We start from the raw sequence: 72,089 nt of genomic DNA, 5'->3' as shown, positions 1-72,089 counted from the left end.
GAATGGAACAGGAGCATGCAAGAGGAAATTCCAGAAACACGATTCTGGGTTACACTAGGGTTTATGCATTCATGCTACAGTACCTTCATCATCTTCATCAAATCATGAAAAAATAATTCGCCCAGAAAATGAAATTGAATACACCATTGTAATCATCAAGCAACACACATCAACATTCCAAACTCCATTTACATTAAATCGAGCTAAACAAGAGGAATCGAATAAAACTCATTTGAACATCAACTTTCATTACAGCATAACTTCATAATAACTCAACCATTTTCATCAACTCAAAGTTCATTGAAACCAGCAAAGTGAGACCTAGCTAATGCATATCATAGTTTAGTAAATAGTGAAATTCGAAAACTCACCAAATTTGGAGGTCAGTTGTGATGCAGGGGTTGTTTGGCCTCAAATGCTCGAAACAGATGTTCTACTAACTTCCAAAAGGTGAATGGTGGAAGGATTTTGGCTCAGCAACCCTTGGTTTTGCTCAAATCGAGATCTGCCATTGGAGAGCTCTTTGATGAAACAGTGGTATTCTTTGCTTACAGTTGGGAAACAAAGCTTGAAATGGCTTCCAAAAAGATGTTGAATGATGGCATAGTGCACAGTAACACGAGTTCTATGAAAGTTTTTTTTAGAAAAAATCTCAAGTGAAGGAAAATGAAAGTTTGAGAGGAAATGAGTTTTCTGTTTGTGAATGGTGGCTGCTAGGGTTTGTTTTCAGCAGAAAATGACATATATGTATGCTGTTTAATGTTGGTAAGTTTGGTTAATGAAAGTGTTAATCACAATTTGGTAAAATGACATGTTTGGACCAATTTTGCTAAAACCAAGCCAAATCACATGGGGTGTATGAAAGTGCACGAATTGGGCTTCTAACAAATTCTAAACATCATTTCTGAACCATTCCAAGTGGTAAAGATCATGGCAAAGGCTTATTTTGAAATCTCAATTTTTACCTCACTTAAATAATTCATGCTACTTCAAAAAGTGTCATTTTGATTGGTGAGTTTTTGGTAAATGGTGATGACAAATTTGGAAAGAGGGCATCAAATGTGACTTGTAGCAAAAAACCCCACCCAATTTGGCCAAATGGTTTGGGAGATATGCCTCTTTGAAGTTCAAAAATTTCTGAAAATGATTTGACCATAACTTGCCAACCATACATGGGAAATGAGTGTTCTTGGACTTTTTGAAAATGGTAGAACAAGACCTTCAACTTTCATGTTGGGAAAAAATTCATTTGAAGCTTGTATCATGATGTAAGTTTGAGGATCAAGACTTTCCATTTTTGGCAAATTCCAATTACAGGTCAACTTTCTATTTTTGGAAATTTCTTGTCTGGCTTCAAATTCTTCCATGATGATGTTTGACATGTTATATGAGGCCTATATGGACATGAATGAACCCTCTCAAACCAATTCCCTCCATCCAATCACTGATTAAATGCACAGTTGACTTGCTAGGGTTTCTGGTGGACTGCACACTGATTGATGACTTCTGAGCAATCAAACCTTGACCAAATCACTTCAAAAGGACCCCTAAGTCATGTGAACATGTTGGACCAACCCTAGGGCCTTGTCTCATTGAGAAATGCACTTGCTTGCTTGATTGACTGACCTCCTGACCAGTTTGACCTAATTTGACTGATGATCTTGCACTTGGGGCAAAGGACAATGCAATGCTATGCAGTGGACTATGTTAATGCTATGACCTAATATGAGAATGTATGTACAATGATAGGTGCAAATTTGAGGTGCTACAGCTGCCCCTATTCAATCAGCTGGGAACCCAAATGGATGAGAGCAACGGCTGTCAGGCTTTCAGGGTAAACAGGGATTGAATACCAAGAACCGTAGAATTTGCACAGTACAGGGATCCACCAATGGAAACTTCCACTTGGATTTGATATTTATTACAGGGTATTTTTTTTTTGGTTGTGTTTTTTTTTCAAAGGGTACGGCCACATCCAGACATCACAACGACGATGAATGGGAACAGAAATCACAACTAGATGCCAACGGACAACTAGGAAAAACTCACGCTTACCGATACCAACGGAGAGGTAACCAGACATTAATGAATGACTGGAAGAGATACAACCATACGTCGACGGACGAAATGGGAAAAACTCAACGTTTACCAGGACCAACGGAGAGGTAACCAGACATTAACGAATGACTGGAAGAGATACAACCATACGTCAACGGACGAAATGGGAAAAACTCAACGTTTACCAAGACCAACGGAGAGGTAACCAGACATTAATGAATGACTGGAAGAGATACAACCATACGTCAACGGACGAAATGGGAAAAACTCAACGTTTATCGGAACCAACGGAGAGGTAACCAACTGGGGACGACCAGGAAAAACTCGACGTTTATCGAAACCAACGGAGAGGTAACCAGACATTTACTGATGAATGGGAAGACTCGACGTTTACAGACATCGAAAGATGATGTTTACAAACACCAAAAAGATCGACCAGACATTTACTGATGAATGGGAAAACTCGACGTTTACAGACATCGAAAGATGATGTTTACAGACACCAAAAAGATCGACCAGACATTTACTGATGAATGGGAAGACTCGACGTTTACAGACATCGAAAGATGATGTTTACAGACACCAAAAAGATCGACCAGACATTTACTGATGAATGGGAAAACTCGACGTTTACAGACATCGAAAGATGATGTTTACAGACACCAAAAAGATCGACCAGACATTTACTGATGAATGGGAAGGCTCGACGTTTACAGACATCGAAAGATGATGTTTACAGACACCAAAAAGATCGACCAGACATTTACTGATGAATGGGAGGACTCGACCAGACATCAACGGATGAATGGGAGAAAACTCGACGTTTACAGACATCGAAAGATGATGTTTACAGACACCAAAAAGATCGACCAGACATTTACTGATGAATGGGAAGACTCGACGTTTACAGACATCGAAAGATGATGTTTACAGACACCAAAAAGATCGACCAGACATTTACTGATGAATGGGAAGACTCAACGTTTACAGACATCGAAAGATGATGTTTACAGACACCAAAAAGATCGACCAGACATTTACTGATGAATGGGAAAAAGAGAAATACAACCATACGTCAACGGACGAATGGGAAAAACTCGACGTTTATCGACACCAACGGAGAGGAGGACTACTGCTGGGGAGAGGGAACACAACCAAATCATCAACGGATGATTGGGAAAAACTCGACGTTTATCGACACCAACGGAGAGGAGGACTACTTCACTCGGGAAGGAGGACGACGTTACGAACATCGAAAGATGATGTTTACAGACATCAAACAAAGATCAGACACTTACGCATGACTGGGAAAGCACCGAAAGATGGTGTTTACCGACACCAAAGAAGACCAGACACTTACGCATGACTGGAAATCACCGAAAGATGGTGTTTACCGACACCAAAGAAACAACACACGCGGGTGCTGACAGGGTAATGACATCTACATATCCGGGCAAGGCTAAACACTTGCAGGGATCTCACCGGGGATCAAGGTCACGACAGCGAGCAAACAGGAAGGAACACCAAGGATACCGGGTTGTAGGTATGAAACGGGTGACCGACCAAAGCGTGAATTGGTTTGTGTTCCAAAACACTCAACATCCTGAAGAGGGCTAGAAAAGCGATCTTGTTAAAGGATGGACATCCGATTCCATAGGGAATACGAACCTTACTCAGCTGGAGAAAACAATCAAAAGATTGACCAAAGAGTGCATGAGATATATTATCTATAGCCGTCAAAAACGTAGATAATACACTCGCAAGGAAGATTATCCATAACCGGGTTGCAGGTTGTTAAATGGATAAGCGACCGACAAGAAAGGCATCGGGGTACCAGGACTAGGTATGCAAAGATGACCAATCAAAAGGGGAAACCACAGACATTACCAGCAAACGGTGAACGAAAGAGGACCCGTTAGGGATAAAGTTGCTGACTCGGAGCAAACATCCGAAAGGATGAGAATATCAATACCGAAACTGGATAATGATAACCACAAAGAGGGGATTACATCTACCGGTTAGTAGGTAGAAAACCACGGAAAGGTAACCGTCATCACTAGGATGAGCACAAGAGGTCGACTCCACAACGGGGAGAGCAGAGGATTTACATCTACCGGTTAGTAGGCAGAAGACCACCAAGATAGGACTTACAACTGCTGGTTTGTAGGCAGAGGCCAACAAATTCCGCTGAGGATAAGATGAATGAGTGCCGGTTAGTGATCGACTATTCATTTATGCCCCAAGGAGGCACAGGAGACAGCCAACAGGAAGCCAATTTAGGATCGATCCAAAAAGGCAAACTGAATCAAGACTCATCCTAACGAGGAAAGAACTCAATAGGGAACACCCATCCCGTTATGTGTGGGGAGGGAACGGAAACAACCGTCATCCACGAGGATGTATCTCAAGGGGGAAATGGCAGGAAAGGATAGACACTTTCTGCTTAAGGGGTTGGCTCTACATGGAGAGATCAGACACACCCACATCTGCTAGGGGAAAATCTACTGGAGAGATTCTTATCACCAAACATCAAGAGGCAACAATCAACAGATACATGGCAACAGCTGCAACATGAGTATCCAAATGCTATGATTATGCATGTATGCATTCTACCTAAAATATATGATGAATGATGACAAACAGACATGCTCAACACGCAGGTCCAGGAATCAACCACCCGGTACTACTCTTCTTCCATAGGGAAGGCCAAAAACACCAGAGAGCAAACGCGATATGCTGGAAACCGGGATATCAGGGAACAACACCATCCTGCGGGGAGAGGAGAAGACTGCTCTGCTGGAGAGACGAACGCTAACGTCTTCAGTAAACACTATGCTTGGGGAACTGCCCCACAAAAGTATTTCAAAAGCAACCTTGCTGGGAATGCCCCACGGTAGAGCTCAAACAACCCTCTACTGGAGGTGCCCCACAATAGGGCTAACAGGGACTTGGAGGAAGAAAGTTGTACTGCCGGGAACATGAAGATAAACAACTTCAACCAACACTGCACTGAGCAACCTTGCTGAGGAGAAACCAAAAGAGGTTCGACAGGAAAAAGATACAGTTATGCTCGAGATACGAATAAATGTCTTACCTGTTGGTAATCATACCACCCTCGGGAGAGCACTGCGGATCTCCTAAGTATCCTTCCATCATTGTGAACGTTCACTTTGTTTAAGAACAATTTTTTTGAAAAATTTGTTTATTTTGAAAACAATGATACTTTATCAATTAAAAACATGCAAAACATTTATTGAGTTGAAACAAATAAGAGTGCAAATAATTGGATAAAAGCTCAAATTGATGTGATGGAATGGTAGTCTGCAAAGGGCGAGACTCCATAGATCTGTACAAGTTTGAAATCGGTGATATATATTGGAGAGGGCTACATTAAACATAATGACCTTTCCTCTACCATTTCGAATTTTCGATGTATTCGGAGCTTCAGTCGACGACGAATCGAGAATCCCTGACGGATGACGGATATAGAGCACAGTCTTGTCAAGATGCAGTTACTTGCCAAATCCCTAATTTTTTGCCTAGATTGCCCCAATGTGAGGTGATCAATCTAGCGGGATGCAAATTCCTTTTTTTAATGTCTCTAACTTTTGCCTGGATCGCCCTTTCGGGTTTTCAATCCACCGAGACGCTCCTTTTTGCCTAAGTCGCCCTTTGGGGTGTTCGACTTAGCGAGCTGTTTTGCTCTTTTTTTTTTTTGTTTTAGGCGAAGTATTTCTTGATTGCATCGGAATTCACAGGACGAGTGAACTTTTCCATCCATCGTTGTAAGTGTCAAAACATTGCCTGAAAAGGCTCTCTTGACAACATATGGACGTTCATAGCTTGGGGTTCACTTGCCCCTGGAATCGGGCACGAAAGACAAGACCTTCTTGAGCACAAGGTCATTTTCTCAGAACTCAAGACTTGACCTTCTTGTCGAATGCTTTCTTCACTCTCTGCTGATGTAACTGACCATGACACATGGCAGTTGATCTCTTCCTTTCGATCGAATTCAGCATCAGTCAACTTGGGACTTTGAGGGTGCTATTTTCCTTTTTGTTTCTTTCTTTCTTTTTCTTTCTTTTGATTTGGGTTTCTTTTGATTTTGCACCCTCTCTTTCTTTGTTTTTTTTTTTATTGATTTTTTCTTTTTTTTTTATTAATGCCCAAGTTGGCTGTTCTACTGATTCTCGAGATGCAGCTGAGTGTGATCTTCTTTTCTTGCTCAAGAAGTCGGGAAATACTGTCAGGAATCCCTTCAAGCATCATCTTCTTCCGCTTCGAATACAGGGAATTCAAAATTGGGAGATGACGTCCGATCATTATGTTCAATGGGTTTGAGAAACAACCTGCATAAAGATTTTGAGTATAAAAGGCACTTTGACAATCAAACAAGACAATCGTTATGCAGATGAAAAGATTGCTTTTATTCTTGTTTTTAGGGTCTTTTGTGATCACCAATTTCATGCAAAAAGCGAAAAGGGAAAACAAATGGAAAAACAAATGTTTAACATGAATTTATTTGAATGAAAATATCATTGCACAAAATGTTGCCAACAATGTCATCACTTCTCCTTTTGGCATGGGAGAAGGGTTTTTAAACAAAGTGATTATTGCTCTGACTTATGAACAACTGTAGGAAAGCCCACAGTGACCCAATTGTGATAGATCCCCCCGGGGATGACAACTGTCAGTATCTCTTGCATCAGCAGCTTCTGTTTTCTGAACAACCCTTCTGAAGAAAAAGTCGGCGCCAGCCCAGGACTTGTTATCTTCAGGCTTGATTGTCACGGGGACCCAAATCTTCAAAGTTCAGAATACCTGACCTCACGAGGTCTTGAACCTTCATCTTCAACTGAAAGCAACTATCCACGTCATGACCAGGAGCACCCGAATGATACACACAATGCTGCTCAGGCCTATACCACCATCGAGGGTTGACGGGTATAGCCGGCGGGTCTCTGGGAGTAATCAAGTTCCGCTCTAACAGAGAGGAATACAGTTCGGCGTAGGACATGGGGATTGGATCAAAAATGATCTTCTTCCTCTCATTACTCGTACTGGCTTACTGGGAAGCCTGCTGCTGAGGACGATGTTGTTGATGCTGATATTGCTGAGTTGGCCTTCTCTGCTGTTGGGGTTGAGTAGCTGGAATAGTCACAGCAGCAACCTGACGATTATGTCCTCTTTTTGCACTCCTCCGACGGTGCACATCATTTGTTTCACTCTCTCCCCTTTTGGGTGCCCCAGAGTATGTCTTCTTAGAACCGGAAGAACTTGAAGAGCCAGGATGGCGAACCGGAGCGCGGGTTGCTCTGACATTAACAGTCTCTGCAGCAAGAGGCTATTCACTGATTCTGATCCCCTTCAATTCATCGCCCACGGCAGGATCATTGACGAGAATAGTGACAACAGCATTCTCATGAACGGGTACACCCACTGGTGAAGCACGGTGGACTGATGGAATCATGGCTTCCAGTCTCTGGGCTAAGGCACGCAGCTCCTCTTGCCCCTGAACAACTCCTTGCATCGTTGTCATGAACTGGGCCATGTTTGCCCTCATCTCGGCCAATTCTGCTTGAACCTGATCCATAATCTTCTGATGATTGAGTCTGGTTGAGTAACGATGCGGTCGGCGGTCAGCAATCCTGTCTCAGTCAAGAACCGAAGTGAGAAGTCTCTCCCAAGCATGTCTGCAATGCAAGGATGTGCATGATATGCATGATATGGGTACTATTTTGTCATGAATGATCCTGATAAAGGATATGCGTATGCGAGTTAACTTTTTTCTTTTTTTCATGCGTTATTATTTTTTTGGAAAATAAACATGCTATGATGCAAATGATGGAGCCAAGACTGGCAGGCTGTGCATCTCAGAACACCGGATCGGAGCTTTGGCTTGAACTCGGAGTCGCAATTCATCTGAAACCCAAGGTCAATCTGATCAACTGGCATCTGAACCCATTCTGAGGAGCCAAAACACTATCTGAGCGAGTACCCTCAAATTCAGCCCAGGGATCCGAAATAAACGGAACCCTCTGATCAATACCAGGGTCGAACCTCCGGCGCCCAGAAACAAATGTCCAGAATTCATAGTCACCAACAGTACCGGGAGTCACCAACTGTACCTGTTAAAATGATCAATCCCCCCCACTCACGGGTGTCATCTAGGCCAGGGTAAGGTCGAGAGAAACGCAGCATAAATAACCTTTCGCAGAATATCATCCTGTGCACACCCGATGTATGCACCGATAATATCCCACCAGGGTCTGAACTGCTCGTGATATCAATGTTCCGCTAAGTGGCGTACACCACCCGCTTCCCATGAATCACTCTATTCCTAGGTTTCCTAGATTTCACTCATAGCCTGGGTATTGGGTCTTTTACCTCGAGTAACTCCCACCCCAAACAGAGAAACACAGCACAACCAGCAGATGAATATGAATGAATGCAAACAATAAATGCAAACAGTAAATGCAAATATATACAAATGAATGCAATAAATAACAGCACAAAGCAACCAAAGCCCTAACCTAGAGAGCGTTAGGAGAGACTCGCTTAGGGAAGACGGACCAGCACAAGTCAACTTCTCTTTTCCCCAGCAGAGTCGCCAGCTGTCGCATTACGCGAAAAACCGGCGGGAAAACAAGAACAACAGAGCCGCCACCGTGCGTTATTTATCCCAAAAGAGGGAAAGGAAACGCTCAGAGTAAACCTGGAAAAGACATGGTCTCGCGACCAAAGAGAATGGGATCGGGAGTCGGTTATGCAAAGGGAAGGTATTAGCACCCCTACGCATCCGTCGTACTCGACGGGATCCACGCACAAAAGGAAGGAAAATGGTTGCTAAAACACTGCTCAAACACACACACACACACTGGCTGAAAGAGACACAAGAAAACTGACTGAAACTGACTCGGCAGGATATCGCATCCTGGGCCTACTTAGTCTATCAAGCATAGACATCAGAGTCTAAGTAGTTCGGACTGGGGAAACGACACATGCTCGCTAGGATATCGCATCCTATGCATACGTATCTTCTTGGACGAAGAAGAATCAGAGCATTCGTAGCTCGGCTAACACGCACACAAACAAACACAGGCAAACATGGAGCCCGAATGCCAATCACTGGACTTACATCAGCATCCGAACCAACAAACACACACAGGAAACCAACTGCCAATCGCTGGACTTACGTCGGACTCCAACCAGAAAAGGAGAAACAACTCACACAAACAAAACAAAAAGGGCGCCCGGAGAGATCAGCTCATCTCCTGCCTACGTACCTCATCTGGTATGAGGATCAGGGCGACGTAGTTCCCCTACGGAGGGACACAGGACTAGCCTAACCAGATAACAGAGGGAGATACAACACTAGAGAGACTACGACTCGAGCCTAGATGTTGTCATGCAAAATCATCCCTAAGTTAAGGTTTCTAGCTAACTTGCACAGGAAGCAACCCTATCCTAAACATGACTTGCACAGGAAGCAAGCCACACCAAACCTAACTTGCACAGGAAGCAAGCCAAACTAAACCTAACTTGCACAGGAAGCAAGTCAAACAAACACACAAGCACAAGTAGCACACACTATATGCAAACAATGGGCTCAATCAAGGTTAGGTTTTAGTCGAGGGGTCATATCAACCTCAACAAACAAACCACTGGAACTGGGTAGTGTTAGCTCTTAACCTTGCCATTGAGGGGCTAAGGTGAAGCTGATGAAAGATGAGTGAAGATAAGACTTCACAGCTCTTATCCCTGGCCTGGGAGAGCTTAAGACAAGAATGTGTGGGTTCAGAAAGGGGGAACCCTTCTACACATTTGAAACTGACTCAATTGTACAATTGTACAAGATCTTGGGTTTGTATCTGCAATGCATCAACACAGTGGTGTGAGCAAAGCAAATGACACACAGAATAGCAGGGGATAGATTGCATATCCCTTGGGTTCTGCCAATTGCCTCTTCACTTAGTAGGTCTTTGACTCTATACAAGGACAAATGTAAACAGTCACAAACATTGCCTCTTAAGGAGGACTTCAGACAGTTGCCTGGCCAAGTAACAGGCCAGGTCTTCCAGACTACATGAAGATAAGAAGTTATACCTCAATGCAAATTGCTCTTAAGCAAAGCAAAGCAAAGTTCTTAAAGAACTATAAGCAACTAAAGGTACCTGAAACCAGTCAGACAACATCAGTATACAAGTCAAAGTTAAATCAAAATGAAACAGAGGTCAACAGTCAACACAATCAGTTTAAATGTGTAATGCACAAGGCTCAAAGCATGTGAGCCAAGCAACCTACAAAACAAACAAGTTAGTCATGATAATAAAATCAAACTCATTCAACTTGTATAAGTTTCTTTAAGGCAATTGCTTTTCAACCTGAAAAAATGAACTCAAACATGAGCAACAAGACCACTAGGACAAGCCTAGGGTCAAAAGGGGATGAGAAAGTCAAAACAGCAAGTGAAATCCAATAAAAATCATATTCAAACAATCAAGAAGCAAACTCAAGTGGTCCCATGTTCATATCATTCATCATCATGATTTCGTAAGCAAATTAGGTCAAAGCATGGCATATGGAAGCTCATAGAAGTCAACAGCAAGACTCAACTCAAAACCAATCATAAACATTCCAAAAAATCATCAAATAAATCATGATCAAACATAATCCATAGCATGGTAAGCACACCAAATTTCAGCTCAATTGGATCATGGGAAGTAGGGAAATGAAAATCAGAAAGGCAGGGCAAGTTCAAACATGCTCAAAGAAGTCAACCAAACATGCACCAACTTCAATAAATCATAAATCGGTGACAACATATGATAAATGAATGGGACTAACACCATGATAAACCTTAAGATGTCTACTAATCACATGTCAAATTTCATGTCCATCCAATAAAGTATGAGAATTTCACAAATCAAATGGGAGCATGTGTCACAAAAAGTCAACATATGACCAAACAGGGGAGAAAATCCCAAACAATTAGGAAATGCCATCAATAATTCCAGAAAAAATCACATGTAAACTAGACATCCAAGAGTACATTCATGCAAAAATTCACATCAATTTGAGTTCAAGAAGCATGGTAAATAAAATCATGAAGTTGGACATCAATGGTGTGACACAAATTGTCACACCCTAATTCAAAAAATCACAACTCACAAACCAGCAAGGATAAATTCACAAACTTTACACTAAAATCACCATGAGTGTGTCTAGTTTAAGCACAAAAAATTTCAAAGCCATTGGATAAAGCCTCGTCATTTCACAATTGATTTGGCAAAGTATACAAACAATGAGCACATGTCACAAACCCTAGCACCATTTAAAAACCATTCATCCAAAAATTCTGGAAAAATCATGATTAAAAACTAGAGATCAAGCATAGCATTTAGCAAAAAATCTCATGAAATTTGGATCACAAATGGATGACTTATGAATTTTGCAAGTTTGGTCACAAAAATGAAATAATTATTGAAACATAACATGAATTAATTAATTAAATAAATATGCAGTGGCATTTTTGAAATTAAGTGGAACAATTAGTGAAACGCGGCGTATGGTTAATAAACGTGGCACCGGCTGGTTGGTTACATGGGAATGGAACAGGAGCATGCAAGAGGAAATTCCAGAAACACGATTCTGGGTTACACTAGGGTTTATGCATTCATGCTACAGTACCTTCATCATCTTCATCAAATCATGAAAAAATAATTCGCCCAGAAAATGAAATTGAATACACCATTGTAATCATCAAGCAACACACATCAACATTCCAAACTCCATTTACATTAAATCGAGCTAAACAAGAGGAATCGAATAAAACTCATTTGAACATCAACTTTCATTACAGCATAACTTCATAATAACTCAACCATTTTCATCAACTCAAAGTTCATTGAAACCAGCAAAGTGAGACCTAGCTAATGCATATCATAGTTTAGTAAATAGTGAAATTCGAAAACTCACCAAATTTGGAGGTCAGTTGTGATGCAGGGGTTGTTTGGCCTCAAATGCTCGAAACAGATGTTCTACTAGCTTCCAAAAGGTGAATGGTGGAAGGATTTTGGCTCAGCAACCCTTGGTTTTGCTCAAATCGAGATCTTCCATTGGATAGCTCTTTGATGAAACAGTGGTATTCTTTGCTTACAGTTGGGAAACAAAGCTTGAAATGGCTTCCAAAAAGATGTTGAATGATGGCATAGTGCACAGTAACACGAGTTCTATGAAAGTTTTTTTTAGAAAAAATCTCAAGTGAAGGAAAATGAAAGTTTGAGAGGAAATGAGTTTTCTGTTTGTGAATGGTGGCTGCTAGGGTTTGTTTTCAGCAGAAAATGACATATATGTATGCTGTTTAATGTTGGTAAGTTTGGTTAATGAAAGTGTTAATCACAATTTGGTAAAATGACATGTTTGGACCAATTTTGCTAAAACCAAGCCAAATCACATGGGGTGTATGAAAGTGCACGAATTGGGCTTCTAACAAATTCTAAACATCATTTCTGAACCATTCCAAGTGGTAAAGATCATGGCAAAGGCTTATTTTGAAATCTCAATTTTTACCTCACTTAAATAATTCATGCTACTTCAAAAAGTGCCATTTTGATTGGTGAGTTTTTGGTAAATGGTGATGACAAATTTGGAAAGAGGGCATCAAATGTGACTTGTAGCAAAAAACCCCACCCAATTTGGCCAAATGGTTTGGGAGATATGCCTCTTTGAAGTTCAAAAATTTCTGAAAATGATTTGACCATAACTTGCCAACCATACATGGGAAATGAGTGTTCTTGGACTTTTTGAAAATGGTAGAACAAGACCTTCAACTTTCATGTTGGGAAAAAATTCATTTGAATCTTGTATCATGATGTAAGTTTGAGGATCAAGACTTTCCATTTTTGGCAAATTCCAATTACAAGTCAACTTTCTATTTTTGGAAATTTCTTGTCTGGCTTCAAATTCTTCCATGATGATGTTTGACATGTTATATGAGGCCTATATGGACATGAATGAACCCTCTCAAACCAATTCCCTCCATCCAATCACTGATTAAATGCACAGTTGACTTGCTAGGGTTTCTGGTGGACTGCACACTGATTGATGACTTCTGAGCAATCAAACCTTGACCAAATCACTTCAAAAGGACCCCTAAGTCATGTGAACATGTTGGACCAACCCTAGGGCCTTGTCTCATTGAGAAATGCACTTGCTTGCTTGATTGACTGACCTCCTAACCAGTTTGACCTAATTTGACTGATGATCTTGCACTTGGGGCAAAGGACAATGCAATACTATGCAGTGGACTATGTTAATGCTATGACCTAATATGAGAATGTATGTAAAATGATAGGTGCAAATTTGAGGTGCTACAATAGGCTAGGGAGTTCAGAAGTTCTTACCAGAGCTTCCAAGCAATGAAGTTTCTTGATACCTTCTGCAATTTCCTTAAGTCCAGTGTTAGATGAATTTATATTAGATAATAGTATGTTTGCAGAATGCTTAGGGTATTAGGCAATTTTTCATCAGAGCTATTTGGTTTCTCCCCCTTTTTGTCAGAATCAAAAAGACTTAAACAAATTAAAAAAAATAAGCAGGAAAAAATATATATTCAGATAAGAGAAACAGAACAGCAGAGATAATGACAAGAGAAAAAAACATCAGAAACAAAGATAAGAAAGGCAACAAGCAAAAGATCCTAAGTGCCTAAGGGTTGGGAGGAGGAGGCATTCTCTGAAGCAGTTGATTCAGCAGATTCTGGATGTTGGCGTTGACAGTGTCCTGTTGATCCAGTCTGGCTCGGACTTCCTTCTGCTCTTTCTGAAGTTCTTCCAACGTCCTGAGAACCAGGGGGGAAAAAGAAGAAGACTCCCCCTGAGTCAGAGCATGTTGTTCTTCAGCGGCTTTGGCTTCAGCTTCAGCAGCAGCCTTTGCTTCAGCTTTAGCAGCAGCAGCAGCGTCAGCTAGAGCTTTAGCTTCAGCTTCCCTTGCCCTTTTGATTTCTTCTTCTCTGGCTCTTTCTTCTTCTTCCCTTCTGGCCTTTTCTTCAGCTTCTCTGGCCAAGCGCTCTTGTAGTCTTGCCTCAGCGTCTCTGATGAAGTTGTTTCTGACTTGCTCAGAGATGTGCTTCAGCTTGAAGGCCTCAGATGTCATCCAGCCAATGACCCTGTTCCAGTGTGTCCTAACAGAGTCAGGATCATCACTGATGCCGGAGTTTATGGTCAGAGACTTGACCTTTTGCACTGAAGCCCCTGCGAACAGCATAATGGCTTCCTCTAGGGTAGGCAAGGAATGTTCTGGTTCAGATGTTTGAGGTGGAGAGGTTGGAGGGCTTAGGTTAAGTGTTTGAGGTTCAGCGGAAGTGTGTGGAGGGGTAATGTCAGAGGCATGGAGGTCAGAGGGTTGAAGTTCAGATGGAGTGATGGTTGGTTGTTCTGTAGATGGTGAAGTTACTTCAGGTTCAGGTGGAGGTTGTTGTGGTTGTTGGGAATTGCGGTTTAGAGACTGAAGTTGGGCTAGTGTGGGAGAAGCGGGGTCAGAGGGTTCGGTGTCAGAGGAAATGTCAAAGTAGGGAGGTGATTCTGGGGCTGAGGATGAGGAAGTGGTTTGATTTAATTGTTCAGCTTCAGATAGGGGTAAGGAGGTATTGGCAAGGTTGAATTTGGGTAAGGGTTGAGAGGTTCTGGTGGTGGAAGGAGGAGTTTCAGAGGTGGTGTAGATGGGTGTAGGTAGAGGAGTAGAAGAAGCCAATGGCTGTGTAGAGGGAACAGTGGAGGCAGACTTACCAGAAGATTCTTGCAGAGGCACTGGAGGTCTTGATTCAGAAGATTCTCCTAGCTTTGCTTTCTTCGCTCTTGAAGACTTCTCAGATGGACCTCTTTTGAACTTCACGAATTCTGGTTCTGAATCTGGCAGATCGTCTAATCTGAAGTCTGAGATGTCCACTCCTTCATCCTTCAGACGTTGGAGATAGTGGAGGATTGCCTCTTTGGGTTCATTCTTGTAGAACCTTGCGAGACCATTTGGCATATCCCTCTGATCTTTTAAAGCGTCCCAAGAGGTGTCCAGAGTAGGTTTGACTAGAATCTTCTTCAGAATCCCCATGCTCTTCAGATTTCTGGAGTTCATAGGCCTTCCAGTTTCTATTGCCATATCTTCCATGAGTTTATGTTTTTCCAGATGATCTACGAGCCCATTTTCTATCAGTACATCTGATAGAAGTCTTCCTAGAGGGATGTAGGTTCTGGGTTTCATGTTGTTCTTGGTCTCCCGTACGGAGTCTCTGAGGTATTTGAAGAGGAGTGTTGTGAGGCAAAGCTTCAGACCCTTATGAATACAGTATAGAATACACTTCTGATCTGTATTGATGTAATCTGATGAGTTGGATGCTGGACGATGATGAATAGTTCCCAGAATGATCTTGAGCCACACTCGGAGATTTTGATGTAGTTCTTTGTTCTTTGAGGGATTGCCTTTTGTGTTGAGTTTGAAGATGGTGAGGTTGATTTCATGAGCAATGTACCTTGCCCTAGGATTGATGTTGTAAATCCTTCTTCCTCCAGCTTTCTCCATGTTCAGCAATGAGGCTATTGATTTTTCAATAATCACGATTTTTACCCCCAAAACGTAGGAGACGATGAAATGGTCGTCAGCGTCAGCAAACCTCCAGAATTCCTTGATGAGGTTTGGGTAAACAGGACCATAAAGGCGTTGAAAATAGTTTTCCCAACCTTGATGATGAAGTTCTTCAGTTAGGTCTACCCCATTCCTCTTCATGTTGTTGAAATCCACAAGTGATTCACACAAAACATCCAGTTTCTCGAAAGGAGTTGCAAGATTGATATGAGGCTCACGGTCAAGAATATGAGGCTCCTTGTACACTGGTGTTATAGTTACGCCTGTAACTGTTGGAGTAGGAATGCTTGTGCTTTGAGCTGCATTGCTGGAGTCCATTTGTTGAGAATAGTTGAACACGGATTGTTGCTGAGAATCCATTGTTGAAGAAGAACGAGATGAAGAAGATTTGCTTGCAGAAATGCCTGAGAGAGCTGGTTTGAGAAAGTGAGTGAGAGTGAAGTGTGTGCACAATGTGAGAGTTGTGTTTATATACTAAAAAGAAACGCATGCAAAACGACACCAAAATCAGAGTTTAGCGGAAAAACCAAGTTAGCACGCTTAGAGGGAGAAATGATTATGGCTCATTAATGAATGTCTAATCCCAATAGTATGCACACTGCTCGAGGAGATCTCAAACGTTTGTCCTTTGAATTTCTTCTGGACAGCTGTCTAGAAGTTCCAAGGTTAGACGCAATTCACTCCACGTGTTGATGTATCTGATCTTCAGGAATACCAAAGGATTGGTTCCTGGAGATTTCTAACATATATATCTTCTTAACTTGGTAGAAGTATCAGAGTCAGAGGCAGAAACTCATTTGTTTATGTCAGAGTCTCATTTTACATCTTCAGAGGCACAATTTATTCAGGGCAATTTTGAATGTTCAGATTTTCTAGGATAAAGAGAAATCTATCTTCAGCTAAAGGCTTAGTAAAGATATCTACCCATTGATGATCTGTATCAATGAATTTCAATGTTACTATCCCTTTCTGAACATAGTCTCTGATAAAATGATGTTTTATTTCAATGTGCTTAGCTCTGGAGTGTAAAATGGGATTCTTACTTAAACAAATGGCAGCAGTATTATCACAGAAGATAGGAATGTTACTCTCGAAGATTTGCAGATCTTCTAACTGATTCTTCATCCAGAGCATCTGAGTTGTGCACAGTGATGCTGAGATGTATTCTGCTTCTGCAGTTGATAGAGCGATAGTTAACTGTCTTTTACTGGCCCAGGATATCAGATTATTTCCTAGGAGCTGACAATTTCCAAATGTGCTTTTTCGTTCCAATCTATCTCCTGCATAATCTGCATCACAGTAACCCGAAAGTCTATACTCTGATGTTTTCTCATACATCAGGCCCAGGTTAGGAGTTCCTTTCAGATATTTGAAAATTCTCTTAACTGCTGTTAAGTGAGTTTCTCTAGGATCTGATTGGAATTTGGCACAGAGACAGACACTAAAGAGAATGGCAGGTAGAGTAGCGGTCAGATAGAGAAGAGAGCCTATCATACCACGATAGAGCTTCTGACAAACCTTTTTGTTGACTTCTTCCTTTTCAAGAATGCATGTTGGATGCATGGGAGTCTTTGCAGAGTTGCATTCAGCCATGTCAAATTTCTTCAGAACATCTTTTATGTATTTGCTTTGATGAACGTACGTGACATCTGAAGTTTGGTTAATTTGAATTCCTAGAAAGAACTTTAGTTCTTGCATTAAGCTCATTTCAAATTCTGCCTGCATTAACTCAGAGAATTCTTGACAAACAGAGGCGTTAGCATAACCAAAAATAGTATCATCAACATATATTTGACATATCATGAGATCATTGTTAAGGTTCTTACAGAAGAGTGTGGAGTCAACTTTCCCTCTAATAAAATTGTGTTCCAGAAGAAAATTACTTAAACGTTCATACCAAGCTCTGGGAGCTTGTTTAAGTCCATATAAAGATTTTTTAAGTTTAAAGACATGTTCTGGAAAATTTGGATTTTCAAAACCTGGAGGTTGGTTGACATACATTTCTTCTGATATATAACCATTAAGGAATGCGCTCTTGACATCCATTTGATATAATTTAATAGAATGGTTAATAGCAAAAGATACAAGAAGATGAATAGATTCTAACCTTGCGACTGGAGCAAAGGTTTCATTGTAGTCAATACCTTCTTGTTGACTGTAACCTTGAGCTACCAGTCGAGCTTTGTTTCTGACGACTTCTCCTTTCTCATTCAGCTTGTTTCTGAACACCCATCTGGTTCCAATAACGTGAGTGCTTCTGGGCTTGGGAACAAGATCTCAGACATCATTCTTTGTGAATTGATCTAACTCTTCTTGCATAGTTGAAACCCAGTCGTTATCTTGAAGTGCTTCATCACAGGACGTAGGCTCGATCAGAGACACTAGTCCCAGAGGCGTTTCTTCAGATGTCCTGAAGGTAGATCTGGTTCTGACAGGTTCGTCTTTGTTGCCCAGAATCAAATCTTCAGATACGTTGATGCGACTTTTAGCTTTCTTTGGGATTACTGGGGAATTAATTTCCTCAGAGTTCTGAGTGGCAGTTGCTTCTGGAGTTTTATCAGATCCTGCAAGAGTGATTTCTAAATCTGCAAAATTTTTAACTAGCTTTGACTTTTCAGGGTCAAGCTTATCGTCAAATCTGACATGAATTGATTCTTCCACAATTTTGGTTTCTGTATTGTATACTCTGTAGCCTTTAGAGCGTTCTGAGTATCCTAACATAATACCTTTCTGTGCTTTGGAATCAAACTTGTTCAGATGTTCTTTAGTGTTTAAAATAAAGCAGGAACATCCAAATGGATGGAAATATGAAATGTTTGGTTTCCTTCCTTTACACAGTTCATAGGGAGTCTTTTCCAGAATAGGTCTTATGGAGATTCTATTCTGAATATAACACGCTGTATTTACAGCTTCAGCCCAAAAGTGCTTAGCCACATTCGTTTCATTGATCATGGTTCTGGCCATCTCTTGGAGTGTCCTATTCTTCCTCTCTACAACTCCATTTCGTTGTGGAGTTCTAGGGCAGGAGAAATCATGGGATATTCCATTAGAGTCAAATAATTCCTCAAAAATTTTGTTTTCAAATTCCCCACCATGATCACTTCTGACTCTAATAATTTTAGAGTCAAATTCTTTTTGCACTTTGGAGCAGAAACTAGTGAATACAGAGTGTGACTCACTCTTGTGCTTTAGGAATTTCACCCATGTCCAGCGACTGAAATCATCAATAATGACTAGTCCATACTTCTTTCCATTGACTGATGCTGTTTTCACAGGACCAAATAAGTCAATGTGAAGAAGTTCCAGAGGCTTAGAGGTAGTAACAATAGTTTTCTTTTTGAAAGAAGTTTTTGAAAATTTTCCTTTCTGACATGCTTCACATAGAGCATCTGAAGAAAACTTCAGTTTAGGTAGGCCTCTAACTAACTCGAGTTTATTTAGCTGAGATAGTTTTCTCATGCTAATGTGGCCCAAGCGTCTATGCCATACCCATTGCTCTTCATGAACAGACATCAGACATTTCACATTTTGTTCTTTTAAATCAGAAAGATTAATTTTGTAAATATTGTTTTTCCTCTTGCCTATGAATAGGACAGAACCATTGTTTTGATTTATGGCTTTACATGTTTTTTGATTAAAGATCACGTCATAACCGTTATCACTTAATTGACTTATGGATAAAAAATTATGCATTAATCCTTCTACGTAAAGGACATCAGATATAGAGGGAAGAGTACAATTACCAATAGTTCCGGAGCCTCTGATCCTTCCTTTCTGATTTCCTCCGAAGCCTACAAATCCAGCGTCTTTAAGTTCCAGGCTTTGGAACATAGACTTTCTTCTCGTCATGTGTCGCGAGCATCCAGAGTCCAGGTACCATGACTGGTGTTTGAACTTTGCTGCATAGGATATCTGCAACATAAACAATCTTATCTTTTGGTACCCAGAGTCTCTTGGGTCCTTTCTGATTAGTTTTCCCAGAGTTTCTTATAACTTTGGGTTTTCTAGCATTTTCAAATTTTTGTTCTTGTGTGTGTGTGTAGTGATATGAAAATGGAGATTTAAGTTGGTCACTAGTAGAAGTTTTATCTTCCTTAGGATCATACCCAATTCCCTTTTTATTGTTTTGACTGACTCCATAAATCATGGATGCCATAACACTCCTTCCTATCCCATTTTTCAGAAATTCTTGAAAGGCTTCTTCGTATTTATAAATTATCGTATTTGAAGTCTGTGGAGCTTGAGATAACGCTTCTTCCAGTTCTAAACGATTTTTATTTGCTGCATCTCTTTGTAATGTTAAAGATCTGATTTTATCTTCTCGTTTTAGAATTGTCATCTCAAGTTTGCCACATTCTTCAAATTTTTCTTCAAGACAACCTTTTATTGCTTTAAACTTTTGTTTTAATTTCTGATATGAGCTAAGAGTTTCTGACAAGCATGATTCTAGATCAGATCGAGAGAGTTCAAAAAATACCTCTTCAGATTCTTCATCTGAACTGTTCCTGGATGTGGTAGCCATGAATGCCACATTGGCCTGTTCATCAGAGTCAGATTCTGATGAGTCAGATTCGCTATCATCCCAGGTAGCCATTAATCCTTTCTTTGTCCTGAAGGTATTTTTCTTGAAACTTTCTTTTCTGGAACTGTCTTTCTTTAGCTTGGGGCATTCATTCCTGTAGTGACCTGTTTCTTTACATTCATAACAAGTAATATCTTTGTTAGATTTACCTTTTGAGGTTGATTCTGATCGATCCCCTCTGGGTCTTGGTCTTCTGAAGTTGTTGTTCCTCTTTTTCCAGAGTTGTTTAACTCTTCTGGTCAGGAGGGACAATTCTTCTTCCTCATCAGAATCTTCTTGTTCATAGTCATCTGCATCTTCTGTCTCGGCCTGGAATGCTTTGGTTCTGTCAGATTTGCGTCTTTCAGATCTGGACTTTAATGCTACAGACTTGTTCTTCTTCTGAGGTTCGTCTTCCTCTAGTTCTATCTCATGGCTTCTGAGAGAACTGACAAACTCTTCAATACTGATATTGTTCAGATCCTTAGACAGCTTCACTTTGGCAAGCTTCTGACTATCTTTTTGACGTGGTCTGCAGTTGTGTACCCTTTGTCTAGAACTTTGAGACCTGCAATAAGAGTTTGGAATCTGGAGAACATTACCTCTATGGCTTCGTCATCCTCCATTTTGAAGGCTTCATATTTCTGGATAAGCGCCAGAGCCTTTGTCTCTTTGACCTGAGAGTTTCCTTCATGAGTCATCCTCAGAGAGTCAAGTATGTCTTTGGCTGTTTCTCTGTTGGTGATCTTTTCATACTCGTTGTAAGATATAGCATTGAGAAGTATGGTTCTGGCCTTGTGATGATTTTTGAAAACTCGCTTCTGATCATCTGACATCTTACTTCTGGGAACTTCAACTCCATCCTCTGTGACAGGAGGTTTGTATCCATCTGTGACAATGTCCCAGAGATCAACATCATAGCCTAGAAAGAAGCTTTCAATCCTATCTTTCCAGTAGTCGAATTTTTCTCCATCAAAGACAGGAGGCTTAGCATTGTAACTGTCTCTTTCATTTGTGTGGGCCATGGTTTTTCTCGTTCTGGATCTCTCTACACTGTTAAGTGTTTGATTAGAAAATCAATAACAGAGCCGAAGCTCTGATACCAATTGAAGGTGAGAAAAACAAGAAAGGGGGGTTTGAATTGTTTTGGAAAATAAGCGCTTTTTCAGACAAAGACCACACAAGGAATTTATACTGGTTCTCTTATAACACAAAGCTACTCCAGTCCACCCGGCCAAAGTGATTTCGCCTTCAATAAGGACTTAATCCACTAATCTTGAAAGATTATTACAACCAACGTCTAAGAGATAGATCTCTTAGTCCTCTCAAGTATATAAACTGCGCAGAGTCACTTGAGGAAATAAAATAATAGATAAAAAGACTTTGTAATCTAGAGTGCTTCTAGGATAAAGCAAATATTACAACAGTAAGAACAAAAGAATGTTTCACGTTCTAAGCAAAAGCTTCGTGAAAGATTGAGAGAGAGAGAAGAAAAAGTTTATCTGCGTTGGTATCTCTCAATGCTGTTTGTTGTCCTTTATATAGAGGTGAAAGGACCGTTGAACTTTGATGGCAGATATTTTGTCTTGAATAGAAATTAATGCCATAACTTCTGTTGTTTCTTGCCAAAACAACTTTGTCTCCCTGAATAATTTCTTTCTAATAATAGTTCCTTTAAATTCGAAGTTGACGTTACTCTTTCTGAAATAGGAAATCCATTATCAGAGTCTACGTGACTCTGTTAATCTGAGATCTTGCTATGTGGATTCAGAGCTTCTGATGTTGATCTTTTAGAGTTCTGATGATGTCTTCAGATGATGCTGAGGGCTTCTGGAATTCAGATATGTCATTGTTCAGAGTCAGAACTTCTAGAGCACATTTCTACTTCAGATGCTTCTGATAATTTGTATCTGATTTGATTCTGTATCTGATGACGTAATCAGATTCCTTTCTTCTAGTTTAGAATCCTGCACACTTAGAAACTTTTCGTTAGAGTGCCATTTTTGGTTTCATCCTTTGTTATCATCAAAATCCTGGAATCTGTTGTAGAACAATTTTTGTTCTTACACAAACTACCCTGCTCCTGGTTAAGATTAAGGGTTTTAGTTTCGAAATAAATACTAACTTCAAGGCTCAAAGTGGTTGACTAGGGAATAACTCCTTATCTCTTCAGTGTTTGGGGATTTGAAACAATGCCTTATATCATCGGCAAGGTTTTCTTCAAAAACATACCACAATAATTTCAGGTGTTTTATTTTCATCATCCTCCTTCCAATCTTTGTTACCACAATGGTTTGATAAACAAAAGTGAATAAGAGAAGTATTTTTGTTTTTAACATAAATGAAAAATGAGTGAATACGAATGGATTAATTCAAAAGATGCATAAACATTTCATTAATCTTACCAATTCAAAGAAAACAACAATGCTTAAAAGCAATTAACAATCAACATGCAAGGAAATTACAAAAGAAATGCTGAAACAGCCAAATGATTGCCAGCTTTTAGGGAATTGACTTCTTCAAACTTGATCCATTAACTTCGGGGGACACCCCTTGAGATCTTCGCACTTATCCGAGCGATCGGTTAACGTTCACCACCAAGATTCCTTCTTGAAAGGCTATATACCTGTTGTCAATCAACTATTGTACTTTGGCTTTGAAAGCATTGCAGTCTTCATTTGAATTCCCTTATGATCCAGCATGATATCCACATTGCACATTTGGGTCATACCCGGGTGGGTAAGGTTGTGGATCCGGCTTAAGAGACTTGGGAACCACCAACAAGTTTTGAACCAGAGGCTGTAAAATTTGGCTATATGTCATGAGGATTGGATAACGAGGAGAATTTCTTCTTTCCAAGTTATTTTGAGGCCTAGGATGATTTTGATGCTGATTTCGATATCTCGGGCCTTGGGATCGTTGATTTGGATGAGGAGCAAACCAAGATTGTTGGTAATGAAGATCAAAAGGTAGTGGTTGCTGGTATGGCACTTTGGGCATTGCTAACTGTTTATTTTTAGCCACTTGAAAGTTGGGATCAACAAGCCTTTTGACATTGATACAACGATCTTCAAATTCTTTTCCTTCAATCTCATCGTTGAATGCAACCCTCTTGGATCCACTACTCACTTCTCCTTTTCTTTCGTTGGTATGGGTCGTGACATTGGAAATCCAAGGCGATATATCAATGCTCTTACCAGGAAATGATGATATATCGTTAGCCACATCCCTGACCTCTTCCTTGTGGTACAAAACCTTGAGGGGTTTTAGGGGTCCTTTGCCTTTATCATTACCTGGCCCAGAAATCAAGATGTATGTACCTGAGCTTTCCTCCTTGAGTATTGGTGACCTTATGTCAATCAATCTTTGCAGCTTGAACTTAAAACTCTTGCATTCCTCGATGGAGTGCCCCATTGTTCCAGTATGGTATCCGCACTTGACCTTTGGGTGATCTTCTTCAAAGACTAAGCTCTTTTTGTTAATCAGTTCTCGTGCCAAGGCTTTCAGCACTAAGCAAGAATCTAAGTCATGTCACAATGCTCCTTTATGGAATTCACATGTTGCATTTGGATTGTACCATGGCAGGTATGGTGACGTAGGTGTGAGAGCTCGAGGGGTCACCAAAGCATTCTGGATCAGTTGGGGGTAGAGCTTACTATATGGCACTAGAATCGGGTCTTTGTGATCTTTGTTCCCCTTGTTATGATTCTGATTTTTGTTTCGAACCTGACTTCGGTGATTTTGAGAAGGAATAGCTAGAGGATGTTGAGGATGACATCCTGAGGGAGGGCCATATGCCGGTAGATGAGGAGTTGCCACATAGAACTGCCCTTGATTTGGGGCAACACCGAATAGATGTGGAGCAGTAACTCCCTCCGTTGCAGCAATGGGTATGGGATGATCCTCTTTTCTCAATAAGGCTTGCAGGGTTTCCACGATCCATCCCATTTGGATTTTCAAAAGATTGAGTTCCTCTTTCAATGCTTCTTGACTTTTCCTTTGCTCGTCCATCATCTCCTGAGACATGGTTCTTTATTCTAAACGTGTGTTAGGAATCACTTTGCTGATCATAGACAAAGGACGGATGGTTTTTCTTTTGTATTTTGTCTAGAAAATGAGATGCATTCTGATGAGATGCAAATGCAATGGAATGTGAAAATTTATTTTTTCCTTTCAATACACAAGTTTAAAATTCTAAGGTATTGATGAATCCAATTGCTTTCCAAGAATAGGTTCTCACCGGGTATGGTATAGGGTTTCAAAAAAAGTTCCTAAAGTCATGGGTCCATTAGACTGTTTGCTGCTTGTGGCAACTTACTTGTCGGGCGTCAACTCCAACCAAAGAATCAACTCCAAGTGAGGTTCTGGCATCGATCCAACGAGAAATTCATCTCGTGGACCCATACTACGCAACCATCTTTCCTAATTGGCCAAAGTATTAAGGTTCTACAAATGCTCATAAGAGTCATGGATCCTAATGAAAATATTGAAGCTTATAATAACTTACTTGTCGGGTGACAACATTCTCCCAAGGATCTACTCTAAGTAAGGTTCTTGCACAGACCCAACGAGAAATTCATCTCGCGGACCCGCACTACTCAACCTCATCCTATCTTATGTTCTTACTCGAGACTTGGGTAAAAAGTCCTTCCCACCAGGTTCGCAATCAGAGTATCCAAGTACCAAAGCATAATGGAACCAATTCAACAAATTATATCAATATGATAATAAAGATAGCAAAAGCAATAAAGAAAAGCCACATAAGCAAACAAACAAATGCACACAAAAAACCTAACTAGGGTTGACTCATTTAGGGACATTCCATTCCCCAGCAGAGTCGCCATCTGTCGAACCTCGAAAAATGAAAACACGACTTAGCGAAGCGCAATCGCACGCTCACATGATGGACTGAACAAAGTCGCCACCGAACTTTATATATTCCTAAAAGGAAAGGGGAAATATCGATAAAACCCAAGAAAGAATGACAATGATATTGGTCGTCGCAACCAAATCAGGGTTCGGGAGTCGATTACGCAAGGGGGAGGTATTAGCACCCCTCACGTATGTTGTAATCAACGGAAACCATTATGTTAGTTGTGCGCGTTAGTGTTAGCTTAAATTGTTAGGCTTCTCGAGCTATTAGGCGGGAAAGAAAGCAGAGAAGAGAAACAATGTTTTTGGATTTTTACAACGAAGGAGACTAAACCTAAGTTTTTTATTAATAGGCCTGACAAAATTTACAAATCCTGCTCCTACGTATCTCCAGATACAATAAAGAACTCAAGGCTTACGTAGTTCTGGGTAGAAAAATGTTTGTTTGTTGGTCGATTTTAGCAAAATCTATATTGTATTAATCGACGAAAATATTGTTTTACCCAAAATAAATGAGGACCAGGCGTATACCACACATCGAATGGATTTACAAATCAACATTCGGAAAAACGTCACTTATCTCAACTCAACAATTATGGCCAAAGCATTGCTTTACATCACCTTAAGACAAGATGTCTTTCGTTTATGAAAAGGTTTTAAAGATCAATCGCACGACGGCGAAAAAAGAGTTTGATTGGTTGAATGTATTTTTGGGCTTGAAAGACGAGTATTTATGACTTGCAAGCTCTTACAACTTGGGTCTAATACTAGGGATTAAGACTGGATATTTCATCCAGGTAGTCTTTTTCTTTCAATTTTATTGAGAAAAGACGTTTGAATATTTACAAATATTTTAAAGAGAAGACGAATACATAGAGCTTACAAGCTCTTACAACTTGGGCCTAATATTCGGGATTACGATTGGATATTCCATCCAGGGTAATCTTTTTCTTCAAATTTTATTGAGAAAAATACGTTTGAATATTTACAAATATTTTGAAGAGAAGACGATTACATAGGACTTACAAGCTCTTACAACTTGGGCCCAATATTCGGGATTACGACTGAATATTTCATCAAAGTAATCTTTTTCTTCATATTTATAATTATGAAAATATCTTGAATAATAAACTAAAATAATTAAAGTACAGAGGTTTGAAATTATTGAAAATTAAGTTAATGTTGCTTAATAGCTCATTGTAAGAAGGCCCAAGAGTAAGCCACGAGACCGAAATCCAACTGAAATCGAAAGCAAACCGAATTTTGCTCTAAACTAACTTAAAGTGGACTCGTATATGAATCACTTTATAAGTAGTCTAGCAATAGAATCTATGCATCCAAGCGATTTTTGGAAGTCAAATCGGATTTTAACTCCCGAATCGCAACGCAATGAAAAATCAAACAACAAATCAAATATGTTTATTATCATTCTAACACTTTTATAATTTTTACATCAACTCAAAATAATAATAAAAAAATACAAATTTAACACGACACACATGCTATTCACAATGAATCCATATTATTACAAAATCGATATAAAACTAACAATAAAACAAAATATAAAAATAATATTAACATACTACAATATATATATATATATATATATATATATATATATATATATATATATATATATATATATATATATATATATATATATATATATATATATATATATATATATATATATATATATATATATATATATATATATATATATATATATATATATATATTAAAAGACATTACAAATATATAAACATCACAAAACTAAAACTTAATTGTATATTTATAAAAAAAACTTTTAACTAAGATGATATATATCTATATATAAAACACAAAAGTATCCTAAATATATATACATATATAACTAAAATAGAACAATATATATATATAATATATAAAACCCACGTAAAGCAAATGAAAAATGAAAAAAAACAGAAAGTAATATATATATATATATATATATATATATATATATATATATATATATATATATATATATATATATATATATATATATATATATATTATATATATATATATATATATATATATATATATATATATATATATATTATATATATATATATATATATATATATAATATATATATATATATATATATATATATATATATAGATAGATAGATAGATAGATAGAGAGAGAGAGATATTCAAACTAGAAAAAAATATATATTATAAAATTATATTATAAACCTATAAATAAATAAAAAATTTGCAAGTATGTATATATTATAAATCTATAAATAAATAAAAATCTGCAAGTATATATATTATAAAATTATAAATAAATTTAAAAAATCTGCAAATGAAAGCCCATGTGCCGCCGACTGTATGCTTCAGATGGGTTTCGTCCTCCTCTCTTTCAACAATGCATCACTTAATATATATATATATATATATATATATATATATATATATATATATATATATATATATATATATATATATATATATTAGGGTTACTTAATTATAACAAATATCAAAATGTCCTTAATATTTATTTTAGAGAAAGTAACAATTAAAATTAAATAAAACTAGATATTTAAAATAATTAAAACAAAATCAAACCAAAAACATCAATAATTTTATTTATTTTTATAAACGGTCTGACAAAAATGCAAAAATAAATAGACTTAAAATGAATAAAAATTGGGCACAAAAATGCTCGAAAAATAAAAATAAATGCACAAAAATGATCAGTGCGAAATAAACTTATTGAAAAAATACAACATTTCTTTTAATTTTGAAATAAATTTTGACCGGTTAAATAGGCTCGAGCTGATAAAAAAGTGGCCGAAAAATTAGCTGAAAAATAAATCGAGCATACCAAATTAAACTAAACGAAACGTAGATTAATAAAGCTGATGTCTGGAAGCTTGATTTTAAAAAATTTCGTCCACTGATTTGACGCACATCCGTCGATTTGTTCAACCGGTTTGCCTGTAGATCCAAAAAAATTATTTCAACTGATATTCTAGGCACTATGCGGTATGGAATACATGGTATGCTATGTAGAGGTGCAACAACTATGATGAATATATTGAATCGGGATTTAGGGTTAAAATCAGGGTGTGACACCAATTCTTGAACAACCTCTTACTCAAAGGGGTAAGATTTGTAGAGGAAAAATTAGTAATGATTTTTAGGTTACTCATTCAAGATAAAGAAAAATGGGGGCATTGGTCATCCAAGTCGTGACCATTGATGCACGATCTCTCCCCCTAACCCTCACAAATCTAACTTTCCAAATTTTATAAGGACTAGAGTGGGGTTTTAGCATCTTCTTCCAAGGATACCAAACAAGGTCACCCAACCTCTTATGGGTGTTAATAAGATACCATAGAAGGAAAAAATACCCATATAGTAGGTTGAACCTCTGACCTCCAAAACAAGATTTAGAACTCCTTAATAATGCCCTAGACATTAGGTGTAATTTTATACAGATAACTTTCGCAACCACTATGAGTTTGGCCTCAAATGGTGTGAATGGGATTAAGGCCCCTAGTTTGTGGATGATGATAAGCTGAAGATATAAATAAGGGGTGGGAAAATAATCTTTAATAGCAATGTTGGCTCTCTCCATTTCAAAACATGGATCCAAGATTATGTCTTGCTTATGCCCGATATTGGAAAGCCTAATCTGACATTGAAAGAAAGCTACCCTTTATTCATCAAATTACAAGGATGTGAAATCTTCCATGCTAAAATGTTTATAACCCTCCATCGATTTCTGATAAAAGAAGGGAGGAGCAAGAAAGTCACTATCAAGATCATTTGGATTTTCACGTCTCACACATCCTAACACATGACGTTAAAGGCACGACGATTCCTAAAATACCTCAAGGGATAACAATGATCATTAAGTACATAACATGTAAGGAGGGAACAAAGTCATACATGGGGCCACACTTAAGAACTTGCAGAGAAAATGAACTCTTAACTTATGGAAACCCTTGAATGTACGAACAAATACCTAAAAGTGGTTAGAAGATTAAAATGTGAACATGTAAGCCTCTTATAAGGATGAAAAGTCCAATCATAGGGGTAACCTACCACCATCTTCTAAGAAAATTAACATTTGTAGGAAATAGGTAAGATTTTTTGAGTCAGAGACACGTGTCAAGGAAAAGGATAAGTTCAGCTTTCAAAGATGGATCATTATTGATTTCATTTAATGCAATGAGTGCTTTACCTAATTGATGTTTCGATTTCCCTCAGTTGACTAATGTTTGATTTCCTTAAGTTGATTGACGTCAGAAATCACATAAATGACAACACTTAGAGGCATATCCCAGAGTCACCTTACATTTGAGAGACTCAGTTAATGCTTCATTTGAAGGGTTCAACTTGAAAATATCTCGCTTACAACCTTCTTTGAGTATTCGAAATGGGAAGGTGAAACTAAACCACTTTGCCCTTTTTCAATACCTCATACTTGAGGGACTGTGTATCAACATATTTGTGAGGAGGTCTTAAGAGGAGATATGGAGTCCTCACTCAATCCAGAAACAAGATCGAACGTTATTCTGGTTTGTCCCCATTTTCGTGAAATTATTCCTCTAGCAAGGCAGCCGATAAGTCATCGAAGGGTTTGTATGAATAATCGAATGGTAAGCATTACTTGTTTAAAAGTTTCCCACGGTGATCTAATATCTTTTCAAGAAAATAATTCGAGAATATGTGGTAAAGAAATAAGGAGATCTTTCTATATCGAAATATCAGTTGATAAAATTATAGGAAAATTCCTGGATCACCCCGTAAGAATGTCGAGAAGAACCAAAACAGAATGGTTCCACCTACTCAAAACTAAGCGGGGATTCCGCCTACTACTAAAATCCAGGTTTTTACAATAACAACTGCGTTATTCTATGCAAGAAGAAGACTTTGAAAGAACTAAGAAGTTTGGATCCGAAAAAGTATGCTTAGGCAGTGCCTTCACTGAGCACAATAGAATGAAGAGGAATTTGTATCATTTAAAATCCCTATTCTTATCGAAGAGAAGAAACGAGAAAAACTGATATCTTCCTACTTGAATAAGAAGTCCTATAGTTTACAACTCTTAGTTATATAGTAATTCGACCTATTGCTCCTCATCCCCCTATCAGTTTACTATGAAGAGAAGAATCAAAAAGATTGAAATACCTACTCATTATTCGGAGGTGAATCATAGAAAACCAAAAGTGGTGGTATTTTATGGACCTAACATAGGTCACATCCCTCACGACATAAGATTGAAAGATCCAAACCTTCCTCTTCGGAGCGGAAATGAACATGGCCAAAACATATAAAGATCAATGTAGTCACTCATAGAGACATATCTATCCAGATAGAGGATAATCTTTATTGATTCATAGATAGATTTATATCCATATAGATAGGTATCTCTGGGAAAATTTCATCGAATGAGTTTCCCTTTTATCATATAAGTTTCTCTTCTATAGGATAAGTCACCCAACATGAGAATTGGTGAACGATATGTCCTGTAATTCCCAGACTGCTTTCAAGATTATCACACGGGTCTTTTCAGCAGGTTTTGTTCTTACTCACACGCTTTCCGGGAAACTTCCCAGAAGGTCGCCCATTCAAATACTACTCTAAGTAAAGCACACTTAACTATGGAGTTCTTATCTATTAGGCTACCGAAAAGAAGATGCATCTTTTTGGTATAGGTAGTACCAATTAATCCTTATAAGTCTTCCTTCAATAATATAGTCTAATACTTGCACAACCTCAGGAACCCTCTCATTCCTATGTGAATTTGACTTTTCCCTATAAGCCGCTAGGAGTGTCTCATTGTCATGCCTTGTGCACCAACAACCACTCCCTCGCCCTCGGGTGTAACATATAACCACTCTCTGGCCTCTTTAGCCTCAGGTGTTACATACCCACCAGCTTGCGTTTGGTTCGTCCCAGAAGGTCACCCATCCAAATACTACTCCAAGTAAAGCACACTTAACTATGAAGTTATTATCTATTAGGCTACCGAAAAGAATATGCATCTTGTTGGTATAGTTAGTACCAATTAATCCTTATAAGCCTTCCTTCAACAATGTAGTCACATACCTGCACAACCTCAAGTTCCCTCTCATTCCTATGTGAATTCAACTTTTCCCTAGAAGCTGCTAGTAGTGTCTCATTGTCATGCCTCGTGCACCAACAACCACTCCCTCGCCCTCGGGTGTAACATGTAACCACTCTCTGGCCTCTTTGGCCTCGGGTGTTACATACCCATTAACTTTTGCTTGGTTCGTCCCCGAACCACATCGTACTGGGAGAGGTCTGGCTCTGATACCATTACAACGCCTCAGACTGCTTTCAGGATTATCGACTGACCCCACAAACCAGCACATGTCTTTTCAACAGGTTTTATCCTCACTCACACTCTTTTTGGGAAACTTTCCAGAAGGTCACCCATCCAAATACTACTCCAAGTCAAGCACGCTTGACTGTGGAGTTCTTATCTGTTAGGCTACCGAAAACATCTTCTTTTCGGTAGCCTAACATATAAGAACTCCACAGTCAAGCGTGCTTGACTTGGAGTAGTATTTGGATGAGTGACCTTTCCGGAAGTTTCTCGGAAAGCATGTGAGTGAGGATAAAACATGCTGAAAAGACTTGTGTTGATTTGTGAGGTCAGTCGGTAATCCTGAAAGCAGTCTGAGGCATTACATGTCTCACCCTGTAATGACATGGAAGAAGTCGTGGAGGAAGTGGGTTATGCTCCTCTAAATACAAGGAGGAAAACTGTCCATTACCTGAGTGGTTTCTATTTCCAATGAGCTCTTGGATCTAGGCCCAATATAGCTATAAATATCTCAACATCCCAATTGAGAAAGAACCTAACTACAATACTGAAATACACACATACAAAACTTCTCACCCCATGTGAGCTAACTCTCAATCTCACAACAACCTTAAAGCCTATATCATCCCTTAATCACTAGGGATTGTCATACATTTGTATTTTCAGAAAGTACAAGATGCCTTAGAAGAAGAAAGAGAATCATGTAGGGCATTCAGAGTGTCATTGCATTTTTTAGAAGACCATTAATTATATCAAGGTTCTTTGCCCTAGGATTAAAATTCCTCGAGAGAGGATAGGCATGGGAAAGAAGGTTGTTGTCAGGGAGATTGTTACTGACAACGAGGAGGCGGTGGCGGACGAAGAAGATGGTGAAGAGGTAGAGAAGTAGGAAAAAGAGGAATGATTCTGTTGTAATCTTTGTTGAAACAATACCTTTAGTCGTTGAGGCATTTGTATTTTATTTTAGAAAAAAAAAAACTTAATAATTTAACCATTGGTTCTATGTCTGGTTTGATTAATCACAATCAGAATCTTGTCGTTTATTAAAGCTTATATGTGTACAATTTTATTTCATCTTTTTATTAACACGTGATTTTGTTTCATCGCTTTCATTCACATGCGATTTTGTTTCATTACTTTATTTACCTGCAATTTTATTACATCGATTTTGTATCTAAAATTTACTGTTTAAAATATATTTTCCTTTTTATAAAACAATTTTAGTTTAAAACTTCTTTTTGAAATGTTAGATACAAGTAAAAACAAAAAAAGAATAAAATGTAGAAAATAAGAAAATCAGACACCAATCAGAGATTAATGATTCGTACAGTCTTCTCAATTCAAATGTTTTTTTATTAAATTCTATCCTTTTGAACCATGTTGTAGATTACAATTTGAAAAACTTAAATAAATAAATAAAAAAGACGATAAATAGTTTAAGTTCAAATGCAAGTAAATAAGTTTTTAAAAGAAAGAATAAGTGTTTAACGTTAGTGGTTGAATAGAGATTTCATAACTCTTAGAAGTTTTCTTTAAAGAAATAATCTCATTTGTCTTTTCTCCTTTAAATTTTGCAATATCGTTGACGATTCAAGATTTTATTGTTTAAATAGATATATAGCATCAAATTCTTAAAAGTGAGATGTTTGAATTTATTACTTATATTTGATACTTTCATAAACATGATTAAGTATATTCATCTATTTTGAAGATGAATGAAGGTTGTCATGGACACCTTTGAAAAAGGAAAAAAGAGGATCTCTAGGAGGCATAATTTCCTTCACAGTTGGATGGTTGAGAAATTCTTGGCTCCATTTATGAAGCTTTTGAAAATTGTCAGCAGTGAATAATTTCATCCCTATAATGTCTTGAAACAATGGAATCCAAAATGCTATGTACACAGCAGCAATATCCACATAGCCAAACTCTTGTCCACCAAAGAACTTGTCTTTCAACTCATTCTCAAGAATCTCAAGAGCCTCAGTTGTTTCTGCAATACTCTTCTCACGCTCTTTCTCATCAACCGAAAAAACAGATTTGAAAGAAGGAGTCACAATCTGATCAATTCACATATTCAAACATTTAATTGTAATTTTTCTCATGTCTTCCAATTTATGAGAATCAAATCTTACAATGCGACCACAATTTAAACCTCAAAAAAACATACCTTGTCGTCGATGAACTTGGACCAAAATCGAGCCAAGGCTCTATGATATGGATCAGAAGGAAAAATAGGATTGTTTTTCCAAACTTCATCAATATACTCAAGAATCACAAGAGATTCTGATATTGGTTTCTCATTGTGAACAAAAACCGGAACCTTTTTATAAACTGGATTATATTTAAGAAGTTGATCACTTTTGTTGGCCAAGTTTTCTTGAACAAATTTGTATTCAATTCCTTTGAATTTTAGAGCAATCTGTACTCTACATACAAATGGGCTTCCCACAACTCCCAAAAGTTTCACCTCATCCGCCATTGATTGCAGCACTTCAAATTTTCTGACTTTAACAAATATGTCAAGCAGTTTGTTTTGGTGTGCGAGTCCTAAGGTGTTGTGGCTTTTTATAGAATTTGGATGATTCTAATTCTTGATCTAAACGTATGGTTAACAAGATGTTTGGATGAAATTAAAAAGAAAGTGGCATTATTGAATTTTGATAAATTGATGTAAATAGATAGTAATATTTGTTTTAATTGGATGATGATGAATATTCTCAATGTTTGATAAGGGCGATACACTACAATCACTATTATCTCTTTTTTATTTATATATTTTTAATAATGAGTATGAAATAGTTATATAATATAATTATTGTGAAATCTGTTAAGTAAAATGATTACTAAGCTTGTCAAATTTTATGATGAAACAAATTTTAATATATATATATATATATATATATATATATATATATATATATATATATATATATATATATATATATATATATATATATATATATATATATATATATATATATATATATATATATATATATATTTAGTTAATTAGTTAGTAAGAAAAATTTAATGCGTTAAGAAACAATTACATAATAGTATATTGCTAAGAAAAAAATATAAAATATGTGTTGTACTCTTAATTTGAAATTACACATGTATTTGTTAAATAAAGTACAAATGGGTAGCAACGCTTGACTTGTAAGGATGGCCAAAAACTTTAGTGTTTATGTGAGATTAAAGTAAGCTTATAAGAGTGAAAAGCTTTGTTATATGGGGGTTTATGTAAATATGAGATTGATCCCTTCAACCTTAAGGGTGGGTATTTATAGGGGTTTATAAACTTGGATTTTAGGGCTCCTCGAACGCTAGAAACCACTTAGAAAAATGGTGAGTGGGCCATTAATTCTCTATTTACTAGAGAGACATGGTTATTCCCCAAATTCCTTCACTACACCACTTAGGACCAAGACATGTCACTTACTTATGTTCTCCTATTATGGGCGAGTGATATAGGGGTGCTATCATCATGTTGCCCCTTACTGGTCATTAAAAATATATCATTACATGGTCCCTCAAGAACAAGGGCTTGGTAAAGGGCAACTTAGTTAAGTCATTTTGGTTAGGCACTTAGATGAGTTTGTCTGATGAGACTCTTAGTCAAGTACTTTAGGTGAGGTGCTTAAATGAGCATGCCGAATGAGACACTTAGTTGAGTCCCTCAGATGAGGTGCTTAGATGAGCTTGTGTGGTAAGCTCTTAGTCAAGTCCCTCAGGAAAAATGTTCAGGTGAGCCTGTCTGAAGAGACTCTTAGTCTTTCAGGCGAGACATTTAGATGAGCCCGTCCAACGAGAATCTTAGCCCCTAAGGCGAGCCATTTAGATGAGTCTGTCTGACGATTCTCTTAGTTGAGTCCCTCAGGCAATACGATTAAATTAGCCTATATGACGAGACTCTTAGTCCCTCAACTGAGACCTTTAGATGAACATGTGTCACGAGACTCTTAGTCCCTTATGAAAGGTGTTTGGATGAGTCTTCCTAATGAGACTCTTAGTTGAGTTCCTCAGGCGAGGTGTTTAGATGAGGTGGTCTCCCCACATATATTCCATTCATATTTTCCATAGGAGCTGATGCAAGCCGCAAGGGAACGACAATGTGAAGTAGTACAATAAATGTTGAGTCATAGGGAGATATGTTTTATTATCGACTTTTACTCTAACGATATGTAGCTAAGGCGATCAAAATATTAGGGATTCAGTACATAGGAATAAAATTAACATAATAAAAGATAAGGACATAGAGTACATGATTATCCATCCCATCATACCCAATTGACTCTCCGAATTAAATACGAGAAAAAATAGAAAGTTATAGAAGATAGACAAAATTTTGTACATCACCTACTTTCGTAGTGAGTGTACTCTCTCAGACGAATAATTCGTCTACTTTCGCTAGCCCGAATCATTCATCTCAGAAATCGTATTTTTGCATGTATATGAAGCTTTCTCAACCGAGACCGAGACACCTTGTCAATGGTGTCGCAACTTGGTTGTTTAGCAATATGCTTTCGGATACTGGATCATTACCTTTTAGTACATGATCAATATTTGAGTTGTCTTTCCTTTCGTAACCGACACAAATATGTTTAAGCATTCGGATTCTAAAATAATAATTGTTCTTTACTTTTTCTTGTTATTTGCATACAGATTAATCTATCGGGGTTTATCATGGGTTGGGTCTCATGACCTCTCATCCCTAATTGACTACTCACTCATGGTGGGAAACATCGCAAATAAACAAGAAATAGATATATCACGCATAATCTAACAAATAAAGTGAAGGCAAAAAGGATAAACCTGAATGAAGACAATAACTTGAATTGTAATAAGAAAAAGCTTTAAGAATACTCGAGTGCTCTTAAAATAAAGTTGAAATTATAATAAAGTTTTGAAAATGGAAGAAGTGGGAGGGAGATGAAGAAACTATCCTAAAGAATAAAGTAAGTGACATGAAATATAATGTCTCATTGCAAGGTAGCCTAAGAGGAATCCTTTGTATGTGCAAGTGTACTAACCACAAGATGGAGCAAGCATTTGACATTGGTCAAAACAAGCATTCTTTTCCCTTTGGATTGAGCCACAAGATGAAAAAGCACATAAGCAGATAAATATTAAAAGATCCAAATGAACAACAAAGCCACAACGCCACAAAGCCACAAAGAAACATCCAAGTCTTGAATTGAAGATCAAAGGGTCCAAAGGGATTACAAGGTCTTAGATGAATAACAAAGTATTAGATATACTCCAAACAAGGGGAAAACACTAAGTCCTAAGGTCCAAAGTCCAAAATACTCCTCAGGAAAGGGATAGAAACACAAAGTCCATAAGATCATATTAAAGCTTTTTAGGGTTTTAGTAATTTTATAATGTTTTTGTTCTTTTGAAATAATAAAGCAAAAAGAGGAAAAAAGTAAAAGGCAATAATGTAAATTACACGAATGTAAATGACATAAATGTAAACACATAAAAGTAAATATTAGATGGTAGCACAATTAATATGTCAACATTAGTATTTATGAGGATTCAATCGAGTATGGGCTATTTAGCGCCATGTTAAGCAATCGTAAGGGGATTTATGTAGAAGTCACACTTATATGAGGCCGGTCAATAATAATTTTTGTGAAAATATGTTATAGAAATGATACACAATCATTCTCCTGAAACAATGTAACACAATAGCTAAAAATAAAAGAAGAAGGGAGATGGAGATGAGGAGAGACTAGAAAACAAGCTCAAGTCATCACAAGGGATTCTCTATCATCAAGTCCAAAAAACCAAACATATGCTACACCAAGGGATAAACCTATCATTAGTCCAAAGCGTCAAAAATGATCAAATGGTCATTTAATCAACATGTTTGAAATAATGAAGGTTCATGCAACCCATGGACCATCTATACAATAATTGGAAGTGATGAAGAATTGATCAACCAAGTAACTTCTCAAGTCAAATAGAAGTCAAACCAAATTTGAATAAGAAAAGAAATTCAAATGATTTTAAAGGGTTTTAAAATTAAAATAAAGATAAAATACAAAAGAAGCATTAAAACATAAAAAAAATAGTTAAGAAAATTAGAGAAGATCAAAAAAACTACAAGTAAATGGACCTCAAAAGTTGAATCTCAAAATGTTTAAAATTGCTTGAAAATTAAATTAAAAAATAAAAATTATAAAGAAAATAAGAGAAAATAGAAAATAAATACTAAAAATGATTTTAAAAATGTTTTGAAAATAAAATCAGATAGAAAATATTTTTAGAGATTTTTTGTAAATAATTGGAATCAAAAAGAGTTAGGGAGCTCTTTTTAATATTTGTTTGAAAGAAAAAAGAATTAAAAACAATTTAAAACAACTAAAATAAGCGAAAAATCCTGAGCCATCAGATCTGAATACTAAAGTTCAGTCAGAAGATCACATGGTCATGATTTAAAGTTAAAACGCGCTCACCATTGGATCACAACAGACAAAAGAGATTTGAAAAAAAACACGCATTGCCTTGTGAGTGGTCAATTATTTAAATTTTGGAGAGAAAATTATAAAACACGAGGGAAGCTTTATCGTCTTCAACCTCAAACCAGATTTTTGCAAAATTATGAACTCGTATTTTTAGCATGAATCAAGCATGGATTCAGTTGCCTAACACATCATCATTCATGTCTCTTTGCATCAGAGCCATTGATTAGCTCCGAGCAAAGAGAATTTTCTAAAGAACACGAAGAACCCTAGTTCTTCAAACTAAAATTAAATTACTAAAACACAATATAAATTCAAGGTAGTTGAGGGCTTTTGATCAATGAATCAAGACAAACACACTAGTAACTTGTTTACTTAAATTTTTTACTTGTAACTACCTTTTAAATTGAAGCTTCAGAGGTCAACAATGGTGAAAATGATGAGCTTGATTCAGGAAGCTTCAGAGCATATAAATGGTTCAATCAACTTCAGATGTTGTCGATGAGTGATTTTGAGCGAAGAAACGAAGCTAAAAGAGCTTGAATCAAAGAAATAGTTAACTGGTTTTTTAAGGTATCGAGTTCAAATGGTTTCAGAGGTTCTTTGGCTATCAAAGTTTTCAAATGAAGGAAAATCAACCCTTTATTTATTGGAAATGAAGTGAGGTTATGGCACGTGTGAAATGGGCGCAAACTCGTGTGAATTAGGGTTGAATTTTGGTGTTTTGTAATCTGTGTAAAATGAACAATGAAATGCGTGAGTTTGTGATCAAACCAAGTCGTTTTTCACTTGTTCAAATATGTTTCAACATGACAAACAAGTTTGCACATGTGTTTCTGGTCCCAACTGAAGATTTGAGTGACTTTGCACTTTTGTGCTTTTGTGAAATGCAGAGTTTGAGGTACCTTGTTGGTGCTTAGGCCAAATGAAATTCACTCATGAATTTTCAGATATTCCTTGTGCCAAATTATCTCGTCATGGTGAAGAATCAGATGCAAAAAGAATCACATCAAAAAGATGCTTGAGTTGAAAATGGCATGAATGAAAAGTTCAGGTCATGACTTGAAATTCTGGGTCAGGCATCAGGTCTACTAGGTCTAAGGCCTATTTTTTTGCATACATAGGTATCTTAAAAAATTCCAAAATTGATGAAATTATAAGAAAATTGATGTTTGACCCTTGAAGCAAAGTTGTAGAGGAGTTCAAATGTGACATTTGGCTCAAAGTAAATTCCAAAAATGTTGAGAAATGAGATAGTTATGGTGTTTGGACCAAGTGACATGTCATCCTTGATTTTAGGTCAACCAAACATGTACCAACTTATGATTTCTTTCCATTTATTACATCCAAAGGTCCAATGATAAACACTTGAATACCAAATGAAGGAAACTTGATTATCCCTTTAATAATCTTGATAATTGCTTGAAAATTGGATGGAGATGGCATGAAAATAAACACATGAACGATACTTGAGTCAACTTTGAAATTAGGAACCAAAATTGAACTTCTCTTGATCAAATGATGTTGAATGAAGCTTGACATGAATGTGGCCTAAGATTATAGGTCATGTCCTGATGTAAAAAAATCTTGTGGATCACTTGTTGACCAAACTTTGACCTTGGGAATCAAAATCCTAATTTGGAAACCAAACTTGATCCTTTGATTGCAAGTCCCTACCTTGTACAATAAGAGAAAGGAAACAACATATATTTTTGTATTTTGAATAAGGTAAGAAAATTTAGAATGCAAGCAAGCAAAAAGGTAAAAAGAAAACATAAAAGGTATTTGATTAACTCCTACAAAGGCAAGCCCAAAGAGGCGAAGGTTAGAAGGATACCATGCTCGTGATCTTGGTTGAAATGTAAATGATTTGATAGGTGTAATCTTAGTGGTAAAATTAGGGTATGACACACACCTTCAACCTGCTAATTCCATGGCATATAATTGTTCTCTTTCAATTTGATCGAAATTTTTTGACCAAATTTGCGGGTAGTGGATGAATCAGGTGCAGAAAGTATCGTGAGCGACGACGATTGACGAACGCTGCCATCTGGTGAAGTCGGTTGAACATTGGAAGATGATTCCATGGAGTCCCAAAGACGAAGAAGATGAAAAGGAGAGAGAAAATTAGTTACGTAACATAATTTTGTTAGGGAAGAGAGAGAAAGTGGAAGAGGTTGAATCGACGATTGATACCATAATAGAATGTGATATTCACATTATTAATTTAATCTCTCTCAAGATTTACAAAATCAAAACCACCTATTTATAGAAAAGAATGTATTATAGATGGTGCAAAAGTTAGTTAGAGCTTATACATGTTCATTCATAATTAACATAAATGTCTGAGTCAACCTCCTAATATATGTCATCATTACTTGAACCTTTTATTGAATTAACATAGATTTTTTCATATATTTGGAGACAGTATGGGAAAAAAATGATAGGGAAACATAAAGTTATTGGTTTTATTACTTTGTCGCTTTAGACAAATTAAAAGGTGAATGAATGATTAAAATAGTATATTATGAAGATCATAATATATATATATATATATATATATATATATATATATATATATATATATATATATAATATATATATATATATATATATATATATAGAGAGAGAGAGAGAGAGAGAGAGAGAGAGAGAGAGAGAGAGAGAGAGAGAGAGAGAGAGAGAGAGAGAGAGAGAGAGAGAGAGAGAGAGAGAGAGAGAGAGAGAGAGAGAGAGAGAGAGAGAGAGAAGAGAGATTTGTGCCAAAGATTAAAAAAAAATTCAATGGATTTAAAATTTATACAAAATGATTTTCGATTTGTAAAATGTTTGATATAAATTTTAAAGCTTCTATTCGAAAATGTTCAATTTTCATAAGGTCTTCTTGACTTTTATTCAAAAGTTCCAATATTATATGTATAGTGGACCTTTTAAGACAATTATAGATCCGGGGAGGAAATTCTAATTGGTCAATAAAAATGGATTTCAATGTAATTTATTTTTGATTTTTCCTTAGTTTATCCTTAACGAATCTATCATAATCATAAAAAGTAAAAGGGGAAAAAGTCACTTTGTGTTGATTGTTTTCAAAATTTAAGTTTTCTTCTTTTGCATGTAAAAAAGGAATAAATAAATAAATCAAATTCCGGGAGGCTTCATAAAGTGCTTCCTTAGGAGTGAAACTTTCATTTGTCCATATTTCCAGGAAATAATATCTCTTGTTTTTTATTTCCATTCACATAAGAATGAATATTATGACTTGCATTTCTAATAGGCATGAATACAACATCTATAGTATAACTTCCACCTTGAATGTTGTTTAGTGTTTTTATATGATATCCCCGCTTTCTCTCAATTTCTTTTTGATTTTTCCTTAGTTTATCCTTAACGAATCTATCATAATCATAAAAAGTAAAAGGGGAAAAAGTCACTTTGTGTTGATTGTTTTCAAAATTTAAGTTTTCTTCTTTTGCATGTAAAAAAGGAATAAATAAATAAATCAAATTCCGGGAGGCTTCATAAAGTGCCTCCTTAGGAGTGAAACTTTCATTTGTCCATATTTCCCGAAATAATATCTCTTGTTTTTTATTTCCATTCACATAAGAATGAATACTATGACTTGCATTTCTAATAGGCATGAATACAACATCTATAGTATAACTTCCACCTTGAATGTTGTTTAGTGTTTTTATATGATATCCATTCTTTCTCTCAATTTCTTTTTGATTTTTCCTTAGTTTATCCTTAACGAATCTATCATAATCATAAAAAGTAAAAAGGGAAAAAGTCACTTTGTGTTGATTGTTTTCAAAATTTAAGTTTTCTTCTTTTGCATGTAAAAAAGGAATAAATAAATAAATCAAATTCCGGGAGGCTTCATAAAGTGCTTCCTTAGGAGTGAAACTTTCATTTGTCCATATTTCCACAAATAATATCTCTTGTTTTTTATTTCCATTCACATAAGAATGAATACTATGACTTGCATTTCTAATAGGCATGAATACATCATCTATAGTATAACTTCCACCTTGAATTTGTTTAGTGTTTTTATATGATATCCCCGCTTTCTCTCAATTTGTAGGTTTTATTAGGTTAGCTATATGTTGTGTATTATCAATGACTTCCACCGAAGGTGGTAAAATGATGTCTTGAGCAGTTACATATCCAGGACCTTTGAAACAAATAGACGTCTCCCGAATTCCATACAGATTACTTCTCAATACAATTTCTTTCAAATTCATTAAAATTTCATGTATTGATTCTTGAATACCTACTATGGTAGAATATTCATGTGGTATTTTCTCAGATTTTGCACGTGTGATACATGTTGCCTTTATTTCTCCAAGCAAAATTCTTCGCATTGTAATGCCTATGGTATCTACTTGACCTTTCATAAGTGGAGATAGAATAAAGCGTCCATAATAAAGACACTTATTGTCCATCCTTGATTCAACACATTTCCACTGTAGTGTCTGAGTCGATACTTTTAGTTTTTCTCGAATCATAGTATTATATTTTTATGAAACTCTTGATTTAATTGTTTATTTCTATCGAAATATTTTTCTTTAATGTTTATTGTTAGTTTTACACACGTCTTTTTTTAGGAGCCCTATATCCATTATGTGGCAGAGGGGTTACATCCCGTAGAACCTTTAATAGTATCCCACTTCTATAAATAACTCTTAATGCCACATCTCTTCTTAGACCCGAACCCGTTATCTTGACTTCTGCTCGTTGCATGCATTGCTCGACTACTGTTTGAATAACATTTCCCGCTATGGTTTGAGTGGCAAATGGCGTCCCCCTTCGTGTACCCTTGAATCCACATGAACTGGTGGAGGACCAAGAAATCACCCGACCTCGTACATCTGTAACAGTCACAATGGTATTGTTGAAACTAGCTTGAATATAAATAACCCCCTTTTGTATTTTACGAGGATGCTTACGCGAACCAATACATCAATTTTTCCATGAACCAATTTTTGGTATAGATTTTGCCATTTTTTTTATTTGAAAAAAAATGTAAGTCCGAAATATATGGATATATCCATTTCCTCTCAAAAAGGATTCTTTACTATTTTCTATCTAGTTATTCTATTTTATTCAATAATTCGATTAATATAGAATACCTTTTTTCAAATATCAAACAATAAGAAATTCTATGTTTTTAGAATACTTATAACTATAGACTAGATTCAAATTATTTAGTATTTAAGAAAATGGAATATTAATAACATTTTGTATTTGAATTCTATTCAAATACAAAATCTTATTAATAGAAAGTCCTTTTTTATTTTAATATTATCCTTGTCTTTGTTTATGTTTTGGATTGGAACAAATTACTAGAAGTCGACCTCGCCTACGAATCAATCAACATTTTTCACACATTTTACCAACAGAGACCGCCACTTTCATATTTTTAACTCCTTAGAAATTCAATTGAATTCTGAATTTATATATTGGAAGAAAATAGGGTTTCCTTGCATTTTGAACTTCAAATTGTTACTCCTAAAAAATATGTTCAAGTTATACAACTAATCGGATTGAGTAATTTATACTTCCATTTTTTCCTTTATCGATCGTATCCAGTCAATATTTTTGGAAATATAGCCTAGAATCTTATTTGAATTCTATTTCTCTTGAATTTTATTTCTCTAAAGCAACCTGCGACATACCCTCGTTGTTGATGAATTTAGTCTTCATCCCAGAATAATGCTACAAGATATGTTTTCCCCACTTCCTTGTCTGTTTCCGCTAGTTCCTTATTTATTTCCGCTAGTTCCTTATTCACCCTAATAATAATGTCTTTGTCAAGTTTTTCCCCGAATTCAGATATTCATTTTTTATTCAAATGAGAAATCTCAAAAAGTAATATTTTCATATATATTATTATCATATATCTCCGGATTGTTTATTAGTTCTAATTTAGTTCTAATTTCTAAGAGGTGGAATAAAATAACACGATCATCATACGTTTATGGTAATGATCATACGTTGTTGATGAATTTAATCTTTGATACAATACTACAACAATAAAACAATATATGTTTTTATCTATTTCGCTCACCGTCATCATAATGTCTTCGCTAAGTTGTAGCGCTAATTCAGATATCCATTTTTCAGATAATTCAGATACGGGCAAAAGTATGATGATTACCATATTTGTTTTCTCTATTTCCTTCATCATCGTCATAATTTCTTCTCTAAGTTGTCGTAGCGCTAATTGAGATATCCAGTTTTCATTTAATTCAGATATGGGCAAAACTATGATGATTACCATATATAACAGAAATCCCCCCCTTATTTTTTTCTAATTGAGCCTCTCGATCTGTTATTATACCCCTAGAAGTAGAAATAAGTACAATCCCCATCCCTTATAAAACTTTTAGAATTTTTGGATAGTTAGAATAGATTCGTAGACCAGGTGTACTAATCCTTTTTAAATTTAAAAAAAATTGTATGATCATTTCCTATTTCTTCTATACCGTGGAGTTAAAAAGTATTTGTTGCTTTCTCGATGTTTCTTGACTTTTTCAACAAAACCCTCTCGTAAAAGAATTTTTACAATGTTTTCGGTGATATTAGTAAGTAGTATTTGAACAGTTCTTTTTCTATTCATGTCAGCATTGCGTATCAAGGTTAGTATATCAGTGATAATATCTTTACCCACGATAGATTTTTACTCCTTACTTTCCATATAATCAACATGCTTCCGTTTATTTTTTTATTTTTTTTATTCAATAAAATATCTAATATTGAATATGAGAATAGAATAATACTTTCTATATGTATAGAAAATTTGATTTTCATTAGGATAATGACAATCTCAATATATAATATAGAATATTCTAAAACTAAAGAAAAGATAGAAAAAAAATGAACGAATGACATATTCAAAACTATATAAATAATCTTATATTGAATTCGAATTCAATTTTTTTATACAAATAGAATTATAATTTTTATTTTGAATATATTGAATTGAATACAGAATATATATTTCATTAGTATTCTAATCTATTTCCTTCCTATTCATTCAAGTTATAAATAATATATCTATATCATGATCTCTTATTATAATACTTCGGGTGCTAATGAAACTACTTTCGTGAAATTTAACTGTCTCAATTTTTGGGCTATTGCAGAAAAAATTCAAATTCCTTTTGGATTTCCTTCTTTATCAATGAGAATCACTACATTATCATCATACTTTATTATTATACAATTACGACGTTTTAGTTCTTTACAAGTACGTATAATTACAACTCTGATGACTTGAGATCTTTCTAAAGATGAATTTGGCACTGCTTTTTTTATTACAGCAACAACAATGTCACCAATATAAGCATACCGTAGATTACTAGCTCCTATGATTCGAATACACATCAATTCACGCGCTCCACTATTATCGGCTACATTTAAATAGGTTTGAGGCTGAATCATATCTTTTTTTCTTATCTATGAGTCAAAAAGTTGAAGTAAGAAAAATATTACGTGTTCAAAAAAAAAGAAACGGAGAATTGTCTTTTTTTCATACTAAAGACCTCTTTCGTTCTAATGATTATTTGGAAAGAATGAATTGAGTTCGTATAAGGATTTTGGATGCCGCGATTGAAATCGCCTTTCTAACGATATTTTCTGGGGACCCCTCCCATTTCATAAAGTATTTTGCCGAGTTGAACGACAATTATCCAATATTCGGGTGATCCTTTTCCCGAACCCATGCGCGTTTCGATAGGTCTTACTATAACAGGTTTGTCTGGAAATATGCGTACCCATATTTGTCCACCCCGGCGAATATTTCGTGACATTGTCCGTCGACCCGCTTCTAGTTGTCTAGATGTGATCTAAGCGGGCTAAGTGCCTGAAGAGCATATTTTCCAAAGAAAATTTTATTACCGCGAGAGGCTTTTCCTTTCATTCTTCCACTATGATGTTTGCGGAGTCTCGCTCTTTTTGGGTTATAGTTGATGGTGAAGAGCATATTTTCCAAAGCAAATTTTATTACCGTGAGAGACTTTTTCTTTCATTCTTCCACTATGATGTTTTTGGAATCTCGTTCTTTTTGGGTTATAGTTGATGGTTATTTCTCAATTCCATCTCTAGTATAGAACGTACATGAGATTTTCACCTCATACGGCTCCTCGCAAATAAATCAATTGAAAAATATTGGACCGATAAAAAAATAATTAAAATAATATACAATAAGATACATATGTTTAATAAAATAAAAAAATGAAATAGAATATAATCGTGAGATTTTTTGACATAGAATCTATCTATCTATTAGAAGTTTTTTAATCTTGCTTTGATATATAACAAAATATATATTTTTATAGACCATTTTTGCTATCTGTATCTAACTAGCTAATATTTTTGGATATAAGGTTCTAACAAATATGTATTTGTCTTTTTTATTTATTTATTTATTTTATCATATTGGATTGACAAAAAAATTCAAATTCCTAAAAATCCACATTTTCGCAGGCGAATATTGACTCTCATTGAAGATGTAATGTTGAGTTAGTCCATAACTCCTCCAAAAAGAATGAATTTTTAGTTCCTTCAGTCATCCCATCTAATCAATCAGTAAGATTTTTTATTTTAGTAGAAACTCTTGTATTCACAAGTTCTGTCGTTCCCATAGCTTTTCTATTTATGGTAAGTCTAAATTCTAGAATGGAGCCTCTTTAATAAAATAATTTATTTATTTTTGAATTTTTTTAATTTTATTCTTTTTTATTGAATCAACCTTCTGAGTTTTCTTGATTCGTGGCTCTTGAATAGTTTATTCTAGAAATATATATATATATATATATATTTTTTTTTTGTGTAATCCCTTACATCACTTCTTGTCCACTTGATAGGGAGAGCGGCATCTGGATTCTCATAATGTGTGTGATGTCAGTTTACTAATCTAATCAACATGTAGGCTGAGACTTATTATATTAATTTTCCAAAGTATCTTAAGACTCAAACTCCTAAACAAAAATTCTACATAGTTGTTAAAGTCGTAGAAAATTGAAGTGCATCAATGGCTACAAATCAGGAAGAGGTGAAGCTTTTGGGTTCTGTGGGAAGCGCATTTGTGTGTAGGGTACAGATTGCTTTGGAGTTGAAGGGAATTGAATACAAATTTGTTCCAGAAAACTTGGCCAACAAAAGTGAACTTCTCCTCAAATACAACCCAGTTTATAAAAAGATTCCTGTTTTTGTTCACAATGAAAAACCCATATCAGAATCCCTTGTGATTCTTGAGTACATTGATGAAACATGGACACAAAATCCTATCTTGCCTTTTGAACCTTATCAAAGAGCCTTGGCTCGGTTTTGGTCCAAGTTCATCGACGAAAAGGTAACAATGCTGAGTTTTAAAAAGCTGATTATTTTTGTTATTGTAAAATTAAATGTTTGAAATGATCAGATTGTGGCTGCTTCCGTTAAAGCTGTTCATATCATTGATGATGATAAAGAGCGTGAGAAGAATGTTGCAGAAACATCTGATTCTCTTGGGTTTCTAGAGAATGAGTTGAAGGACAAGTTTTTTGGGGGAGAAGAGATTGGTTTTGTGGATATTGCTGCTGTGTTCATAGCTTTTTGGATCCCTTTGATTCAAGATGTAACAGGGTTGCAATTGTTGACTGCTGAAAAGTTTCCAAAGCTTTACAAATGGAGTCAAGAATTTCTCAACCATCCAATTGTTAAGCAATGTTTGCCTCCTAGAGACCCTGTTTTTGCCTATTTCAAAGCTCACTATGATAGCCTCATTGCTTCGAAATAGACACAGAATTTCTAGTTTGTGAACTATAATATCTGTAATTCAATTTTTGCAGATAGGTTTCATATCAAAATCATAGTTTGCATCTGATATTTCTCCATCTAAAATCTATGGATATTAGTGTCATTTTTTCATGTTTCAATTAATACAGAAAAAGGTATCTATCCATCTTAACTGAAGGTTAAGAATCCTGATGTAGTTGTAACAATATAGTAAACATAAAAGCTATAAAGTACAAACACACACATACATGGACACGACAATGACACTAATATGTCAAAGGTGGTAATGTTTTAACCAATACCAGTTAAATATGATCACACATGTTGGTATCATGTCATGCCAGTGTCAGACAATGAAAGGTCCCTTGATTCTTGGCGAGGCTAACTAATTTACTAACTGACTTTGTTGCGTCATCATTGCTTAATTATGGTAACTCCAATTCTTCTGAAAAAATGTATGTATGTGTCCGAAACCAACACTTGTGTCATCATTGTTGCTTATCATTGAACATTGAAGGTCCAACATTAAACAGAGTAGCAGTAGTAAGTGGACAGCATTCGTCTTTGGAAGAGGAGAAGGAAACAGGAGGTTCCTTCTTCGATTTCAATGAAACCACAGTTTTTATGACAAAGAATGCGACAACTGCAATCAGTGTCGCAAAACCTCTACCAAACGAAATTATTAAAGTCTTTACGCAACCTCAATGCAACTGATATTTAAAACCTTCCCATAATCACTAAGGTAGCCTGGCTAAACCTAACCAAAGTAGAGGCATCCAAACAGTTGTTATACTGCGATACTGTCTTACAGCGATTAACTGATCAAAGATTACATATCTAACACGAAACTATTCTTTCATGAAAATTATTTTGTACCAAAATGAAATGTAGGAAATTATTCTTTCAAGGAATTATTCCTGAAAACAACATTGCAGGATATTTATGACGCATGATAAGTCAGAGTACATTCCATTTGAACTGAAATACAAACAACAAAACAACTCCACAAGGACACGGACAAGTACTTATACAAATCTCCTTACAAGTTCAGAGTCTCACTCTATATTAATCTATTTTGACGCAGCAGCAAGGCTTGCAGCGCGAGCTTTGAAATACGCATATTGTTGCTCTTTCGATGGCATAATTTCCTTGACTACTGGATGGTTGTAAAAATCTTGACTCCACTTGTGTAGCTTGGGAAATTTGTCACTGGTGAACAACTGTTTCTCTGCTACTTCTTGAAATAAAGGGATAAACAGAGCCGCAATATCCACAAAACCAATCTCCTCTCCTCCAAAGAACTTGTCCTTGAGCTCATTCTCGAGAAACTGCAAAGCGTCGAATAATTCTTCTCTAGCCTTCTCCTGTTCGTTCTCATCAGGGATAAAAATAGTTTTTGCTGCTGGAACCACACACTGAATTCACAAATTAAAATTATATGTATTAGAAAATAAATTAAGACAGATAAAGTTTAAATGGAGTTATATGGAAAGTTAGTTCTAGAATGGGTGATTCATGTAAGATCCCTGATTTTAAATTGCGATCCGCAACTGCAACTGTGGCCACAATATTGATACAAGAGTCTCCACAGCCAAATCAGACCGCAGGTTTTGTGTCATTTAAAATCACGCATCCATTTGCATTGCAAAGCACATCAGACAATTACGCCCATGTTTCTTCATGTATATTCATCAAAACTCCAGAACCCAAAACTCAATTTCCTTCTGATGTAATTATGTGTTTTTCGATGGTGTAGAAATACACCTCTTAATCAAAATTTATGACGTAACAATTGTAATATGCATCGGAATAACCACAATTGCAAAATCCACGTCTGCAACCGCATTGCATCCACGGCCGCAATTTAAAGTCTAACTTAGACCTTAAAATATCACAGCTAATAAGCAACAAATTCATAGCTAATCACATGAGTACTTTGCAACTAACACAAGAGTGGCAAGCAAAATATTTAGTGCTAATAAACAATGGAATTAACTATAGATCGCTATAGAATGTTTAGTTAGTTCTTGACTAATCCGTACCTAATTTTGCCTCATTTTTTCCTGGAAACACATTCTGAATTTTGGACCCTAGCTCGAAAATCAACATCAGCATCACAATCACAATCACTATAACCACTATGTAGCAGCGACGCCTCTAAAAAATTGTTAGTGTTGGGGTTGTGTTTGGAGTGTTTTGCAACCACAATTTAAAACCATGCTAAAACTATTCAACTGCTAGTAATATTATGAAGGGAAACAAACAATCAATGAAACTGATTACCTTATCATCTATGAACTTTGACCAGAAACGGTCCAATGCTCTTTTGTAAGGATCAGAATGCAAGATTGGATTTAGCTTCCATGTCTCATCAATATACTCAAGAATCACACGAGACTCTGAGATTGGTTTTCCATTATGAACCAAAACAGGAACCATCCTGTAAACTGGGTTATGATTGAGAAGTGTTTCACTCAAATTACCCAATTTTTCTTCCACATATTTGTATTCAATTCCCTTCAATTTCAGAGCAATTTGAACCTTAATCACAAACGGGCTTCCCACAGAACCCAAAAGCTCCACTTCTTCAATACCAGCCATTGCTAATATTCAATTCTCAAATAAGTTTGATTTTATCAATCAATTTGGCTTAGCTTTTTTATAGGAAGATTAATGATTTGATTTGATATAATTTTAAAATTATCAGATACAAAAGGATAATAAAGGCATCATATACATACAGGTATTAAGAAAAAGGAAAAGATTCTGTCAAATAAGAGATCACATGGTAATAATATTATATAAAAAAATTCTAGAATATGTTCTAGTTGACAATTGTATCCATTATTGAGGAATCCGTTAGGAATTCTTTTATTGTATAGCAAAAATAATATTTTCTTAATTAATTAACGTTTTACAGAATTACTAATATAGCTAAATTTCTATATAAAGAAAAACTCCATTACTCAAATTTATACCACAAAAGACAAAAAAAAAATGTTAGTATTCAAGACATAATACGGGTGAAATGGTTGAGTAGAGTTTTTATGCCCAGTGGATTTTTAATATGATAATTTTTGGTGAATCTTCAAGGTTAGCATTTCAACGCTACTATTAACGATTCACTTATGTGCTATTTTGACTTCTCCCAGTTTATATGACACAACTTATAGATGATTTTTAAAATATTTTCTTTTAATAATGAATTTTGAAAATAGTTTACAATGTCTACGCTTTTAGCCTTGTGCTTTTACGATAAAGTCATTTTGCCTTATGATCATTTACTCATTACTAATTTCGTTTTACCTTACTTTAAGACTTTGTCAGATTCTTCTCTTTTTGTTGACCCATGCTTTAGTAGCTTGAGATGCATCTCATTTGATTGTCATCATCGGATAGTCAAGTCCAAAAAATCCTAATAATGAGGTTTCTTTATTTGCTTAACCGTTCATGATTGACGTATCATAATACATTAGTTGTCATCAATAAAAGTACATGTCCTTGTTGAAAGCATATCACCTGCAAAACAAGATTCCACATGAAGCACCCCTTGAAGGAGCTACATGTGCTTTTGACAGGGTTGAGATGTGAAACAAACCAATCAGAGAATGGTTCTACATCTCACTATAAGCTTCCTCCAGGCTATGTGTGTTCCTGAATAAGGAAATTATTCTCACTAACTCCGCTTCCACGCAATAGTAATGAGCTGAATCAATGAGCATAACAAGACCTTGACAATCCTTTCGAACCATATCATGAATGAGGGAATGACTCTAAAAGTTGAGATGATCCCTAACCTCCTTAACACTAGGTTCCTGACCCTTTAAAGATTTAAATGAATTAATAAGGAGACATGTTCTTGGTTTTTCTCAGTGGGTCTCAACAAGATCAAGAGAAGATGAGCCAACCTCATTATTCCCCGTGGCAGGACCGATAAAATCATTTTTATTTCCACCAAGATGAGAAATCGAGGGTTTGTTTCCATCTTCGATAAAATCACCACCAAATCTAAAATTATCACCGAGAACAATGAGGTATGCAATGGATTGATTAAATGCTAAAGAGGTAACATTTGAAATTTTAGGGTTTAATGTTTCAGTGTGAGATGAAGCGTCACTCGCATCGCTAGATATGTAATGAAAATTTGCAGGGCCATCTCCCATATAAGCCATAACAAAAACAATGAAGGGAAAATTAATAAGCTATAAAGAAGGAGAGAAATGGTAACTGAAAAAGCTGAAGCTTTAAGAAATGATTAAAGTAGACAATAGTTTTGAGGGTGAGATATATCGAGAAAATGCATGACCCTGAAAAGAAAACAAAGACAGATAGAACATGAATAACTAAAGCTCGGGAGAAAGCAATCGAGGTTTGTAGGAAAAAAGGGCTTATGATTTACGCAAAGAGTGGAAATGTGGTTAGGAAAGGGAAGTAACCTTTATATATTAGGGCGGAGCAGGTAAATCAATGGTTCTAAATAAAGGAAAGTTGATAGATGGAAAATAACGGTTGGATTTGCCTCTATATCATAATAACACTTGAGTACACTTCAACATCCTAAAGGGAAGCACCACATGTAAGAACAATCTCGCGAGACATTTCAATAAGAATACTATAATTTAATGTGCGTGTTTGCAAGGTCACTCACAAGGGATACCAAATCTTTTCACTTCTCCAAACAATGGACCCAACACGGTAATCCAGACCCAATTATCTCAAAGACTTCCCATTGTTAAGTCACATCAAGGCTTGGGAGAAATTGTTCCGGATGGGCCTTTGGATATAAAGGAGGAAGATCAATCATTAGTCTAATTCACTCCACCAAAGCAACAAAGGTAGAGTGTGATTGTTCTCTAGAGCTCCACATTGGGTTATTACCTATAAACTTGACTATACGATGATGGAAATCAAATGAAATGCATCTAACATGAGTGTCTTCCCTCTTGGTGTGGCTTAAACAACTATTTATTTTTGTGGCTTAAACAACTCTCACATCCAACGATGTGTAGAGGAGGATACACCATTTGGTGTCTTCCCTCTTGGGAAATATTTATCAAGATTTCTTGATAAATGAGGTAAAGTTATTTTATGGTCAAAATAATCAGGAAAATCTGATTAACACCTTAAAATAATATTTCTTAATATGTTTCTCATCAAAATTAAATTAATTTCTAATCCATAAAAATGAGCATTTCAGTATCCTATAGCAAGAGGTGTAAATAAAGCCCAACATGAGTGCAAAACTCAAAGCCCAAATCAAAGATATTATGAATTGGGCTAATCTAATCAATTAGCACTTTGGCCTAATGGATTAGATATTTTGAAAACTCAAATATTCGAATGTTGGAGTTCACCACAATGGATAATTGGGGTAGTAATCACAATAGTAGATACTTGCAACTGATAACTCTAATTTTTTTTACCGTTTCTAATCAATTAGGACATAATTCTAATCAATTAGACAGAGCCTATGAAAGGAGAAAACGTGTCAATCTTTTCATCTCATAATTTTTCTTACTCATTAGAAACTCATTAGCTCACTCAACATCATCATCACTACAAAATGGCCCAAAAGAGAATTTGTTCTTCCCAACCTTCATCTTCATACTTCTCCGAAGATTTCACCTCTCAAGCCCAAGAATCTAACTTCAACCTCCACTACTCCGATAGAGAAATCTTCACCTCTCACTGTCTAGATGGAGATCTCTTCAAGAACCATTCCTCCGTGGAAGGATTCACCATAGCAGGGCTAAGAAACTTTATTGTTTAGAAACCTTGGGAAAGGTACCCAAATTTGGTAAAATGGTTCTACGCAAATCTCTTTTACACAGACGGAGTCATCAAATCTCTTGAAGATTTTGCTCAAATTTGTAATTTATCCTTCATAGGGAAATATTATGATCAAATTGATCTTCAAGGTATTGAATTCAACCCTGACACTCTTGCTCGGTCACTCCTCATTGGTCCCACTTCCATCGTTCCATATCCCTTCAATGTTGGACTCCTTCACCCAAATATTAGATTAATTCACCACACTATGAGCCACATTTTGTTCCCAAGGAAGGGAAACTATAACACCATCCAAAAATCACTATATTATGTTTTATCAGTTGTAGAAATTAAGTAAAATTAATAGTCAAAATCGTGCTAAATATGAAGATATTCATCGTATGGATACAAAAAATCTCTCCAAATTTATCAATGAAAATGTTTGTTAATATTTGAACTCTTAATTGAGTAAATCGTATTTTTAAAACAAATTAGTTATAAATTATTTGTTTGGTATTAGAAAAAAAAGATCAAAGGAGTGTCGCCCACATGGAAAGATATTTACATTGATACTTGTACTCGTACAGATGGTTCAGTTATTAATTAAAAGGCTTAAAGATTGAATGTAATATTTCCTTTCATTCATGCCTTTTTTATTCTGTGACTTGTATTGAATGATGTGTGAAATTAATGGAATATGCTGGTGGTTTTTGCTTTGAATTTTCTTGGTTTTGGATTTGTAATTATGGTTCATCTCTTTAATGGATTAATAAGCTTAGCATGAATTTTCGAGCACTGTTTTTTTGTGAAATTATGGATTAGTAAACTTAGCATGATGAGTAATTATGGATTAGTAAACTATTTTCAGGCAATGTTAATTTCAAAATCATAGAATTTCAGCAGTGACTTAGAATGTTCAGCAGTGAGAGCACCCCAGTCAAGTGCACAACTGGTTAAAGAGAAAAAAGTGCACAATTTTCACATAACATTATTTAGAATATGATTATAGTAAAGACAAGTGAAATGCATAAACCACAAAATTTACTTATTCAAGCTTACATAAATTTTAGTTAAAAGCAAACCATATGATTTTAGATGATGTTTTTTGTTGTGCAAGGCAACAATGTAATATGTATTATATTAAAGAGTATCTAGCTTTATGAAACTAGTTGGTTACTGATTAAGATTCATAGAAATCTCTAAGTATGATGTCAATGTGTTAGGATTATATATTCCTCTAGTATTCTGAGTTTGAACTATCAAGAAAGCTCAACCTGATTGTTATTGTAGAATATCTTGCACCTGATTTTGAATTCAACTATGGTTTCTTTTATGGATTTATAATGTAATTGTTTATGTTTTAAATAAATAATTATGTTCAACCTGTTCATTTTTACTTCAACATCATTCTACTATGTTTATAGGACAAAAAATTAAGCTTTACTTGGCTGATATTCTCTTTGTTGTTTGACAAGTATCGATGTTCTTATTTAGTTCATCCCATGTTGTTTTTTGTATTATCCTATTTATTATAATATTTCAGAAAGAACTAAACAAACATAATAATGGGGATGCAACTTCTCAATTGGTCCAAAAGATACAAAGTCATATGTCTTGAAATGATGACATTTATTCCTAAGTAAAAGGATCTGAAAAAAGGGGACATGTGTGTTGTATAGGCAATATTCCCAAAACTACAAAATCAAAAGCTTCTTTGTCTGAAAATCAAGAGTTTAGGAGGAACTTAAGAAAATGCGAGAAAGTCAAGAGATGACAAATGTGTTTATGGTAAATATGATGGCAATGATACAAAATCGATTATATCAAGAAGATTGGAATGTTATTTTACAAGCTTCAAGACAATTATATTATATTGTACTCTTCGAGTTCATATTTCGAATATTATGAAAACATTTATTAAGTTGAGTTTGTAATTTATTTTATTTTGTTTTCAATTGACTACAAATGCTTCTAGTGCCCCAAACTAGACAAATTCTCGAAGTTCATGCACCGATGAAGATGAAAGAGGGGAATATTAGAAATTGCTTTTACCTTATATATGTTTTTGAATTTTGTTTTGTTGTCGTAACATCTATTTTGGTAATTGTTATTATATAATTGACGTTACTTTTTTATTTTTATATATTTGTAAGATTTGCTATTTTGACAATATATTTGAAATTTTCTTTGATGTTTTAAATTTTGTGTGGTGCATATATAAAGTATTGCAAAAATTTAATTATTAAAAATTATAAATTATAGGAAAGAAATCTTTGTAAAAGAAAAATAGACATATACCAACAACTAGTTTCGTCTTATACCAACATAAATATGCGGTGGATAAAGGTATTAAATAGTGTAATGAGTCGTTGCTATATCCTTGAAACTTTGTCCAACCCATGAAAATTGTGGTTAGATTATCTTCTAATTGGTCGGTGTCTCACATAGAGCCTAGTAAGAGGTTGTGCAACTATTTTTACAAATGATCACTTCCTCTTCACGAGTGCTTGTTCTCCATGATGGGGTTTAAAATTCCTATAAATGACTTCAAAATAAGGGTTTTAAATAACCTCAATATTTCCCCTCCTCAATTGTCCCTAGTGAGCTAGGCATATGTACATGTATTCCAATATTTGTATGAGTATAAGAATAGGGTTTATTTGCTTAAAGTTTTTATTGACAACTTCAAGAACTTTAAAGATTTGTATTTTTTTGTCATTTCTCAAAGTCGTGAAGGCATATTCAAGTTTATGTGTTCTTCTAGTGTGTTCTTTGTCCTGCCCCCTAGGTTGTGACTGCCTACATGTGAGGATTCATTCCCCAAGTATTTGAATCATAATAATTTATGGGTAATACTATTTAAATAAATAAGGATGGTGGGGATGTGTGACATTGATGTGCGGGGAGTGGAGAGTAATTAGGGGCTAGTATAGTTTGATTAAATTATTAGAGTTTATTTTAATAATTAAAATAATAGTATTTTGTTAGATTTATTTAATTTAATAGAAACTAGAAGGTTTGGGGACAAAGTTTGATTTATGAGGAGTAGAAGGGGGGAAGGAGTAAGAGGAATAAGAGTTTGTCCAGGATTAAAATTATAATAAGATTTATCCTAATGATATAAATTAGAATACATAACCTAGTTTTAAAGAGTTTTATCATTACATATACCTAGAATTGGATAATAGAGAAGAGGCTAGAGAAAATGCAAGAGAAGGCTTAGAACTTGGAGGAGATTAGAGAATCAAAAACTAGAATTTTGCACTGTTGCTAGGATAACCAGGTAAGGGGGAGAACTATCTCAATAACATGTATATGTATGAGGGATAAAATTAAGCAATCCTTAACCTTCAATAGGGCATTGGGATTTTAACATAATTCTATTATTGATGATTGATTTGTTGAATATGCTGATGATTGGTGATAAAATTTGTGTGCTATGATGTATGATACATTCTGTTTAGATGAGTTAACATATATCCACCATTGTTGCTATTTTGAAGATTTTGGGACTAATATGATTTTACGAAAACCATGAATTAGAGGTGTTAATTTTATGTATGCAGATGTTACTGATAACTATATAACATGTGTGTAATATGTTGGATCGATTTTATATGCCTTGATTGAGAAATATGAGTTCTGCATTGAAATCCATTGGAAGAGACGAATTTTGCAGGTTGCAGGTCGATGAGAGGCGTCACGCTGATTACGGGTAACCCGTCAAGCTGGTCATGCTTGTTTTCTAAGTCGATCGTTACATAGGTTATGCTCTGAAGTGTTGAGGTCAGTGGAGGGCTCCACAACCATGACAAGTAACCCGTCATGTGTCTTCAGTGAGTGTAGATGCTTGTTTTGATGATATTAAATGAATCTATGATTTATTTGATGAATGATGGATATGTGCACACATGATGATGATGTTGTGTTAATTTTTATGGATTGTGATGATGATATATTGATGTGCAAGCATGAATTATGTTGTTGAATTATGAGTATGTTGTTGTAGGGTGATACTTCGGAAGGGTAACTATTATGTTGGGTCAATGCATGCTTTGTTTATTATCGGGAAGGGACTTTAAACATTATGTTGTTGTTGCATTGAAGTGTTGTGACATGCATTCATTATATTGTTGTTGTTGTTGATGAAAGAGGCAAGTTGGAATCTGAGCAGGGTGGATTGGTGACTTGTCCTGAATTCGAACACAGTGGATTCAGGGTTTGAGCATGATGAACTCGATTCCTGATCGAACCAATTGGTGATGATATGGTACCACATGCATATGAGTATGGTTGAAGTTGTTAGCCTTATTGCATAATTTAAATGATGAATATGTGATTGCTTTGTGTATGTTGATGGATTGGGTGTGAGAATGATATTATGTGATTATTTTTGAATATGTGGATGTTTGAATTATACCTTGCAGCTTATGTCGTTCAAACTATTGATGTGAATTCTCACCCCCTTTGCTTTGATATTGTCCACCATGGACATCTTGCAGATACTCAGGAGTATAGTTGCTATTGTAAGTGGTAAATAACGTTTAGAGTTATTTTCATTAGTTATCTCATTTTTAATCAATATGCTCCGATTCTATAACACTGGGAGCGAAAAATGTTTTCTATTATTATGTTTGATGTTGACTTACGTGTTTTGTTTAAGTTTAATAACTATTATGTTGAGTCTTTTTGAAACCGTTGAGAGCTAGATATTGAAATTTCGTTTGAATCATTTTGTGAAAGTTAAGTCTTTATAAGACCCAATTTGTAGTTAACATGTTTTATTATCGCGATTAATGTGATTACGCTGCGATGATACTCTAAGTGAAAGTGAGCAAGTGATGGAAGATGTTGTATGTTTCTTATTTTTCCGCTTCATGTTTTCAAAATGCTTATGTTTTGTTGAAGGGTTTTCGTTGATAACGCCTTAAATTGTCGAGTAATCCTTTGCATATAAGTTTCAGGATTTAGGGTGTTACAAACCCTGCCCAGTTTGGGTAGAGCCCTGTGTACATCAACAAACACATTTGTTACCCATAAATTCACTAGCAAAAATGACAAAATATGGAAACTAGGTAACCTTAAAATAGGGACATGTCGTGAATTGCTTTCCATAATTTCTAAGTGTTGTTTCCCTACGAAGCATATCAATGTCTCCACAATGAAAATTGGGTCTCCATCACTTCTTGGAACTTGAGTATAAATTTGAATCCAAACTTCCAGAACTCTTCCCCTTCGCAAGGATGAACAACACCTATAACTCATTATTTCCTTCGATTCAATCACTACTAAAAATAATACATTTCATGTTAAAGCTTTCACACCAGCCAATGAAAAACCAAGTTCAAATTACCTGGAACACGCCATTTTATTTTATTTTAAAATTAAATATTATCCCTTGGTTTTGTAGAAAACAGATAAAAAATGTAACTCAAGGTTTAAGTTTCAATTCCTAGCTCCTGCAAGTTCGTGTCTTAGTTAGAACCAAAATGACGCCCTTATTTTATAAATCATCTTATCCCTCAATTTTCTAGGACACCAACATGAAATGTTGAATGATATTTTATTTAATTAAATTGAACTCATTTTTTACCTCAGTTGTGTTCCCTCGGTTTTTTTTTAAAACTGAGATGTAAACTCTAAACAATATTCAATCATATTGTTAAGTCTCATTCAATTTCCATTATGTATCATAAATTTTTTGCTCCCTAGCAAACAAAAGAAACAACATTCTTCATCTTCTCCAAGGAGGATGGAAGCTCGAACTTAAACAAACACTTTTCTTTCACTATCTCATCACGTTTCCACTACGTAAAACTTTCACCATGGTTGTACTAGTAATGTTGTTGTTGTTGTTGATATGGTTTTTGAGTCTTAGAGTGTAATCTAGTGTTGTTTTTCAGGTATTTGTAGTTGTTGTTGTTTATTATTATTGTTATTTTATGGAGTTGGAATGTTCATTTATGTTGGTTGTGTACGATTTTTATTTTATTTTTAGAAGGTGTGGGTTATTATGCAGTTGAATTAAAGCCAATAAGTTAAGTAAAGAGTATGAAAATGGAGTGATTCAACTTCTTGAATTTACGGAGAAAAAAACTTCCTAATAATAATTAGATTTTTTAGTGTCGTTGTAAAAATTGTCATAATACACAAAAACATCCAAACGATGTTATATTCAATCATTTAGGTTTTGATAGAATTATTCAAAATTATACGGAATAGGTATGTCATGGTGAGTGACAAAAAAAAGACATGTGTCCCATGGATTTGAAGTTGATAAATTCATGAATGATACTCTAGAAGATATGATTCGTGATATTTTAGTAGATGCGTTTAAGAAAGCCCGTGTGGAAGATAATTTTCAAAGAGACATGGAAGAGTCGTTATATTTAGGATGCAAAAAATCTACAAGATTGTGGGCTATGTTAAGACTATTTAATCTTAAGGCAAGAAGTGTGTGGATAGATAAAAGATTTACTGAATTACTTAAATTGTTGCAAAAAAAATTCCATACGGTAACATGTTGTCGGACCGTAGTTATGAGGCCAAAAAGATATTATGTCCTTTCTGTTTGGACTATATCAAAATACATGCATGTAGTAATGATTTTATATTATATAGGAAAGAGTATGAAAACTTGAAGGAGTGTATGAGGTGTGGGGAGTCACGCTACAATAAGAAGGACAATGGTGCTGAAGACGATGATGGTCTAACTAGAAAGGGTGTTCCTTCCAAGGTGATATGGTACCTACCGATAATTTAAAGATTCAAGGCATTGTTTTCTAATGTAAATGACTCAAAGAATACTATATGGCATGTATATGAAAGAGTATGTGATGGAAATTTTTTCTATGTAGCTGGTTCATAACAATGGAAGAAAATTGATTCGTTGTTTCCAGATTTTTCCCTTGAGGAAAGGAACCTTAGGCTTGGACTTGCCACTTCCAGAATGAACCTGTTTGGTAATTTGAGTACTAACCATACTTCACGACATGTTCTTCTCATAATTTACAACCTATCTTTGTGGTTGTGCAGGAAGCAACCAGAGAATGACATATATGTTTATTTGACGCTATTGAATTGAATATTTAAGACTTTTGTGGGAGGAAGGCATTGATGTTGATGATGTGCATACATGTGATAACTTTAAGGTATGTGCCATGTTATTTTTCACAATCAATGACTTTTCTGCATATGGTAATTTGTCGGGTACAACATCAAGGGACATAAAGTGTGTCCTATATATGTGAAGATTATACATGCTCCCACCAATTACAAAATGGAAAAAATACTGTTTACCTTGGGCATCCAAAATTTCTAAGACCTAATCATCCATACCGTTGATTGAGGAAGGCTTTTAATGGGAAGTAAGAGTTTGATATCGCTCCAAAGACCTTAACTGGGAAGGAAGATTATAATAGACAACAATACATTAATGTTGTCTTTGGAAAGAAACAAAAAGGGCCCTTGGAGAAAAATATTTGGAAAAAGAGGTCGGTGTTATTTCATCTTCCATATTGGTCTAGTCTCAGAGTAAGACATTGTTTTGATGTTATGCATGTGGAGAAAAATTTATGTGATAGTTTGATTGGAACACTTCTCAACATTAAAGGCAAGACAAAAGATAGTAAGAAATCCCGTCTAGATATGGTGGTGAAGGGTATACGACAAGAGTTAGCACTAAAAGAAATAAGAAATATAAAATATTTTCTCACCAGCATGTCATATTATGTCTAAAAAGGGAAAAAAAGTTTTTCGATTATTTGCAAGGCATCAAAGTTCCCCAAGGATACTCAACAATTTTTAAGAAACTTGTGTCAATGAAAGATCTGAAATTAGTTTTCTTAAAGTATCGTGATTGTCATGTCTTGATGCAACAAGTGCTAACAGTGACTATTTGTGGCATTTTCTCAAATTTTGTAAGGGTAAATATAACAAGACCGTTCTTATTCTTTAATGTTATATGTAGTAAAGTCGTTGATCCTGACAATTTATATGAGTTGGAACATGAGGCTACAATTATCTTGTGTCAATAAGAGATGTATTTCCCTCCATCAGTTTGTGACATTATGGTTCACTTAGTTGTTCATATAGTAAGGGGTGTTATATTTTGTGCCCGATTTATTTAAGGTGAGTGTATCTAGTAGAGTGATACATGAATATATTTAAAGGGTATACGAAGAATCGTCATTGTCCAGAAGCTTCAATCGTTGAACGGTACATCACATAATAAGCTATTGAGTTTTGTACAAACTATTTGTCAAAAGAAAACTCTATAGGAATCCTCAAGTCTCTTTATGATGGAAGATATGTAGGTAGAGGCACATAAGGTTTAAATGTTAAAGCATTGCACAAAGATGTAGTTCTCCAAGCACATTTGTATATATTGAATATCGTTGATGAAGTTCAATCTTACTTGTCCTCTCACAAAAGTAGTATCAAGGGAAATTCCCCCAAATGAGTGAGAAATGGATGTTGATAAAGTATAACAAAACTTTCATAAATTGGTTTAATGAAAGAGTTTTTAAAGAGAGTAGTACATTAGAGACAATTAAATGAATGTCATATGTGCCTAATTTTAATGTAATAACTTTGAGAACATACGACATTACTTAATTTTCATTATATTCAAAATCAAAGGATGATCCTAGTACCATACAAAATAGTGGAGTTATGGTTGACATTGAATCCACGTACTTCACTACTTCCAATGATAACAATCATGTACTGACATCTAGAGCATACTTTGGGGTCAATTGTTCACTAGTTATGATTGATCCTTCTAACGCTAGATGGTCAATTGTTCTACAAGGAAAATATATTCCTGATAGTGATGAAAATCAAGATTTAAATTTTGAGATTCTTTATTTTGCAGCACATGTAGGTCTCTCATTTGACGAATATGATTCAGATGATGTGCATGTTATTCGTCATGATCATCAAGAGAGGATATGCGGAAACTAGTAATTAAATATTTTATATCACTTGGTAATATATATTTATTCATTTCACTTTTTTATTCTTTTTACTAATATTTTTTTCCAACATGTAGAGATGTCGAAGGATACCCTATGTTGCATGATTTTAGAAGTAAAAGTCAAAAAATTAAAAGCCTCTAAAGTAAGTGTAATATGATGCATGTTGTTGATATTGAAGTATGAAGTTGTTGTTGGAGATTGAATTTTGAATGTTATTGTTGTTGTTGTAGTTGTTAAGAACAATGGTTAAAGATTTAATGTTGTTGTTGTTTATGGTGATGATTATCTTAATTGGTTTCAAATGTTGTTCAAATTATAACTCCTTAAAGACCATTTACAGATCACATAAGAGAAATTTTGAATGGCTTACAAGAATTTGTTTTTTGGTCATTTATTTTGTTGGTCAATAATTTGTTTTAGTTTTGTTGTAAAATTATACGGAGTGTGTCATTTTGACTTTGTAATTGGTGTAAACAACGAATATTTTTGGTACAATATTTTTGTTTGAGAAATGGGAAATAGGTATAATGTTTCTGTTTCAAAAATGGGGAAATTGTTTTTGTAATACGGGTTAAAACAAAAAATATATAGAAAAATAAATATAAAATAAAATAAAAAAATTTCCCTTGATTATTATTACAAAGGTAAAAATACTTTTCTATTACCTCGGTTTTTCTTATAACCAAGAGAAAATATAGGGTGCATCATCCAGTTTCAAAATAATACAAATGCAGTTCCTGGGGATCGAACTCATGACATTAAGTCTTTATCCTCAATGGAGTTTGGTCCAAGCAATAAAATGACGCACATTTCATGATGCTATTCATTACCTCATATACGAAATTGAGGTTAACCCTAATTTCTAACCGAGTTAAAAGAGATTTTTTGTTGTAGTGAATGTACGGATTCACGAATTTATGTCCTAAATCAATTTAGGGTTCTAACCTGCGAACGAATATGAGAAGAAAAATAAATCAAACAAAGAAAGTGATGACTATGTTGCCATGTAGGATGCCACGTGTGTATAAATAGACATTTTTAGTGGAAATTAAATGAAAATGACTTATATGACACGTTTGAATAATTAAGAGATTCAATTAATATTTTTAATTGTCAAGAAATCAAAATAGACTCTGAAATATAGATAAGGGATAAAATAAAATATTTAGGGTCTCTTTGATTCCCTTTTCAAAAACAGTTTTTTAGTTTTTGAAAATTGAAAAAGTAAAAACTCATTTAATAAATAGTTTTTAAAAAAGTAGTTTTGAAAACTGTTTTTGTTTTTTAGTTTTAAAAACTAAAAAACCAAAACTCATAAAAGTTGTTTTGCTTTTGAATTTCTAAAACACCAAAACTGAAAACACGCGGAAAATTGTAAATTTTCATTAATGGCATGATCGTAATTACATTGATTTATTAAATATGAATTTCCAATAAAAAATGTGTTTTTGCTATGTTCATATGCATAAGGGAATTATTTGCACTGGAAAAACTCAACAAATGAAAAATATTGCGTTTGCATATCGAAACACATTTTAATTGCTTGGATATTTCCATGTTTATAACATGTACATTATATATTTGTCTATTTTTTATTTTTTAATAAAATTCAATTATCATTTGTTTATGTATTTATTTTGTGATTGTTTATCTTTTTTACATTAACAATCCGTGAAATTATACTTAAAAATATTTAACTTATAGAAAACAAATAAAAATTTGTAAAATTGTATTATAATAATTTGTAAATTGTATCCCTTTTAAACAAATTAAATTAACAAAACACAAATAAAATAATATGATTGGAATAAAATTATCTTGCAAATAGTATTTTACAATAAATTAAAGTAAATTATAAAGAGTTTAATGGAGATGTATTGGTCTAGTAAAAAAGTTTTTCCACGAACATCCAATAAAAATATATCATTATGTTATATCATATAAATAATTTTAAAAAATTTAATATGACTTAGCGGGATATAATCGTTATTAATTGAAAGTTTAAACTTAATTTACAGTATCACCGTATCATCCATTTTCTCAATTGTAAAATAAATGTTTAAAATTTTAAATCAAAAAAATAAATTAGCTTAATTGATTACTATTATATAGATTGAAAGAGATGATTTTATATTTTTAGTAAAAATCAAACGATATTTGAATTAGTTTTTAAAAACAAATCAACGAAACAAGTTTTTCTTTTATTATCTCAAAAATAGTTTTACAAAATACAGCTTTCAAATAATTTTTTATTTTGTTTTCATCCTAAAAAAAATTCTTAAAACTAATTTATTAAATAATTTTTTTATAAAAAAAGTTAAAATTGAATCAAACAAACCCTTATAGTCCATTTTTTAGTATAGACATCATATTTGAAATTTTAAACCATGAGCCTTCACATGAAAAACAAAAACTCAACCACTATATTCACTAACTCCAATTGGAGTATGCAACAAGCCAACAATCAAAACTAAATATGCTTGGTTTGCTAAAGGTAGATGCCATAAGAAAAATGTTCTCATAACCAAATAGTCTAAGGTGTTCCCACTTATGAAAATGAATACAATTAATAATGTTAGGTTGATCATTATTCATCAAACTTAATTCAATTATTTTTTTTATAAATAAATTGGTGTTGTAACCCATGACATCACTTCTTGTCCAATGTCTTGACAGTGAAGGCATGAATTCTTGTCAATCCCACTTTTTCTTTTCCTTCAAGACACCTAGTCAACAAGTGACAGGTTCAAAATTACAAAATTAGTCTTCCAAACTCTATAAAAGGCCACAAAACCTTAGGACTCACACACCAATATAAACTCATTTTATAGTTACTAAATTCAGAAAGAATATTGAAGTGCTGCAATGGCTACAAATCAGGAAGAAGTGAAGCTTTTGGGAGCTCTTGGAAGCCCATTTGTATGCAGAGTAAACCTTGCTCTTAATCTGAAGGGAATTGAATTCGAATTTGTTAAAGAAGACTTGCAGAACAAGAGTGAGCTTCTTCTCAAATATAACCCAGTTTACAAAAAGGTTCCGGTTTTTGTTCATAATGAGAAGCCCATATCAGAGTCTCTGGTGATTCTTGAATACATTGATGATACCTGGACACAAAATCCAATTTTGCCTACAGATCCTTACGAAAGAGCCTTGGCTCGTTTCTGGTCAAAGTTCATCGATGACAAGGTAACTTCCTCTTTGATAACTTTTAGTTTTTGTACTCTCTTATGTTGGTTGAAATAGTTAATTGTACTGATAATTTTGACGCTTCAATTTATGAATTGCTCAGATTGTGTCGCCTTCATTCAAATCTGCTTTCACAGTTGATGAGAAAGAGCGTGAGAAGAATATTGCAGAATCATCTGAGGCACTTGAGTTTCTTGAGAATGAGTTGAAGGACAAGTTCTTTGGAGGAGAAGAGATTGGTTTTGTGGACATTGCTGCTGTGTTCATAGCTTTTTGGATCCCTTTGATTCAAGATATATCAGGGTTGCAATTGTTTACTGCTGAAAAGTTTCCAAAGCTTTACAAATGGAGTCAAGAATTTCTCAACCATCCAATTGTGAAGAAAAGTTTGCCTCCTAGAGAACATCTTTTTGCCTTATTCAAAGGTCGCTATGAAAGCCTTTTTAATGCTTCAAAATAGATCATGCTATAGCTTATATAGAGTAATGAAATTCAGAATTTCATATGCATGAGCCATTATTATAATCTGTCATTGAGTGTTTGTTGTTAGATTTTATTTCAAAATAATGTTTTGTAATGTGAGATGTGATTTCTCTATGTCAAATCTAAGGATATTCTTGTGATGTTTTCATTTTTGGATTTAAAGAAAAAGACATCTTTCTATCATATATTCCTAAGGTCTAGAAACACGAAGTAACTACAACCTTACATTGATTCAGTTTTAATGATTTTTTTAAAAGGAAAAATAATATATTAAAAACAAAAGTTCAAGTACAGATGATTAGGCAAGTGGCACAAAATAAACCAAAAGGTAAACCAATCCAACCAAAGAAATAAAAATATAAGAGAAAAGAACTACAATGCCATAATATAGACAAGCTATTAGAAGAAACGGTTGTGATAATCGATGTCAAGAACGACATAAACGAGATTATCAACAATATTGTGATCAGTCGAGATCTTCATTACTTTGACTTCTTCCCTTTTGATTTTCTCCCTAACGAAATGCAACCTAACATCAATGTGTTTGGTTCTCTCATGATAGGTTGGATTCTTCAACAAATATATACCACTTTGACTATCACATTTAATAATGTTTGTTTGACCTTTAAGTTCAATTCTTTAGCAAACCATTCAAGCCACAATGCTTCTTTTATAGTTTCAGTGAGGGAAATTGCTTCAGTGGTTGATAAGACCACAACCTTATTAAATGTAGTCTTCCAACTTATTTTTGTACCAAACATAGTGCAAACATATTTAAAAAGAGATTTTATGTTATCCATACATCCTGCATAACTAGAGTCAACAAATCTTTCGATTTCAACTTTGTTATCATCGCCATTGGCTCCACTATAAACCAGGACCCTGTATAAAGATCCTTTTATGTATCTTAGGATCCATTTCAAGGCTTGCCTGTGCGGCTTTCCAAGGTGTACCATGTACATGCTTACAAGGCTCATGCATACGCTATGTCTAGCCTAGTACATACGATAACATACATCAAAGAACCTATTATATTATCATATGTAATGTTATCTATATAGGTCCTTTCGACTTCAGTACTAGAACTTTCAATTATACTCAGCTTGAATTCCCGAGTAGTTGGCATTATAATAGGTTTTGAGTTCGACATACCTAACATGTCGAGAATCTTTCTTAGGTACGACTCTTGAGATAAGCATAATTTCGATTACTTCCTATCTCTCTTGGTATTGATACCTAAAATCCTGGTTGCAATTCCAAGGTCATTCATTTCAAATTCTTGGTTAAGTTCGACATTCAGCCTCATTACTTCTTCGAAGGGGGTGTTTGCCATGAGGATGTCATCTACGTAGAGCAATAGGATGACGAGTGAATTTTTAGGTGACAACCTGAAATAAACACAATGATAAAAGATTCTCCTTCTGAAACCTAAGTGTGCCATTAACTTGTCGAATCTCCTATTCCATTTCCTACCTTTTGCTTCATACCCTTCGGATTTGTTCATCAAAATTGTTTCGTCTAGATCACCATATAGAAAAGCAGTTTTGACATCCATCTGCTCCAGTTCTAGGTCGAACCTAGCCACCATAACAAAGATCATTCTAATGGATATGTATTTCACAATAAGAGAGAATACATCATTTAAGTTCACTCCTTCCTTCTGAGTTAAACCCCGTGCAACCAGTCTCTCTTTGAACCTTTTCGCCATAACTGTTTCAATTCCTTCCTTTACTTTGAAATTCATTTACAACTAACTAACCTGGCCTCTGCAACTTTTTCGATCAACTTCCAGGCGTGGTTATCATGAAGAGATTTTATCTCATCATCTATGGATTTCATCTTTTCCTTCTTATTTTGAATCCCCGTAGCTTCTTTGTAATCTCTAGGTTCTTCATCGAGAACATTACTTGAAGAAATTAAGGTAAAAGGTATGAGGTCTACATAACCAAACCTCTGAGGTGGCTTGATGACTCTTCTTGACCTGTCTCTTGCCAGCATATAGTCATCAATACTTTCCTCATTTGCTTCATCATTCTCTGCTTCTTCAGCAACTTCATATGGATTTTCATCATGATTATCCACTTCATTTCCCAAGTGTTCCACCTTAATAGGAAACTCTTTTCGTTCTTGCTCTTCTTCATAGATCTTTTCATTTTGACAAACATCATCAGTTTTCTTGAATGTCATATTTGCTTCATCGAAAGCCACCTAATGACTTGTGATACACCTCATATGACCTAGTTCTAAGCACCACAACCTACAGGCTTTGACTCCCTCGGGATACCCAAGAAACATGCATACCAGAGCTCTAGGCTCGAATTTGTCTTGCCTAATGTGAGCATAAACTACACATCCAAATAACCTAAGATTGTCGAGATCTGGTGGATGGCACGACCAAACTTTTTTAGGTGTATTCATTCCCTAGGAAATCGAGGGACACCTATTTATCATATATGTTATTGTTACGATAACCTTAGCCCCAAACACATTATTCAATTCAACAGTGACCGTCATGCATCTAACCCTATCTAGGATTGTAAGATTGAACCTCTCAGCCATGCCATTTTGCTAAGGAGTACCAACTGCAGTCTTGTGCCTAGAAATACCAGATATATCTCAATGATTATCGAAGGCTTCATTGCATAACTCAAGGCCATTATCGCTACTCAATCTCTTAACCTTCTTGCCAGGTTGATTTTCGACTAGAGTCTTCCAACTTTTGAGATTTTCAAAAGTTTCATCCTTAGTTTCTGAGTGAATACCCATAACTTTCGTGAATAATCATCAATTATGGATACAAATTATCTTGCACCTGAATGTGACAAGCTTCTTGCTGCCCCCCAAGGATTAGCATGAATGTAATCAATGGATCAATGTGTTCTTTGTTTGCCTTTATTGAACTTCACTCTGTAAGATTTTCCAAATACACAAGGTTCACAAAACTCAAGCTTTTCAACCTTGTCACCACCTAGATGTTCGACCAAGCCCCTTTCACTTACATGGCTCAATCTCATGTGCCATAGCCCCGTCTTCGACACAGGCTTTGTGGATACAAGATCTGTTGAACCACTTATAACCTCAACCTCAAGGTTATATAAGCCTTGCCTCTTAATGCCTCTCAAGACTTCCTTTGACTCGTTTATGCCTCTCATAATATCTTGCTCTCCTTTGAAATAATATCCTTTCTTGTCGAATTCACAAAGAAAACTAAAATTTCTATTAAGATCATCTACATACCTAACACCAATCAACAACTTTATTGACTCATCATGAAACTTGAATCTCATTGATCCAATATCTGCAATTTTGCTGGCATTGTTGTTTCTCAGCAACACTAATCCACCATCTTGATCACATAATTCCTCAAATACATCCTTGTTTGAAGTCATGTGCCAAGTGCAACCTGAATCCATAATTCATTTCTTGCAAGGATTGTTTCTCAAAACCACCAGGACATCAGATGATTCATAATCACGTTGAACAATGAATGCATTTCTATTATCCTTGTTATCGTTATAACTCTTCAACCTATCATGACACACTTTTCTTTTGTGACCTTTCTTCTTACAGTGGTAACACCTAATAGCAAGATTATTACCACCATAAGACTTATGTTGATCTTTACCCTTCTTCTTCTCAAACTTACTATCCTTCTTCGAGAATTTTCCTTTTACATACAATCTTTCACCAACAGATAATGGTTTGTGCTCCTTTCTTTCATTCAACTGATTTGAGTACAAGGTCGATTGAACTTCTTCAAAGGTCAGGGATTCTCTTCCATACAAAAGATTTTCTTACCAAACGTTAATTGGTCTAGTGGTGATTGACGCTAGACTTGGTAGGGAGAACCATGATCGATCCTTCACAACTACAATTGGAAGGGGCCTAAAAAAACTTGATGTCAGAACTAATCCTTGAACCGGATTAATCGATCAAGTGGATCGAATATTGATGGTAAAAAAAAGAGTTTCTTGAAAATGAGCATGAGATTTACATAAAACATACAATGGAGTCTCTTTGATATAATTTAATTTTTAATTGAAAAAAATGAGAGCATTATTTAAAAAAGTATACTAATAGATTATTTAGCCAACTAAAGTATAATATATATCTATCTATCTATCTATCTCTCTCTCTCTATCTATCTATCTATCTATCTATCTATCTATCTATCTATCTATCTATATATATATATATATATATATATATATATATATATATATATATATATATATATATATATATATATATATATATATATATATATATCAAAAATTGTATTTATTGGAATTTGAAGTGTGTCTCTTAAAGATTCTTCTCATCGTTTGCTAGCTCAACCAAAGAAATAGATGGATTTTCTTTAAATAAAATTAAGAAATGACATGTATATGATTTATACATTGGTCGAAAATTGAGCGATTTTCATAAACTGAGTTAGGGTCTTTTATATGGAAGAGAATCTTTTGTATGGAAGAGAATCTTTTGTATGGTTGCTTCCAAATTTCTTTTAGTCATTTTCATAAACTGAGTTAGGGTCTTTTATAGAGAAAAATACTTCCTTAACTATTAATTTTGGAGTGCTCTTTCATTTGATACTTAAGATTTTTTTAATAAGCCTATTTTTTCAATTAAATTTCTAAAATAATTATTTTTTCGAAATATTTGCCGAAATAACCATGTTTCTAAGCGCCAGTTGCATTGACGCATCCAATGAAAATGCTAGTCATTGGCGCCACATGCACTGACACATCCATGACCAAGGCGCCATTAGGAGTGACACATGCATCTGTAGGCCATGTGTAGGCGCCACATGCAATGGCGCATGCATATTCCATTCTATGTGTGTATCAATGCATGTGGCTACTGCTCCACCATCCATCTATAAATACAAAGCTTCACCTCCCATAATTTTTCACATAACTTCTTACCCTCTCCTTCCATTTTTCTTCATTCTCCTTCGATTTTCTTTAAAATGTCTTCATATTCATTCTTCTGTCCTTATATTCATAAGAGAAATACCGATTTAATTTTTTCAGCAGTGCAGCCTACGATGAAGATTCGACTTTGGAATGTAGATATGTTCGAACATCTAACAAGACTTGAACCGTTGGTTAGATGGAGAAATTGCATATGGTGAAAGGATTAAAAGAATTTAATGGCTTGATACGACGTTCAACCAAAATGGAGAAGTTCGTTTCTGGGTCAATATTAAAACTGACAGAGACGATCACAATACGATGTATACGTCTCACAAAATTGTTTTGATGGTTGTAATCGCATAGTTATAGTGTTTATGTGTTGTATTTGTTTGTGATGTTATTTTATTTGTTGTAGTTTCTTGTGTTGTTGTTTAATTATTGTATTTGTTCTGCTTATCATATGAAATGAATGTTATTTTTAATATAAAGCAAAAGAGTTACAATTAAAATTATCTTGTTGTGCTTGTTCCTACACTAGGACAGCTAGTACGATTATGACGAGATTGACGATATGAGCTACATAATCTAATCATTTTGTTTGCCGTATCTATTTCAGTTTGAATACGAGTGTTATTTGGACGACTGTTTTCTTTCTTCGCATTATTTCATTGTGCCAGAGAATGTCCCATTGATATGCAGACTAATAATCCCCTTTTGCTGCCACTAAAAATCTAATTTTGTAAATATTGCAAAGGTTTATAACTTTATAAACATTGGATAGTTAATTGGAAGGATCCCGTCGAACCATTGAACATGCCGCTATGACATGGGAGCAGGGCATAGAAAGGCTTGAAACTTTCTGCAGTCACACCAACCTCTATCTAGTTCCACTCAATAGTGTCCCCTCGACATGCCTTCGTTGTGATCCATTGACTCATCAACACTGTATCAACCTTTAGTACGGTCAAACACCGTGACCACATGTGTGTTAGCTTTGACAACTTCCTCTTTAATGAATTTCTTTGAAGCATCACTGAACAAC

At 35.1% G+C, this 72,089-nt stretch overlaps 5 protein-coding genes and 1 pseudogene across 6 annotated transcripts; 3 read left to right on the top strand and 3 right to left on the bottom strand.

The window, feature by feature from the left end:
* Positions 1-29,642: 29,642 nt before the first annotated feature.
* Positions 29,643-30,446, top strand: LOC127131186 (ribosomal protein S4, mitochondrial-like; annotated as a pseudogene).
* A 2,669-nt stretch (positions 30,447-33,115) lies between these two features.
* On the bottom strand, positions 33,116-33,996 carry LOC127127547 (probable glutathione S-transferase). Its single transcript, XM_051056752.1, has 2 exons — positions 33,630-33,996; positions 33,116-33,519 (listed from the first exon to the last, which is right to left on the bottom strand). The coding sequence occupies exons 1-2, from the start codon at positions 33,939-33,941 to the stop codon at positions 33,163-33,165; spliced, it is 669 nt and encodes a 222-aa protein (XP_050912709.1). The 5' UTR covers positions 33,942-33,996; the 3' UTR covers positions 33,116-33,162.
* Positions 33,997-41,117: 7,121 nt separating this feature from the next.
* On the bottom strand, positions 41,118-42,437 carry LOC127131184 (DNA-directed RNA polymerase subunit alpha-like). Its single transcript, XM_051060119.1, has 2 exons — positions 42,008-42,437; positions 41,118-41,668 (listed from the first exon to the last, which is right to left on the bottom strand). Exons 1-2 carry the CDS (start codon positions 42,435-42,437, stop codon positions 41,118-41,120), a joined length of 981 nt encoding a protein of 326 aa, XP_050916076.1.
* A 3,937-nt stretch (positions 42,438-46,374) lies between these two features.
* On the top strand, positions 46,375-47,852 carry LOC127127546 (probable glutathione S-transferase). 2 transcript variants are annotated; one of them, XM_051056751.1, is made up of 3 exons: positions 46,375-46,521; positions 46,800-47,287; positions 47,357-47,852. In XM_051056751.1, exons 2-3 carry the CDS (start codon positions 46,967-46,969, stop codon positions 47,711-47,713), a joined length of 678 nt encoding a protein of 225 aa, XP_050912708.1. In that variant the 5' UTR covers positions 46,375-46,521; positions 46,800-46,966; the 3' UTR covers positions 47,714-47,852. The 2 variants fall into 2 exon arrangements, with proteins under 2 accessions (XP_050912708.1, XP_050912706.1); XM_051056749.1 differs by having other exon boundaries at positions 46,463-46,593.
* Positions 47,853-48,621: 769 nt separating this feature from the next.
* Positions 48,622-50,508, bottom strand: LOC127127545 (probable glutathione S-transferase). Its single transcript, XM_051056748.1, has 2 exons — positions 49,996-50,508; positions 48,622-49,127 (listed from the first exon to the last, which is right to left on the bottom strand). Exons 1-2 carry the CDS (start codon positions 50,311-50,313, stop codon positions 48,783-48,785), a joined length of 663 nt encoding a protein of 220 aa, XP_050912705.1. The 5' UTR covers positions 50,314-50,508; the 3' UTR covers positions 48,622-48,782.
* A 14,700-nt stretch (positions 50,509-65,208) lies between these two features.
* Positions 65,209-66,315, top strand: LOC127127544 (probable glutathione S-transferase). The gene is made up of 2 exons (XM_051056747.1): positions 65,209-65,645; positions 65,749-66,315. The coding sequence occupies exons 1-2, from the start codon at positions 65,325-65,327 to the stop codon at positions 66,103-66,105; spliced, it is 678 nt and encodes a 225-aa protein (XP_050912704.1). The 5' UTR covers positions 65,209-65,324; the 3' UTR covers positions 66,106-66,315.
* The last annotated feature ends 5,774 nt before the right edge of the window (positions 66,316-72,089 follow it).

This window comes from Lathyrus oleraceus, chromosome 3 (assembly GCF_024323335.1).
Source record: "Lathyrus oleraceus cultivar Zhongwan6 chromosome 3, CAAS_Psat_ZW6_1.0, whole genome shotgun sequence".
NCBI lineage: Eukaryota > Viridiplantae > Streptophyta > Magnoliopsida > Fabales > Fabaceae > Lathyrus > Lathyrus oleraceus.
Note: the sequence above shows the minus strand (reverse complement) of the source record. Positions and strands in the feature narration are given on the sequence as shown.

Bases quoted from the DNA above. Each gene is read 5' to 3' on its own strand.
- LOC127127545 (XM_051056748.1), bottom strand. From the start codon at position 50,313: ATGGCTGGTATTGAAGAAGTGGAGCTTTTGGGTTCTGTGGGAAGCCCG. The intron at 49,128-49,995 runs GTAATCAGTTTC...TTGTGAATTCAG, and splicing joins CAAAGTTCATAGATGATAAG to TGTGTGGTTCCAGCAGCAAA.
- LOC127127546 (XM_051056751.1), top strand. From the start codon at position 46,967: ATGGCTACAAATCAGGAAGAGGTGAAGCTTTTGGGTTCTGTGGGAAGC. The intron at 47,288-47,356 runs GTAACAATGCTG...TGAAATGATCAG, and splicing joins CCAAGTTCATCGACGAAAAG to ATTGTGGCTGCTTCCGTTAA.
- LOC127127544 (XM_051056747.1), top strand. From the start codon at position 65,325: ATGGCTACAAATCAGGAAGAAGTGAAGCTTTTGGGAGCTCTTGGAAGC. The intron at 65,646-65,748 runs GTAACTTCCTCT...TGAATTGCTCAG, and splicing joins CAAAGTTCATCGATGACAAG to ATTGTGTCGCCTTCATTCAA.
- LOC127131184 (XM_051060119.1), bottom strand. From the start codon at position 42,437: ATGATTCGAGAAAAACTAAAAGTATCGACTCAGACACTACAGTGGAAA. The intron at 41,669-42,007 runs ATTGAGAGAAAG...TTAAGGATAAAC, and splicing joins TAACCTAATAAAACCTACAA to TAAGGAAAAATCAAAAAGAA.
- LOC127127547 (XM_051056752.1), bottom strand. From the start codon at position 33,941: ATGGCGGATGAGGTGAAACTTTTGGGAGTTGTGGGAAGCCCATTTGTA. The intron at 33,520-33,629 runs GTATGTTTTTTT...TGAATTGATCAG, and splicing joins CCAAGTTCATCGACGACAAG to ATTGTGACTCCTTCTTTCAA.